We start from the raw sequence: 72,089 nt of genomic DNA, 5'->3' as shown, positions 1-72,089 counted from the left end.
AGACTTTAAACTCTTGGTCCACAAATCATTAAGTCAATGGTCTCTCTAGCTATATGGTTTAGCAATGTATACGAAGAAGATGAAAAGTTAATAATGAGTTTTGTTTTGGTATATATTTTACGTTATCCTTTTCCTATTTTTTGTTTTGTTTGGGTTTCTATATTTGGATTGTTTTGATTTGTTTTATTTGTTTGGCAAAGGTTATAATGTAGAGCCAAGGTAATGAGAGAAAAAGGAAAAATATATAAGAAGAAGATGAATAGTTATTTGGGCCTTGGGTTGTCCAAATAGTGAAAATTACATTTTATATGGGTTTTTTAATAAAGTTTTAAAAAATATGATTTTTTTTTTACAAGTATTATTTTATGGCTTTTTAAAACTTGTTTTCTCTTTTATGGGATTTTTTTCCCATATTTTTGTAAAAAAATCATTATTATGCCATATTTTTGTAAAAAATCATTATTATGCCATATTTTTTTTCTCATAATCTGATTTTTTTTTAATTAAATTTGTCCATACAAACTAAGAAAAGTTTAATTACTATATTTTTGCATATTAATAGCTAAAAAGCCATATTTATGAAAAAATCCCTTCTAAATATGTAGTTTTTATAATTATGTACACTTTCTTTAATTAACTAATTGATAATATCTCTTCTATAAAATAAGTGTATAGATAACAGAAATTCTTAGTTTTAACAGTTTTTTATTTTTTTAATGTTAACTTTAACATAATATTCTTATATTTAACAAAATATTTTTATATTTAATGATAGTTTGTAAACACTTAAATTTAAATAAAATAAAATAAATAATTAAAATACGATATTTTTGAGATGTTTTACAATGATAATTATTTAACAATAATAAATAATTAAACAAATTAAAATAGGAAAATTTTCAGATATTTTACAATGATAATTATTTTAAAATAATAAATAATTAAACAAATTAAAATATGATATTTTTAAGATATTTTACTATAATAATTATTTAAAAATAATAAAATCATATGTTTTATAACTTAAATAAAATTTAATTAAACTTAAACTCACTTATTAGAATAATATCACATTAAATATAGAATATAATCTACTGTGAATTAGCAACAAATTATTTTAAAAAAAAACTAGCAGTAAACTTAAATTTAAAATTTATATATAATATTTAATATTACAATATACATATAATATATAATCTCTTGTTTTCACTCTTAAATTTAAAATCTAGAACAAACATAAACTTAAACAAAAATAAATAAATTATTTAATTAAAATATGATATTTATTTCAAAATTTATATGACATTAATATAAATTTAATAAAAATAATTAATAAACTCTATAAATAAAACTAAGTAAACGTGCATATTGCATGTTGCTTGTATCTAGTATATTAAAATCGGTGTGCATACAATATATGGGTGTGCCCAACAAAATAGCTAATAACTAATATCCATGTGATTAGTACTATATTTTGCTTTCTATTTTTTCAATTGTTGATTTGGCCTTTTTTTGTAGTTGTTTATGTTTAACAATAGCTCATATAATAGAATCAATATTGAAGGTAGGAAACACCCTTGACATGACATATACTATTGGTGTTATTTAATATGGAATCGTACATGTTTTAATTTATAAAATTAATGGGACCCGCAAAAGATTATAAATAGCACCAATCAATATCAAAGTAATACCACCATGTGTGCAATGCTCCATATATTGTTTATTGATTGAATATCAACATCTTTTACTAATATTTTATTAAAAAAATCTTTTAATAATAGACTATTATTTATTGTTTGAGTTCGATCTGGGTTTTGTTTGATGACTGAGAAACACATGAAAAAAATATGACAAGAATTAGATATTTCTTTTTACAATGCATGGTGTCTATTGCAGGGTTGGTTCCATTCATAGTGATGTGATAAAGGTTTATGTTTTAGTATAATGAAACCCATCTTTAATATAAATGTCATTGGTTAAAAAAAAAAACTATAGTTACTATCTAGAGCATAAAAGTTGGAGAATTGTTAAAGGTATCATTAGTGGTGCCTAACACCACAAGAAAGTGACGTATTGCTATTAGTGTAATTCAATATTGAGTCCTACATATTTGAATTTAATTAGTATTATGAGGTATCGCTAACCAATTATGATGTATCACCTCATGTGGTGTTTAATATCTTAAAGTATCAAATAACAACACTCTAAAAATTGAATAGTAGTAAAATAGAAAGATAAGTCAGCATTGTTGTGTTACTCATTTTCGTTTAGTGCTCATTTTCATTTGCTATTAGTTATATGTGTTGTCGTTTATTACAAGTGATGAGAAGTCTTGTTGTGGCGGCTCTTTTTAGGTAAAGATGATTATTATTTTTTTTGAATTATTTTTTATTTTTGAAAGGGGAATTAGTGACTTCTCTTTCTTTTGAGTAAATTAAATAGCTGGCCGGGCCCCTCGAATCTTTTTCTTGTTATAATTTACTTCTTATTATTATGAGATTGTTGCCTTAATTAATTTACTTATGTACACACAAAAAGCTTAACAACTCGTAAAGAAAATTGTCCTACATGGGACAAATAATGTTATTTAGAAAGTATCTCAACACTTAATATATATATATATATATTTATATGAAGCTAGCATAACATTATATAACTAATAATTGATCCATGTTAGAAAATTAATTAGGAAGATCCAATTAATTCTAAGAAATTTGTTTCGTATAAATCATTAACCAATAATCACTAAATAATTTGTGACCTAATATGATAATTAAATGAAAAATCAACAAATTTCTTTCATCTTTTATAGGTATATTATTGAAGATCTCTCATTTCATTTTTCTTCAAATAAATTTTACACATAACACGTTTTATACATTGTTTTTTCTTGTACGTATTATCTATTATATATATATATATATATGTGTGTGTGTAAACTTACTTTAGGACAAACAAAGTGGTCCTATAATTATAAGATAAGGTTTTGTCAGTTTATGTTAAGTGTTAGCTGGATTTTTTTTAATAAAACGTGTTAGAAATTGTGGTTTAGAAAGTAAAATGAAATGTACGATAGGAAGCATCGGTCCATTTTAAAATTAATTGGTGTGATAAGTAAAGTAATTTATGTTTTTATGTATGGTTGAATATACCTACACAATTTCCATGTATATTTTCCCTAACAAAACCTTATGTTATATATATATATATATATATATATTTATGCAATCTCATATTTTATCGTTTTAAATTATATATATGTTTAAATAGTAAAGATCGAATATGTCTAGATGGTTACGAAATAGTATATATATGACACGATTATATTTTTATCTTTATATATAAAAAAAATGTTTATTTAATAGTTTTTTATATTAATAAAATTTTTTGTTAATAACTTTAATATAATATTCTAAATATTTAATGAAATATACCTTCAAACCAATTAAAAATAAGTTTTTATTAGTTATATTAATATAAATTAAAATATTATAAAATAGTATTATTATAATAATATTTAATACAAAATTAGATATTTAATAATTATGTTAATATAAAATTAAATGTTATAGAGAATGCAGTTATTATAATAATATATAATATTTAATTAGATATTTAATAATTATATTAATATAAATTTAAAATTTATAAAATATTATTATTATTATTATTATAATATATAATATTAATTTTTATAAGATTTTAATAGAATAAATATTTAGTAATTATATTAATATAAATTTAAATATTATAAAATATTGTTGTTATAATAATATATTTAATAGAAAGCTAGATATTTAATAATTATATTAATATAAATTCAAATGTTATAAAATATCATTACTAAAATAATAAGTAATACATAATCTTAATTTTATTAAATTTTTTATAGTTTATACTTAAAAAGAAAACATGTTATTTTTTTGAGTACTCAATCTAACACTTATATATATATATATATATATATATACTAGGTAGAAGTTACGTGAAATGCACGTTTGTTTAGTACTAAAGTTATAAACAATGTTTATGATTTTAATAAAAGCTGGTTTATTATTTTTCAAAGAATATATATATTAGAATGAATTATATTTTTATAGTATATAATCTCTACATATATGATATCTAAACACAACGTTAATATAAATATATATTTATATGGTTACATAACATATATATAAAATAAATAAAATATTTAAAAAGAAATTATTAATAAAAATAAAATAAGAATAGAAAAAATCAAAGTCATAGTGTAGACAGCAGGATACATGTATAATCTATTTTTAGTTTATAATGTATCTCACAATGTACTTTGGTGAATTTGATGAAGAAAAAGAGATTCTATCTCTTAATAAAAATAAACTATCACACAAATTTATAAGATAAAAAAATGATATGTATGCCTTTATTATTTTTAAATAAATCTGATTTAATTATTTAAATTATCATAAAATATTTTTAAAATATCTTGTTTTAATTAATTAATTAATTTTTGTTTAAGTTTACGTTTGTTCTTTGTTGACTGTGTTTTTAGCCAACGACGTGAGAACGTCAAATACGACAAGCCTTCAAGAGAATGTAAACGACAACAGACAGTTTAATCAATGAAAGTAAATAACATGAGATTTTATAGTGGTTCAGCCCCGATAGTCGGTAATAGCCTAATCCACTTAGAGATTTTATTACTGTATTCACACTCAAGATCAGATGAACCAGTGTCAACTGAGTTTCTTCAGTGTAAATATTCCAGAATACAAAAAAGGGGTTCTCTCAAGAAAAACACACTTTCTCTCTCTAGAACACAGATTAATTCTCAATTTGCCAAAAGTCCCTTTACGATCCCACCAACCCTCTATTTATAGGCCTGGGATACTCAACTGATATCCCATTTAGATAGGGATATTTTATTATTCATCTTATATTTAAATTACAAAAAATATATAAAATACAACAGATTCCTCAATTTGAGTGAGGAACGAGAGATTCCCGGGTGCCCAGACCGATTCTTGCTAAAGTCGTTCCGGGGATTTTGACGTAGTCTCACATGCATGTTGATTACTCCTTCAAGCTTTCCTTGGCTCAAGGTGATGCATGCTTGGCTCTCCTCGGACCAAAGTGGTCCGAGCCGACCCCCTTGGCCTCTCACCTCGGGTAGGTCCGAGCCTACCTCCTCCAATCAAGGTCCGATCGGACCTTGTGGCCTTCTCCTCGGACCAAGGTGGTCCGAGGCATCCTCCTCTTGCCTTCTCCTCGGACCAAGGTGGTCCGAGCCATCCTCATTGGCATCTAACCTCGGACAAGTTCGAGGCACTTCACTTGGCATCTCACCTCGGTCAAGTCCAAGGCAAGCCCTAGGCTCCTCCAACCATGTCCGATCGGATATTGCGTAGGCTCTCTTTGACCAAAATCTAAGTCTCAATTCTTGGCTTGTATGGGACTTCTCTTCCTTAGCCTCTTACCTCGGATAGGTCCGAGGCAATCACCTAGGAAACCTACCTCAGACACGTCCGAGCCAAAACTTGGGAGACTTACCTTGGACATGTTCGAGCCAACACTTGGGAGGCTTACCTTGGACACGTTCGAGCCAACACTTGGGAGGCTCTCCTCGGATGGGTCCGAGCCAAGTACTCAGGGGCTCCTCAAGCTAAAGGTCCGATCGGACATGCTTCTTTTTGCCCCTCGAGCCAAAGTCCAAACCCCTCTTTTAAGCTCCTTGGACTTGGGTTTGAAACAAATACTTGGGCTCTTCGAACTGGGGTCTTAGCCAAGCGCGCCTTGGCCCAAATATTCTCCTCGGGTGTATTTGACTTGACTATAGCATCTCTCAAGCAGTCCAAATTCTTAACTGATGCATTGGGCTACTGCTAAGCCAGATCACCCAACTAATTCATGCCACGTGTCAATTTTATTGCCACATCATCCTTTTCAAATTTTTTGGATAACATTTGCCCCCCAAGTTTATTATTTGATACATTCACATAATAAACTTTTTCTCCAGCTGACGTCATTATAAAAAATAATAACTGTTCATCTCCATGCAGCAGACCCACGATCACTGCAAAAAACTACCCATGATCGTGGAGAGAAAAATAGTCCCAGAATGCCAAAGGTCCAAAAATAAAAAATAAACCCACTTTTTCCCCTTTAAATAACCCAACTTTACACACTTTTCTTCACACAAGCAAAAATCACATTTTTCAAAAACCTCTCATCTTCTTCCTTCTCTTTCTTCTCTTTGGCCGAAACCCCCAAGACCTCTTCCTCTTGCCGAGTCCTCAAGAACCCCAAAGGAAGCTCTTCATCTTCAAGCAAGCCAAAGATTCTCCATCCTTGAGTAAGTCTTCTTTTCCATGCCCTTTCATTGTTGTAATTTTAAAAAAAAAAAAATTCTAGGAAAACCATGCCATGGCCGAAACTTCTCATAACTTTGCTTGTTCTTGAAGTTCTTAGGAATGCTTGTACAATGTGTTAGCTTGTGATTTTGATGATGTTTGTGGTATGGGTAACCCGAAATTACCTTTAATTTCAGAGGAATTTCAAGACAAATGGGCTAATTTGACATGAATATGAGTATGGGTTTTGGGGTTTTTGATAGTATAATGGGTTTTCAAGAACATGAAAAAAAAACTCTTCATTTCCATGCTTTGATCTTGTTTTTGTATGTGTGAATGATGAAATGTGTTTAAAATAGGGATTCTAGGGCTTTGCTTACACGGTTTGGGTTTGAGGTAGGAAAAGTGTATAGTTAAGGGTTTTACTCATTTGGTTTGCAAAGAAAATTCTGGGCATGTATGTGGTCCGATCGGACCACATTTTGAACCCTCTTGGATGCCCATGTCCGATCGGACATAACGGGCTGCTGCTGGCTAAGACCCTTGGAGGCGTAAGATGCGCTAAGCCTTCGAACACCACTCGTTCGGATCTTGAGGCGCGCATCTCCTTAGACGAGCCAAGTAAGTACATCCGATCGGCCATTGAGAAATCTGGGCAAGTATGTGGTCCGATCGGACCACACTTGCCATTCTTTGACTGCCCATGTCCGATCGGACACGTTGGGCTCGGACTCTTGAACGCCATCGCTCGAACCGTGCGGCACGCCTCTCCTCATGCGTGCTACGTTCGATCGGGTCTCTTGGAGGGACTTGGCGCTGGGCTTGCACGGAGGCAGCTTCCTTGGTTTCCCACAGCTGCTGAACGCCTCTTTGGTCATGCGTATTTAGTGTGTCTAGGCATCCGATTGGATGCATTAGGCAAGGCCACCTCCTAGAGTCAATAACGTGGTCCGATCGGACCACACCCAATCTCCTAGGCTTCGGCCTTCTTTCCTTTCTTTCAAGTGCATACCCAATCCTTTGGCATGCACACTCACACGCATAGGGAATTTAGCCTCATAGGAAAACCCCAAAAATTTCCGTTTATATAAACTTTAGTAACTTCCAACACCTCAAGTACTTTTTAGGCACTCTTGGGCACTAAGATTATTTTTTCCCTTGTGTGCTATCTTTTTATAACTTAGACAAACTTTTCTAAGTATAAAAATAAATTTTATTCTTGGTGAATTTTTTCTGTATGGTTACTCACCTCCCCATGTTTTATTCCTTTTTGTAGATGAATCGCTCTGACTATAGGGGAGGTGACAATCATACGAACTCCGATACATCCGTCCCGCAATCAATCGAGACTCCTCTAAATAGCAATTCCTCACCAGACTCGTCCACCAATTGTACTCCAGAGGACCACCTCCGCCGCTTCAAGCAAATCCTCCCTCGCTCAGCCTTGTATCTCCTCCATGAGGAACAGTTCCTTCAACAAGTTTCTCAATCGACGATGAGGGTGAAACAATCCAACAGACTTCCTCAGGAACATGATCCACAGGTTGCCCGCAGGGCGGTGCAGAAGGTGGTAAAGCGCAGTCACGCTCGCACTGCCACAACTTCAGAAAAACCTTCTCAGAAATTTGCTAACGCGATCCAAGACTTGGCTGTTCAGAAGCCACGTAAGGAGGGAGAAGAAGAACCTTCCTGGTTCATTGCCGAAGCTTCAAAACTTAATCCCGCGCTGTTCCAAAAACACATTGAAGCTTTAGGCTTGAGCTAGGAAAACGTGATATGTCCGAGCTCTCATCAAAGAGCCAATAGGCCTGGTGGAACATACTGCGCCTGGTCCAGGCATCATGTGCACGCCGGAGCGACACTTCCGCTACACCCATATTTCCGGTCTGTAGCGGATTACTTCAATGTTTCCCCATTTCAGATAGAACCGAATGGGATCCAGGCACTCTCTGCGTTGTACGTCCTCTACTTCCTGCATGGTTGGGACGAGCCCACCCCTCATGAGGTGCACTACTTGTTTGACCTTAGGACCAATCCTTCCCACAACAACACGGGCTTCTTCCACTTCTACCATAGGCATAGGGGGATTACGTATCTCAATGGTATCCCTCACAAATCGAACCCCGGGAAGTATCACAAAGAATACTTCCTTACATCGGACATTGAGGCCAACAACTTGGCCTTTACACGTGCGGGTCCATTCGAGCGACCATTGCCTACTAAAGGGATGTTTAAGTGGGCCGAGAAGTTGGCTAGCATGAGTCTTAGGGAGAAGGATGTAAAAAAATTGGTCACTTTGGACCTCCTTCAGATGGTGGGTCTCGTGCCGTGTGACCAAGATCTGGCGGTGGAAAGTACCACCGGGGAGAACAACACGACTGATCAGTCCAACGTGGGCACGGAGCTAGTGACTGATCAGCTTTCTCCTAGACCTTCTCCGCTCTCTCGTTGACCTGGTGACCTGGTCATTAGGGAGTCTGAACCTCAGCGCAGATCTGCCATTCCCGCTCAGCCCGGGAAAGGAAAGGCTATTCAGGTTGAGGAGGAACTCAGCTCATCCTCGGAAGACGAGGATGAGTTCCTCGATCAGATCCTCAACGCAGGTAACATATGTCTAGTGAATATAGGAATATTTTTGATAATTTGGTGATTCGAGAGTAACAAAATTGTAGTATATACTTATGCATATTCTATTATGTTTATATCTCTAACAAATTTGTGTTTTCCTCTTTTGCAGATCTAGACATGTTCAGACAGTGCGTTGCTTCTGCGCCAAAGAGGAAATTTGGCGATGGAAGTGGCTCCATGCCACCGAGGAAGATTCAGAAGGTAGTACCGCCCAATCAAGGGAGACAACCTGAGGGACCGGCTACACTCCCGCCACTGACTCCCTCTTCGCTTCCTTCCTCTGCGAGCTTAACTCCTACCCGCCTGGGTAGCTCGAGTGAGGTCCTTCGCGCTGCCAGTGACTTAGGAAAAGGACTGCTTGAGGAGATCGACCATGATGCTTCAATGCTCCAAAGCTTCGAATCCTACCCTCGGCTTAGCGTTGAAGTCGTCCTAAGAAGAGGGCTTGCTCAACTGATGAAGGTAGGTATTTTGTCCTAAGACAATTTGTTATTAATATTTTTGCTTGTAATAACCTTTCCTCTTTCATGCAGTCACTTGTCACCATCAGTCATGCTCAGCTTCGAGCGGTGGATTACAAGGAGTTGATCAAGGTGCTAAACGATCAACTGGTGGAGGCCCGGGCTACGGTAGAGACTTTAATGGCTTCAGAAAAAGACTCCAAATCTAAGTTGGAGCAGGCAGAGAAAACCGTAGCCGAACGGGATGAGTCTCTCAGGAAACTTTCTGATGAGAATCACCAGCAGGTTCAAAACAAAAATTCCTTGACAGCCCAACTGGAGAAGCTGGCTCGGGATAATGAGAGACTGATCAGCGAAAATGAAGAGTTGAAGCTAGAAAAGGAGCTTGATTTAATTCGCTTTGAGGAGGCCAGCTTCGACTGTTTTTATCAGGTCTGGAAGCTGAACAAACCTCTCAATCTTGATTTTTTCACCAAGGAGGTTCAGGCAGAGGAGCTTGCCAGATGCGAAGCCAGGGCTGCTGAAGAAGCTGCCAATCCTCCTGCACCTGCTCCCGCCTCCTCTGCTTTATCATTCCGAGCAAGAGGAGCAGCTGAAGCCGAGGAGGGGGTTGATCAACCCACCAGAGAGGCACGCCAATGACCCCTTATCATAGTCTATCATAGTTTGTTTTACTTTGTGTATTCTTGCTCGGATTAGTGAGCTATTTTGACACTTAGCACTTTACTTTTTTCTTTGTTGACAACTCTAAACTTTTAAATCTTTATTGTGAATAGTAAAGTTCCTAGATGCCTTAAATTTCACATGAGTATTTATTTTTCTAACTTAGAAATTTTTACCATTCCATAAGTCCATACTAAATACTTCCTCATGCTCTCATTGCTCTAACTTTTTATGAGCATAAATTTTATCATTACACGAATATCTGTTTCTAACTTAAAATTTTAAAAATTCTAAGTTACTCAAGCTTTGTTAAACAAGTTAGCTTAATGGCATTTTTAGACTTCCAATCTTACAAGTCAGCCCAAAAACAGATATACTTGCTCGTGCTCTTATTGCCTGTGTTGAAGTAAACCCAGTATACCCTATGTTCCCCCCAAGTGATTGAGGGTTGATAAATCCTTGATCACTTGCTACTTGATCGAATTTGTCCGAGTAGTTACTGCTCGTGAAACACATAAAATATACGAAGATATTTCAGTAGTTGACCACTATAAAAACATTATTTAAACGTTGGTCCTTCTTATCATGATACCGACCAGTTGAACACTGTCCGATATATATTTACACTTAGTTTTTAGAAGACCTGTTTTGTTTAAATCATTATGACAGTTGAACACTGTCAAGCAAGAATAATCAACACATATGCAAAATTTGTAGCAAGATTCGACCACGCTGCGCGTGGTCTCTTTTATTACTCGTAATAATAAGTGACAAAACGTGTCTAACAACGAGTTCTTAAACAAAATAACATTGTTCAAAATAATGTGACTGGGTAGCAAATAACCAGTTTACAAACAAAAAACTTAAATAACAAGTTAAGCACTTGATACAAAGCTACTACTCTGCAAGCAGTATTTATTGATAATATTTTCTCAAGTGCTCGCCATTCCAGTAGTTCCTGATCAGCTCTCCATTCAACCGAGCAAGTTTGTAGGTGCCGGGCGGTAAGACTTGCTCAATTTGATACGGTCCTTCCCAGTTTGGTCCTAGCACACCAGCTGCTGGGTCTCTAACAAACACCTTTCTTAGGACCAAATCTCCGACCTGGAACTTTCGATCTCGCACTCTGGAATTGAAGTAGCGTGCCACTTTTTGCTGATGAGCAGCAACTCTTAGGCTTGCCTCCTCTCTTCTCTCCTCGAGGAAGTCCAAGGATTCTGCTAACAACTGATGGTTCTCCTCTTGGTTGTACATGGTCCTTCTATGAGATGGTGGGTCTATCTCCACAGGTAACATGGCCTCATACCCATATGCTAAAGAGAATGAGGTATGACCAGTTGCTGTTCGAGCAGTAGTCCTATATGACCAAAGGACCTCTGGTAACTCTTCTGCCCAAGCACCCTTAGCTTGCTCCAGGCGCTTTTTTAGAGTGTCCTTCAATGTTTTGCTTACCGCTTCAACCTGCCCATTGGCTTGAGGATGGGCTACCGAGGATAAACTTTTGGTGATGCCATGCCGAGTGCAAGAATCGGTAAATATGTCGCTGTCAAATTGGGTGCCATTGTCAGACACTATTTTCTTAGGCAGACCATAGCGACATATTATGTTCTTAACCACAAAGTCCAATACCTTCTTCGATGTGATTGTGGCCAATGGCTCGGCTTCAGTCCACTTAGTAAAATAATCTACCGCGACCACTGCAAACTGCACTCCTCCTTTTCCTTTGGGAAACTTCCCGATCAGATCAATACCCCACACCGCAAAAGGCCATGGACTTTGCATTTGCTTCAAAAGATTTGGGGGCGCTCTGGGTACTTTAGAAAATCTTTGGCATTTGTCACACCTCCTTACGTATTCCATAGAGTCCTCGTTCATGGTAGGCCAGAAAAATCCTTGCCTCAAGATCTTTTTAGATAGACTCTGCCCCCCAGCATGATCTCCACAAAACCCCTCATGCACCTCAGCTAGTATGCTCTTTGATTGGTCGGGTGTTATGCACCTGAGTAGAGGTAGGGAATACCCTCTCCTATACAACACTCCATCTACCATGGTGTATCTAGCAGCTTGCCTCATAACCTTCCTTGCTTCATTACGATTATCTGGGAGGGTCCCTTGCTCAAGGTAAGCAATGATGGGAGTCATCCAGGTATCGGCTATCATGATTGGCATGGCTTCTTGTTTATCAATGCTCGGCTCCGCTAAGTATTCTACCGGTACTATATTCAGAGTTTCGGCGTCTTTTGCACTAGCAAGCTTTGCTAGAGCATCGACATTGGAATTCTGCTCTTGTGGTACTAGCTTAATGGTATACTCCTCAAACTGGGCTAAAAAATCTTTGATTTTGTTTAAGTATGCCACCATGCGTAGGCCCCTTGCCTGGTATTCCCCCAATATTTTATAGACCACCAATTGGGAATCACTGTTTATTTCCACCGATCGGGCACGTACATCTTTAACCAGTCGCAAGCCTGCTAAAAGGGCTTCATACTCCACCTCATTGTTAGAAGCATTAAATCTGAATCTTAGTGCACAATGAATTTGGTGCTTCTCTGGTGTGACTAATATTATCCCAGCTCCTGAATGGTGCTCATTTGACGACCCATCAACAAAAAGTTGCCAAGTAGGAATTTCTTCTTTCTGCCTAGTAACACCTTCTTGCTCGTCGGAGACCTCAGCGATTCCGGTACATTCAGCGATGAAATCTGCTAAAGCTTGACCTTTAATAGCAGTCCTTGGTTGGTACTTGATTTCAAATTGGCCTAGCTCAACCGCCCATTTAAGTAGCCGACCAGACGACTCCGGCTTCTGTAAAACTTGGCGAAGAGGCTGGTCAGTAAGGACCTTGATGGGGTGTGCCTGGAAGTATGGCCGCAACTTTCGTGACGCAAGTACCAAGCAGTAAGCCAACTTCTCGATCATGGGGTACCGGGACTCCGCTCCTATCAATCGCTTGCTAACATAATATACTGGGTGCTGCACCTTATCCTCCTCTCGTACTAAGGCAGCACTAACAGCGTGCTCCGTGACTGCTAGATACATAAATAAGTCTTCTCCATCAACTGGCTTGGAAAGAACAGGAGGTTGGGCCAAATGCTCCTTTATCGCCTGGAAAGCTTGTTCACACTCTACGGTCCACTCAAACTTCTTGCCTCCTTTAAGCAGGTTAAAAAACAAAACGCACTTGTCCGTTGATTTCGTATGAGAGCCTTGATCTTCTCTGGGTTTGCCTCTATTCCTCGGGAGTTGACAATAAACCCAAGGAATTTTCCAGAGCCCACTCCAAATGAACACTTGAGGGGGTTTAACTTCATGTTATACTTCCTCAATATTGCAAAGCACTCCTCTAAGTCTCCCACGTGCCCCTCAGCTTCCTTTGACTTCACCAGCATATCGTCTACGTATACTTCCATACTCTTGCCGATTAAGTCACGAAACATACCATTCACCAAGCGCTAGTAGGTAGCTCCTGCATTCTTTAATCCGAAGGGCATGACCTTATAGCAGTATAGCCCTATATCTGTTCGGAAGCTGGTATGCTCTTCATCAGGAGGATGCATGCTGATCTGGTTGTACCCCGAATACGCATCCATAAAGGACAAGGTCTCGTGACCAGAGGTTGCATCTACTAACTGGTCTATTCTCGGAAAAGAAAAGCAATCCTTTGGACATGCTTTATTCAGATCAGTAAAATCTACACAGGTCCTCCACTTTCCATTGGGTTTGGGCACCAACACTGGGTTTGAAACCCAAGCTGTGTAGTATGCCTCTCTAATAAACCCATTTTCCTTCAATCGCTCTACCTCTTCTTTAAGAGCCTTTGCTCTATCCTTGTCTAGCAATCTCCTCTTCTGCTGTACCGCTGGATATCTTTCATCCACGTTGAGCACGTGGCTGATCACAGCTGGTGAGATACCCACCATATCCTTGTGAGACCAGGCGAAGACATCTTGATTCCTTCGCAAGAATTCTATCAGCTGTACTCTCACCTCAGCTTTCAACTTCTTCCCAATCTTGACCCCTCTCTTCGAGTCGTTCTCATCTATAGGGACCTCCTCCAACTCCTCGGACGGTCCCACATCACTCTCATAATCCCCAAAGGGAGGATCAAAATCTCTTCCCTCGCTTTGGGCAACGCCCTATTTGGTGACTTCATCACCTGATGGGGTCTTCTGCTCTTTTAAACTAGGAGTGCTCTCCTGGCTACACTCCTCTAACATCTCTTCATCATTCACTACTACAAGACTCTGGTCCACATCCATCTCATTCACCTCCTCTTTCTCAACTCACACAATCATGTTGTTCTCCTTGGCACCTTTCTTCGCCTTAGCTATCGAGGCATTATATCACTCTCTAGCTGTTAGGACTAGTTTTGGTATATTTTTATGGCGTGTTTTAAGATGCAATTTTAATCTTTTATTTGGTTTTGTGCGATATTATGCCGGTGTTTATTGTGTTTTCAGGATTAAGTGTGGTTATGGAAGAAATAGCTTGAAATTGGAGGAAAAGTGCTTAATTTTTGAAGAAATGGTGTTAAACGGGCTAAGGAATGGAAACTAGGCGAAACCGAGGGTTAAATTGATGATTTGGTGAAAAGTTGGAATTAGAGCCGCGGCTCTATGGTGTAAAGTCGTGGCCCTATGAGTTACAGAGAAGGAAAAACAAATCTGTCAGCATTAGAGCTGAGGCTCTATCAGATAGAGCTGAGGCTCTATTAAAATCTGAATTAGAGCTGCGGCTCTATCAAGTAGAGCTGCGGCGCTACATGAAGTCAGAGAGGAAATCCGGGTTGCGAAATGCACTAGAGCTGCGACTCTATTAAGTGGAGCCGCAGCGCCAGTCCGTACGGAAGCCGAAGTTAGGGCATTTTTCAAGGGCAATTTTGTCCTTTCGCACGTAATTAATTAGGGATTATAAAAGCTTTCTTAATGACGTTTTTAGAGGAGATTAACCTAAGGAGACGGCTGAAGACACATTGTAGAGGATTGCAAGCGGAATTGAAGAACTCATCACAGTTTTTCTTCTTTTCTACTTTGATTTTCTGTATTTTGGATGTCTTTTATTTCTTCTGTGGTTATTATGGATTTGATCATGAACTAAACTAATTTTCTAGGGTGTTAATGGATTCTCCTGAACCTTTATTTTAAATTAATGCAAGTTTTATGATTTCAATTTTATCTTGTGATTTATTCAATTCGAACATAATGCTTGTGAATGATTGATCACCATTAACATGAAATATATGGTTTTGGTTCGAAATCTGAAAAGTGAGAATTGAATATGCTGTAATTGAATAAACATAGATTTCATATTAGGACGAGAGTACCTGTGTGGTCTGTGTAGTTTTAGGGTTGTTAATCTTAATGCCTATCTTATGTTTATTTATCACAGAGATGTAGAAAATTTGCATAAGATTGAGACTTATATATCCTAGTACGAATATAAGTTATTATTGTTGACCTGCTATCACAAGAGAAGAATTGAATAGTAAGATTTGTGTTAAGGAAAATTAAAGAGGATGGTTGATGAAATTAATTGCCCTAGTTTTTAATCCATTGAATTTTCGTAACGTTATTTATTTTCAGTTATTGAAGTTAATTTTAGATTTTTGCTTTACAATTTTAGTAAATTCTTGTGACTCAATTATTGTTAGCCAAATAGAAATAGGAATTAAGTTTGGGTACTTAGTATACAGTCCTCGTGGGAACGATCTCACTTACTCTTTATTACTTGTTACGATTACGTGCACTTGCGTATCGATTTTACACAACACTAGCTTCCCTTTGATCTCCTTGGACACAGCCTATGCCAGCGCTGGTCGGGAACTTCATAGATAGGTGCCAAATTGAGACTACCGCATGCAATTCGGTGAGTAGTGGTCGACCAATAACCACATTGTAAGCGGACGGGCAATCAACAATCAAAAACTCAGTCATCACGGTTTCATGCTTGGGGGCTTCCCCCGTCGTGACTGGTAACTTGATTGTCCCAGCTGGTGACAGTCCTTCTCCAGTAAACCCATAAATGACGTGAGAGCAAGGCTTCAAGTCATTGATGGATAACTTCATCTTTTCAAAAGAGGACTTATAAATAATGTTTACGGAGCTTCCCGTATCAACCAGATATCTTTTCACCTTCATATTAGCTATTTGGACTGTCACAACAAGAGGGTCATTGTGAGGATACCTCACGTGTTTAACATCTTCTTCAGTGAAAGTGAGGGACTCACTTTCATACCTTGGGTTCTTGGATGGTCGCTCCTCCACCGTCACAACCTCGGAGGTGGATGCCGTACCCAACTCATGACGAAGGGTGCGAGCATACCTCTCTCTCGCCTTGTTGTTATCCCCAGCAAGATGTGGTCCTCCACATATAGTATCTAATGTGAAATCCACAGGTTCAGGTTGCAAAGGTGGGGACCGTTGCCGCTTGAAAACAGAATTATTGTTGCTCCCCTCTCCCTGGGTCTTCTCTGCTTTGTACTTTTTTAATTTCCCCGACCGGAGGAGAAACTCTATCTCATCCTTAAGGTGATTACACTCATTTGTGTCGTGACCATAGTCTCCATGGACACGACAGAACTTGTTCTTATCCCTCTTACTAATCTCCTTCTTGATTGGTGGGGGTCTCCGGTAAGGGACCTCCTGATGACTGGCTAGATAGATCTCCGCTCGGGTCGCCGAAAGAGTGGTGTAGTTGGTGAATCGAGGTTCATACTTCGTTGGCTTGTCATTTGATCCCGACTTAGCCTTTTTCTCATTGCGGCGGTCAAACCCATTATTCCCACGTTTCTTACTACCGCCTTGATCATTTCCGCTATCCTTCGGAGTATCATCTGATCCACTTGGATTGTTCAACCCATTTTCTCCTTTTTCAATGGCATCATCCAACTTCATGTACTTATCTGCCCGGTCTAAAAACTGCTGTAAAGTTGAAATTGGATGGCGGTGGATGCTGTCCCATAAGGGACTTCGATAAATAATACCGGAGGAGATTGCCACCATTCTCCCTTCTTCTGCAACCGCGGTAGCTTGATTGGCTTCTCTCATAAACCTTTGAATGTAGTTCTTGAGAGACTCATCTTTACCCTGCCTAATATCCACCAAGTGGTTGGCATAAACAGGAGGGGTTCGGGCAGTACTGAACTGCCTACAGAACTCCTTCCTGAAGCTCTCCTAAGAGGTGATGGAGTCTGGTTTGAACTTCCAGTACCACTCTTGGGCTGTGTCTGACAAAGTGGTGGGGAAGACTCTGCAGCGGTAGTCATCACTCACCCCAAGCAGCTCCATCTGATCTTCGAACTTTCCAACGTGTCTTACCGGGTCTGCCTTTTCTGTATAAATTGGCAATACCGATGCTTTTTATTTCCTTGGTGGTTGGGTTGCTCTTATTCTAGCACAGAAAGGGCTACCACTTCTGTGGTCTACCAGATCAATAACTGGTTGTTTTGACAAACTCTGGACTGTCGCCGTCAAAGCATCAAGCTGGGCTTGGATGCCTGGGGCCATTGCTGGGGATACACTCTCGGGACCGCCTAGTCGGGCACTCCTATCCGGCACACCATCATCGAGTATTTATACTCGACTGGTAGGACGGATTGGCTCCTGCCCTTCGACCGGGACGGTCTTCCTTCTATCATCAATGACATCCCTCAGGTCCTTCTGAGCAGTGTTCTTTCCCAACTGGTCAAACACCGTACTCTGAGTCTTCTCGGAAGGTCTGCTAGGTGGAGCGTGCTACTTTCCATTACGTTGGTTGGGATGCCATGGTGGCTTTCCTGTTTGAGCTGGTTGACCTTCTCCTCCTCGTCGGTTATTATTCTTCTCCTTCGACTGGTTGATGTGGTGACTGTCAGCTTCATCATGCCCATGTCCATCTTTGAATTGGGAAGTCTCTTTGCCACGAGGAGCTTTATTGTGCTCCTGCTCAGAAGGTGTTTTCTTGCTGCCTGAACTATGACTCCCTGACCTGGAAGTCTCTGATCTGTGGCTCCTTGAGGGGGTCTTAGAGTTTCCCCTTTGGGTTGAGGCAGTGCGCGATCGGAATCCCTCCTCCTCATGACCAGGTGGGTTACCACCACCCCTGCCTGGTCTATCAGTTTTCTTATGACCAGCTTCTGTGGTCCTTGCCTCCGGGGTGGGTGTCACCCCAGGTGCAGCTTGAGCATTGGCTCTGGTCAGTTGCGTAGCTGCCTCCAGAGCAAGTGCAGCTTCGCGATGTCGTCTGTTGGCCTCCTCCTACTGTCGACGGATCTCCTCGCTCCTAGCGTCCATCTCCCGTCTCTGCTTGGCCATTTCCTCAGCAAAGGCCTCCTGCCTAGCATTGAACTGAGCTAGCTCCTCCTGGAATGCGCTCATGGTCTCCTGGAGCTCTTCAACTTCTGGAGCTACATCCTCGAGCACGACCCTAGGCTCATTCTCACGATCTTGAACGCTGGGACCCTCTGATCTAGCATGCTCCTTAGAGGTGCTTGCCCTCTTGGAGGCCGCGGTGGTGTTCTTAGGCGCCATATTACTTCAGGGACTGTCTGTTTTTCTCTTCAGGCTCTCAATGAAAGCACCAAAATGTTGACAGTGTTTTTAGCCAACGACGTGAGAACGTCAAATACGACAAGCCTTCAAGAGAATGTAAACGACAACAGACAGTTTAATCAATGAAAGTAAATAACACGAGATTTTATAGTGGTTCAGCCCCGATAGTCGGTAATAGCCTAATCCACTTAGAGATTTTATTACTGTATTCACACTCAAGATCAGATGAACCAGTGTCAACTGAGTTTCTTCAGTGTAAATATTCCAGAATACAAAAAAGGGGTTCTCTCAAGAAAAACACACTTTCTCTCTCTAGAACACAGATTAATTCTCAATTTGCCAAAAGTCCCTTTACGATCCCACCAACCCTCTATTTATAGGCCTGGGATACTCAACTGATATCCCATTTAGATAGGGATATTTTATTATTCATCTTATATTTAAATTACAAAAAATATATAAAATACAACAGATTCCTCAATTTGAGTGAGGAACGAGAGATTCCCGGGTGCCCAGACCGATTCTTGCTAAAGTCGTTCCGGGGATTTTGACGTAGTCTCACATGCATGTTGATTACTCCTTCAAGCTTTCCTTGGCTCAAGGTGATGCATGATTGGCTCTCCTTGGACCAAAGTGGTCCGAGCCGACCCCCTTGGCCTCTCACCTCGGGTAGGTCCGAGCCTACCTCCTCCAATCAAGGTCCGATCGGACCTTGTGGCCTTCTCCTCGGACCAAGGTGGTCCGAGGCATCCTCCTCTTGCCTTCTCCTCGGACCAAGGTGGTCCGAGCCATCCTCATTGGCATCTAACCTCGGACAAGTTCGAGGCACTTCACTTGGCATCTCACCTCGGACAAGTCCAAGGCAAGCCCTAGGCTCCTCCAACCATGTCCGATCGGATATTGCGCAGGCTCTCTTTGACCAAAATCTAAGTCTCAATTCTTGGCTTGTATGGGACTTCTCTTCCTTAGCCTCTTACCTCGGATAGGTCCGAGGCAATCACCTAGGAAACCTACCTCAGACACGTTCGAGCCAAAACTTGGGAGACTTACCTTGGACATGTTCGAGCCAACACTTGGGAGGCTTACCTTGGACACGTTCGAGCCAACACTTGGGAGGCTCTCCTCGGATGGGTCCGAGCCAAGTACTCAGGGGCTCCTCAAGCTAAAGGTCCGATCGGACATGCTTCTTTTTGCCCCTCGAGCCAAAGTCCAAACCCCTCTTTTAAGCTCCTTGGACTTGGGTTTGAAACAAATACTTGGGCTCTTCGAACTGGGGTCTTAGCCAAGCGCGCCTTGGCCCAAATATTCTCCTCGGGTGTATTTGACTTGACTATAGCATCTCTCAAGCAGTCCAAATTCTTAACTGATGCATTGGGCTACTGCTAAGCCAGATCACCCAACTAATTCATGCCACGTGTCAATTTTATTGCCACATCATCCTTTTCAAATTTTTGGGATAACATTCTTATTTTTGAATTTGGCAGTGACAACAAAAGTTTATATATTATATGTTTAATATAATATTAAGTTTAATTAAATTTTATTTAAGTTATTAAATATATGATTTTATTATTTTTAAATAATTATCATTGTAAAATATTTTATTTTAATTTGGTTAATTATTTATTTATTTAAGTTTAAGTCATGTTTACAATCTACCGTTAATTATAAGAATATTCTGTTAAATATAAGAATATTCTCTTAAAGTTAATGGAAAAAAAATAAAAAACCGTTAAAACCAATAATTTCCTTTATCTACACACTTTTTATATAGAAGAGATATATACTAGATACAAGCAACATGCAATATGCAAGTTTGCTTAGTCTTATTTATATAAGTTATTCATTATTTTTATTAAATTTATATTAAAGTCATACAAATTTCAAATAAATATCATATTTTAATTAAATAATTTATTTACTTTTGTTTAAGTTTATGTTTGTTCTAGTTTTTGAATTTGAAAGTGACAACAAGAGATTATATATTATATGTTTAATGTAATATTAAATATTATAAGTAGATTTTAAATTTAAGTTTCTTGCTAGTTAAAAAAAAAACAATTTGTTGCTAATTGATAGTAGATTATATTATATGTTTAATATGATATTATTCTAATAAGTGAGTGTGATTTTAATTAAATCTTATTTAAGTTATAAAACCTATGATTTTATTATTTTTAAATAATTATCATTATAAAATATCTCAAAAATATCATATTTTATTTTATTTAAGTTTAAGTGTTTACATACTACCGTTAAATATAAGAATATTCTGTTAAAGTTAGCATTAATAAAAATAAAAAACTGTTTAAACCATGATTTCTGTTATCTACAAACTTATTATATAGAAGATATATATTGGTGGACTCTTAATGGTTACTACACATAGATGGTTACTTTAATATTAACCATTAGATTAAGAACAATTGTTCATATTTATAGATGTTAATTAATATTTATAAAAATAAATTTTAATTTTTTTCAAATTTTTGGAAGGGTTACCTAATGAAAAACGTGTATTATTATTATGAAAATATAATATTGTAAACTTTTCATTTTTCAAATACATGTTAATTTCTAAATATTGCTAGCGTCTCTCATTGCTTGGAAACAACATTAATTATGGCAAAAAAAAAAACTAAATTCAAAATTAGTGTAGAAAAATAAATATTTACATGTTGGTGACTTTCTATACCAAATCACTATGTTGTCACATTATCATAATTATTAGTACCTATCTATGGGTAGTAACCATTGAGAAGTCTTCCATATATAGAGCCCGTTTGGTAAAATTTTTGTTTTTGAATTTTTTAAACACAAAAATAGAAATATAATTTTATTTTTGTTTCTTTATTTTTAAAAAATAAAAATATGTTTGGTAACTATTTTTGTTTTTTGTTTTTAAAAAAAAATAATAAACGCGTTTGATAACTTTTATTTTTATTTTTTGTTTAACAATATAAGGTGTTGGTTTGAAGAAGAGAAGAAAAAAAGAAAGGAAAAATTGAAAACTGTTTAAAAAAATTTTGAAAGTGAAAAAATTCTATTTTCAAAATTTAATAAATTTTAATTAAAATTTAAAAAAATAATAAATAAAAATAGAGTTACCAGAGGAAATATGCAGAAAAGTGACAATTCAATATTTACTCCTTTTGGTTGTGTATACAAAAACCCACGAATACAGAGGTATAGGGATACCTTTTATACAAAAGTTGAAAGTAAAGGAAATTAATCCTATTGGCTAGGTTGTAACAGAATAATATTCCCACAATTGGGACCACTAACAGGTGTCAAAAATAGTACAAAGAATACAGCAAAATGCAACGGAAACATTTGTTATTGGAAATCAAATTGCAGAATATTCTTTATCCTTCAATTCTGATTCTTCTAGGCCTTTCATTTCAACATGCCCCCTCAAGCTGTGCTGTGGAGAAGGTGAGACAGTCAGCTTGTTTTTCAAGTAATGAAAGGTAGTGATTGGTAATGACTTGGTCAAGATGTCTGCTGTTTGCTCTTCGGTGGGTACATATCTCACTTCTATATCCTTGTTCTTAACTTTGTCCCTGATGAAGTGCACATCTATCTCTATGTGCTTTGTTCTTGAGTGAAATACAGGGTTGGATGCAAGTTGTCTAGCTCCAGAATTGTCACACCATATAACAGTAGGTTTGGTGTGTTTTATACCGATTTCAGTAAACAACGACTGCAGCCAAGTTATTTCAGTACATGTTTGAGCCAAGGCTCTGTATTCGGCTTCCGTGCTTGAGCGAGCAATTGATTTTTGTTTTCTCGAACTCCAACTGATTAAGTTACCACCAAAGTAAACACAGTAACCGGAGGTGGATTTCCTATCGTCAATAGAACTCGCCCAATCGGAGTCACAGTAGCTTTCAATGATGGGATTGGTGGATTTGACAAATTGAATACCTTCGCCTATTGTCCCTACAATGTACCTCAAAATTCGTTTGCATGCTAGCCAATGTTTCTTTGTTGGAGCTTGAAGAAATTGACTTAGCTTGTTAACCGAATAAGCTATGTCAGGCCTGCTTAGTGTGAGGTATTGAAGTGCCCCAATAACACTTCGGTATTGTGTAACATCTTCAAACGGTTCACTGTCATTCAGGTGTAGTTTATTGCTTTGAATCATGGGAGTTGGATATGGCTTGGCCCCTAGCATGTGAGTCTTTTTGAGAAGATCAAGAGAATATTTGGTTTGAGACAAGTGTAACCCATCATGCCCCCTAGTTGTCTCAAAACCAAGGAAGTAGGTGACAGAACCGAGAGATTTGAGAGCGAATTGCTTGCTCAGTTGGGAGATAATATGGTGAACTTGAGAAGAGTTGTTACCGGTAAGTAAAATATCATCAACATAAACAAGCACATAGAGTTGAGCATCACCATGACAGTAATAAAAGAGAGAACTGTCAGAGATAGAGTTTTGAAAACCAAGATGCATGAGGGAAGTGCGAAGAGTATCAAACCATGCTCGGGGTGCTTGTTTTAGGCCATAAATGGCTCGATCAAGCTTGCAAACAGCGTGAGGAAAGTCAGGGTCAGTGTAGCCTTCGGGTTGGGTCATGTACACCTCTTCATCCAATGTACCATTAAGAAAGGCATTGTTAATATCAATTTGTTGGAAATCCCAATCATTGGAGACAGCTAAGGAGAGGATAACTCGAATGGTGGAGGGTTTGACAACGGGACTAAAGGTCTCAAAGAAGTCAATTCCAGGCATTTGTTGAAAGCCTTTGGCAACGAGGCGGGCTTTGAATCTTTGGACAGTACCATCCGAGTTAAATTTGATGCGAAAAATCCATTTATAGTCAACAACATGCATGTGGGGCAAGCGAGGAACAAGGTGCCACGTTTTGTTTTTGAGTAAGGCATAAAACTCTGTGTCCATTGCATGTTTCCATTTGGGATGAGAAAGAGCGGTAGTGACTGAGTCAGGGGTGGTAAGGGACAGGGCAGGCAGCTGAGGTTCTTTTAGAATGGAAGCAAGGTAAGTTTTGGGTTGGAGTATGCCAGCTCTAGAGCGAGTAATCATTGGGTGACGAGGGGCAGGGGCGGGAGGAGAGGGTGGTTGGGGTGATTGAGATGATGAAGGTAAAATAGGTAGATGAATTTCTAGAGGAATGGAAGGATAGGAGCTTATCGTGCTTGGACTGCTATGCTGAACAGGTGTTGTTGTTGAATCCGAAGAAGGAGAAGCTGGTGCAGGGCTTGTTAAGCATTGGGAGGCATCAGTTGTGGTGGTTGGTGCACGGGCATCATGAGTGTCCTGCATAACAAAAGGTAACCAATGGCTGTAATGAAAGTCAGAGGAGATGTGAGTGGACTGAGATGTAGTGGACTGATGGGAGCCAAAACCAGTTGCAAATGGAAACTCAAGTTCATTGAATGACACACTATGGGCTATATAACTTCGACCACTATGATGAAGGCACCGATAGCCTTTGTGGTTGGGACTATAGCCAAGAAAAACACATTTGGTGGAACGAAAAATCAAGTTTGTGATTATTATAGGCACGTAAATGGGGAAAACATGCACAACCAAAGACCTTGAGGAATTTGAGATTTGGTATGACTTTGAATAAGGTTTCAAAAGGAGACTTTTGAGCTAAAGTGGGGGTGGAGAGATGGTTAATTAAAAAGGTGGCAGTGTTAAATGCGTCCCACCAGAATTGAAGAGGAATGGAAGCTTGGGCTAGTAGAGTGAGTCCCATTTCGATTATGTGCCTATGTTTTCGTTCGGATTTTCCATTTTGAGCATGTGTATGAGGACATGGATGACGAAAGTGGATGCCTATAGATGCAAGAAAAGGAGCAAGACTTCTATACTCACCACCCCAATCGGATTGGAGTGTTTTGATTTTAGCATCAAATTTTCTTTCAGCCAATTTTTGAAAAGTTATGAAAATTTGTTTGACATCAGACTTTAGTTTAAGAGGAAAAATCCATGTGAAGTTGCTATAATCATCTATAAAATGCACATAATACCTATAGCCTTCTTTTGATTGGATTGGGGATGGACCCCAGACATCCGAATGGATTAGTTCAAGAGGAGTGTGGCTGGTAGAATTGGATTTGCTGTAGTGCTTATATTTGGATTTCCCTATATGACAGGCATTGCAAAACGTAGGAATAGTTTTGAAAGAAATTTTTTCATTTGACAACATGTGTTTCATTACATTGATGTTTGGGTGTCCAAGTCTCATGTGCCAAACATTGACATCAAAATTAAAAGAAGACTCAGCAAACAGTGACTGAAACAGACTAGACTTAGAGACAGAATTCATCTGGTCTTTGTTTGACATAAGTTGAGGAAGCTTGGCAGATTTGCTGCTCTTGGAGGAAGATAAACAACATAAGACTGATTTGGAGTGAGATGCCTGTGTATCACCCAGTTGCAACTGATACAATCCATTGCTAAGCACTCCCTGCAGAAGCTCCGCCTTCGTGATTAGATCCTTCACAACACAATGGTCAGCATAGAATTCAACAGATACGGCATTATCTTTGGTTAATTGAGAAATGGACAATAAATTTTTGGTAATGGCAGGGACACACAAGATATTATTGAGATTCAGGATTCTTTTTGGATTGTATATGGTACTAGATCCAGCATGTGTAACAGGTAGAGGAAAACCATTACCAATGAGTAAATGGATGATACCTTTCAGATCTGATTTTTGCTGCAGATTGGAAGCCTCGGCTGTGACATGGTTAGTTGCTCCGCTGTCAATGTACCAGGCTTGGTCATTGCTGTTATCAGTGGCTATGAAGTAGGCTTGCTGCTCATGCGAAGAGGTGTTATGGTTGTTGTTTTGCTGCTGGTTTCCTTGAGTTTGAAAGTTGGGATCAAAACGATGGTAACACTTGATGACCGTATGACCTATCCTGTTGCAGAGTTGACAGGTTGGACGATTGTTATTGGTTCGCCCCCTGCCGCGACCACGTCCACGACCAGTAAATGAGCGGCCATAGGAGTGATTTGATGATGAAGATGAGCCTCCAAATGAGATATTCTTGTGCATCTGTGCTGCAAGATTAGCAACAGGATTGAAGTCTCCAGTTGTGATGTTGAGTTGTTCCAATCGAATTTCATGGCTCTGCAGCATGTATTGGACTTCCTGCAGAGTGACAGTGTCACGTCGAGATGTAAGATTGATTACAACAGCTTCATACTCCTGGCCTAGACCACCCAAGATGTATAGGATTAACTCATCATCTGAAAGGAGCTGTCCTGCAGCAGAGAGACCATCAGATATATTTTTCATTTTGAGAATGTAATCATGTATTGTCAAACTTCCCTTTTTGAGATATTGTAGCTGGAAACGCAGTTGGAGAATCCTAGCTTTGGAGCTGGTGGTGTAGAGACGATCGAGAATGACCCAGAGATCATGAGAGGTTTGGTAGCTAACAATGTGACCAAACATTGATTCTGAAATGGAGTTCAATAACCAGCTTAATATCGCCTGGTCTGTGCGACGCCACATGGCATGACCCAGATTGACTTGTCGTGATTCACCAGGAATGGAGCCACCTGTAGTATTATCTACAAACTGTGGAGGACAAAACTTTGTACCTAGAATATAGCCTTCTAAATCGTAGGCTCTTAACGCTGGAAGAACTTGTGACTTCCAAAATGGGTAGTTGGTTCTGTCAAGTTTGATTGTGAGAGGTGCAAGACTTTGAAAAGGTGATGATACAACTGTAGGAACAGAGGAAGGTGCAGGGATGATAGGGTCAGTAGGGACTGTTGTGTTTACTGGTGGGTCATTTGTGGGGTCAGTAGAGGAGGACTTTTCTGCTGAGGTAGGGGTCTCCATTGGCGTGAATCACTGAGCTGAACCTGGTGCTCTGGTACCAAGAGGAAATATGCCGAAAAGTGACAATTCAATATTTACTCATTTTGGTTGTATATACAAAAACCCACGAATACAGAGGTATAGGGATACCTTTTATACAAAAGTTGAAAGTAAAGGAAATTAATCCTATTGGCTAGGTTGTAACAGAATAATATTCCCACAATTGGGACCACTAACAGGTGTCAAAAATAGTACAAAGAATACAGCAAAATACAATAGAAACATTTGTTATTGGAAATCAAATTGCAGAATATTCTTTATCCTTCAATTCTGATTCTTCTAGGCCTTTCATTTCAACATTACCAAACACATTTTATGTTTAATTTTCAAATTTTTAATTAATTAAATAAAAAACTATTTTTTTAAGTGTTACCAAAGAACACCATAATATTCATATTAAATAACAACAAACATTATAAATACATTATATATAAGTGTCGTATACGTAGAAATAATATGATTGTGTGATTGCATTATAAACTAGAATAACATTTTGCTATTAGTTTGTATTCTAAATAATTATTATATTATTTTTTTAATCATAACTATATTTCGGTTAATTTTTTTAATTTGTTTATGTCATTCTTTTATATATAATATTATTTCTTTATTAAAAATTTATATGACAATTATATAAATTTAATAAAAATGTTGCCTGGGCATAATGTGTATATATATAATGATATAGAAATGTGTTCACACTACTACAATATAAAAAAAGTTTTTCTCTGCGGTTTTTTTTCTTAATACATTGGTTTTTGGGAGTACCCAAAACTGCAGTGTTTGAGACTGCAAAGTTTGAAATCATTAACGTGAGCATCAAAAACTTTCTTTTCATCAATAACCACGGAGGAAGATTGTACACAACAAGGAAGACAGGTCACGAACTATGCCTACCACTTAGAGATTTATGTAGATTTACACCATCGACAGCTAGACCTATATGAAGGTGTCTTGGCCAAAACGATACTTTTTTGATGCAAAATCGATGGTGTTTTGATGCTCTTTCGATGCAAAATCGATGGTACATCGATGATGTTTCGATGCAAAATCGATAGTATTTCGATTATGTTGCGATACAATTATGAAAACTTATTTTTGGTTAAAGCGATGCTTTTGCGATGCAATTTCAATGCAATTTCGATTCTCTGTGCTAAAATTTGACGAAAACTTTGGAAATTCATATTTTTTTCACTCGAATGTCTGTTTTAGATGATTTTTTTTTTTAATTTTGGTATTTTTTTAGATCTACAAGATTAGAATGAGAGAGAGAGAGTGAGAAAGTGAGAGAATGAGATATGTTAGAGAGAGAGAGAGAGAGAGAGAGAGAGAGAGAGAGAGTTTGGATTGAGAAAGAAAATGGGTATTTGAATGTTAGGGGTATTTTTGTCTAAAAATTTGAAATTGTCATATATTTGGGATAATAACTTATGTTAGTATATCAAAAAATTTCACTAAGTTATCATGCATATAACATAAAATTTCCCTTTGTAAATATCAAAAAAAAAAAAATTAAGTAGTAATTATTATCACTTTCAAAATTGATCTTCAACAATTTCAACACACCTCAAATTCAAACAATTATTTCCTACAATAAAAGTTTAAACATAGGTAAGTAAATATATGGAAATTGAATTGATCCTGAAATAATATAATTAGCAAAAATAAACTTAAAAAAATTCATTATGTAAATAATATAAAAAATTATGTAAGAAATAATATTATAATATAAAAAATTATGTAAATAACATTATTATAATATAAAAAATTATGTAAAATACAATACATTCTAAAGATTTAACATAATTAATGTTAACTTTATCAAAAACCCAATAAATTAGGTAGATAATATAAAAAAAAAATATTCCAAAACCGAAATATGTATTAAAAAAATCGAGTTTTAGTAATCAATACATGTTTTGAACAATGAAAATGTCTTCTAACCCTATATAAACTTTAAAAAACGTTAGAAAAAAACTTGAAAATCACCTTATAAACATACATTGAAATCCTATTAAACTCACTCACTATTTCTTCATTTGTTTTTTCCTAAAACTTCAAAATAAATCAATATTATGTATATTTACATGATTTAAAGCTTTAATATGCAAGAAAATGAAAGAAAAAAAAACTAACTAAAATGGTGAAAATGGGGCTTACCCATGGCTGGGGACAAAGGTGGAGTCATTCCTTGTTCTTCTCGTGTGTCAAATGTGGGAATGAGGGGAAGTTTTAGGGTCTCAAGTTGGTTTTACATTGTTGGAGGGGCTTTCTCCGCGGTTATGGCAAAAACCACACTTTCTTCGCAGTTTTTGCCATATAACTGCACAGAAAGCCCCTCTACTTTTCTCTACGGTAGAAAGAACCGTAAAGAAAAGTCTCTGCCTTCCCCAGCCTTAAACCTTTACACTGTAATTTTTTTGTTGTTAAAAACTGCAATAAAATAGGGCACGAGTATTAAATGTAATATTTTAGATTCATTCAAACATTTACTCAGCACTTTTTTCTAAATGTAGAGAAATCTCATATTTATAGATAATAGTGTGAATAGCATAACACATTAAATTCAGACAATATATAAACATTCTCAACCACAAAATTTAATTTACCTATGTATATTTACATTATATATACCTATATTCACACACAACACATGAACCTCTCTAACCCTAAAAACATTTCCATTGCAAATATCTTTATCGTACGTGCAATCTCTATCCATACACGCGTTCTTTTTTTATTTGGTAGTGATCAACATTTCCATTGCAAATAATATCTTTATCGATAATGTTCAAGAGTTCCCTAACGTTCTCTAAAAACAAAGTAATTAATTGTAGCTATTTTTATGTGGTCCATGCCATAACTTGACTATTCGCTCCAAATACAGTTCCACGTGAAGAAAATCAGATCATATGTTTGTCAAAAATGGTGTATTATATTAATTAATTTATATTATTAATTACAAAATCTCTATAGAAATTAATTAGTGAGTTAATTAGTACGTGCTGTCTCTTTGCATGCAATAATTGTTTTAACCACTTTGAATGAGGTGCCTAACTATGTTAATAAACATACATAAATTGTGAAATGAAAATTTGACTAATAATTCGACTTGAGAGTTGATGTTATATAAGAAAATACGTTCATTTTTAGGTAAGAATAATTAATAAATCGTATAGACGACGTAATTGACGAGAAAGTCGTCCCTATAAGATTGATTAGTAGCTTCCAAAAAAAAAAGGTAGGTATGACAATTATATCATCCCAACTACAGACTTATCTTCTTCTTTTTTTTTCTTATTAAACTTATTTAAATTTATAATATATCTCGTCCTATATAACAATATATATATATATAAGCTCAAACTCATAACAAGTAGAAGTCCCCAAAAACCAATTTCCTATATCTGTAATAAGCAATGCTGAAGCCTCAAGTAGTTGTTCAAAATTCGCATTGTGAGCAAACCCTAGTTCTTTTGAACAAGCCATTCATCCATGGAAATGGTGGTAGTGTCAACTCTCTACTTTCAGTGTCTTTGACACGTCCCTTAACCCTAGTTGTACCAAATAAGAAAACCAAAAGGCATGGCGTTTCTTCATCTCCTGGAAAGTCCATTAAAGCTAGTCTATTTTCCCCAAAGAAGAAGACTACAACAAAGATTGTAGCTAGTGTGACCGTACAACGTGTGACTCCAAAGCTTTGGAAGTTTGAATTGTCTGAGAGACTCCAAGATAGACTAGACAAGCTTGATGATCTTCTAGGGTTAACCTCTTTCAGTCTTGAGCTTGTTAGTGCTGAAAAAGATCCCGGTAAGTCTATAAATATATATATATATATATATATATTTATATGTATCAGTTTTAGCTTGTTAGCTAATCAATATATATTCTCTTCTTGATACAAAAAAATATGAAAGTTCAACGATTAAGTTTTTCATTAAATGATGATTTTGTTCAATTAGTATTTTATTTGATGGAGAATTAACTGATGACATACAACTTACAAATTTTAGCAAATGAAGATATATAATATGAATTGACCTGTAAATTTATAACTTACACTCATTTTACAATTTTAAATAAGACAAATAATTATATATATTTATATATATATGAATTGACATTTGAAACTAGTGAATTTGATTCCGATAAGGGGCCAATATACACGATCGAAATATCGTGGTTGGGATTAATATAGCAAAAATTTAAGGAAACCAAAATAAATATTCTTTCGAATTAGCTGATGATCGATCTTTTATATCATTTTGGTTGCGTTTGGTAAAAAATTTATTTAAACTCAAAAATAATATATTTTCTGTTTTCTGTTTTTTATTTTTATAAAATAAAAATGCGTTTGGTATTATTTTTGTTTTTATAAAATAATTAATTTGTTTCTGTTTAAAAAATTTCTTGCAATAATTTGAATATCTTAAGAAGAAATTAATTGATGACTAAAAGTCATAAAAGACCAGAAAATGAAATGTCCGTAAGCTAAAGTGAATTAATATTGGGTCTGTTCGGTAATATTTTTAAAAGTTAAAAAAAAAAACTGTTTTGGAAATTTTCAAAATTTTAATTAAAATTTAAAAAAATAGAAAATACAATTAATATTACGGAACATAATTTTGGATTTTGCTTTCATATTTTTAATCAAATAAATAGAAAATTGTTTTATTAATGGTTACCTTTATTTTTATTTATTTCTAATATATAGTACGTTAATTATTGTTATGTTTATATGTCAATGATGTAACATGTATAATTTGAGGTGAGAATACATGACATAAAATTTAAGGACACAGAATTATTATATTTAACTATTAATCCTTTCAAATCTGCATCTCAATAAAATGGAGAAAATCAAGAAGAGAAAATGATTAATTTTTGGCATTTTATAAAATATCTCTGTATACAATGGGTCATAAGGATTATGATTACTATCATTAATTTTATTTTTATTTTTATTTTTATTTTACTATGAAGCAACTGGAAAAGAGCGAACGGTTAAAGGCTTTCCCAAAAGGAAAAACTTAAACATATTTTCTGATGATGATGTAAAATACGAAGCAAAATTTGACATACCAAAGGATTTTGGGGAGGTTGGTGCTATAATCGTTGAGAATGATTTCGAAAGAGAAATATTTATAAAGAATATTTTACTCCAAGACTTGCCCTCTGGACCAACCACCCTTGATTTCCCTTGTAACTCATGGGTTCAGTCCAAGAGTGATGTCCCTGATAATCAGCACAAGAGGATCTTCTTCTCTAATAAGGTACGTACGTATATATATATATCTACTTATTAATTATTAACATTAATTACTCAATTTAATTATATATAATTATAAATTACTATCATATATATATATATATATCACAGTCATATCTACCATCACAAACACCAAGTGGGATAAAAGAGCTGAGAAAAACTGCGTTGGAGAGGTTGAGAGGAGATGGAAGAGGAGAGCGAAAGAAGCACGAGAGAATATATGATTATGATGTGTATAATGATCTTGGAGAACCTGATGATAATGATGACATGAGAAGACCAGTTCTTGGTGGAAAAGAACACCCTTATCCCAGGCGTTGTAGAACTGGCCGACCTCCAACTGAAAATGGTACTTTGTTATATACTATATACCATTTATATTTTGAATATATATGACAGTGTAGTTGATAGTTATATTAATTATTATCTTAATTTTTTTTTTTAAATCGAATAATATAGGGTACCGAAATCAGAATTGAAACAATCTATTTTATACTACCAACCTAAGAATTTCCTAGAGATAAAGGATATAGTATTTTTTGGACAAATTAATATTTTAAGAAATGATGATTTTAAAGTTTTAGGAGGTCTTCGTTATTACTTTCTTAAATTTAAAAAAAATATTAGATTTTTTAAAAATCTTTAAATAATAACAATGAAAAAAGTACGAAGAAAATTTTAAAATGGAGCAGCTAGATACCCAAGTACACTAGCTATATGTGCCTCTAGAGCGAGGTTGAGAAATCGAAGTGTAAACTAATTTTGGGACCTTAATTATGTATTTAAGGGCCTTATGCCTAAGTGTGGACCAATCTCTTTATAGCTAGTCTCATGGAGCGGGACAACATGTGAAATAATGTATATATATTTATTTAAGGAGCGGCTATAATATATTTACTTTTTTTTACGATACTATTGTATATTTTTTCTATTTTCGACACTTAAATAGGATATAATCTAAAAAATATTTATACGACGGTGTACACTGTTGTTGTAACTATCTAGAAAGATCATTCTACAAAATATATACTAACTGCACCGGTGTTGTAAAACGCTATATCTGCTCCCTGTTTATATATTGAAGTTGTAATATATATATAATATGTTTTATAATGAATGAAATAAACAGACCGATTATCGGAGTCGAGGAGTAGTGATTTCTATGTACCAAGGGACGAAGAGTTTGCGGAAGTGAAACAAACAAATTTTAGTCTGAAGACTGTATACTCAGTGATACATGCAGTGATACCCATATTAAGAGAAGTCTTAATCGACGATAACTTCCCATACTTCACAGCCATAGATGTGCTCTATGATGAAGGCATTAAAATTCCTCCTAATTCCAATGGAGACTTGATGCAAACCATCAAAAATGTCAATGCCAGAATATACAAAGCTGTTTCGGATGTTGATGATTTTTTACAGTTTGAGCAGCCACCAACAATGGACAGTAAGCACTGTAACTTATAAATATATCTATATATATATGTATTTATATGACTTTTTTTTTAATGTATGTATTATAATTATAATATGTGTGGTTTTGTTTTTTTTTCTTTTGGTATGTGTATACATGTTTAGAGGACAAATTCTTTTGGTTTAGAGATGAAGAATTTTCTAGACAAACTCTTGCGGGTCTCAACCCTTGCTGCATTGAATTGGTCAAGGTATGTATATATATATATATATATATATGTATATTGTTGTGTTAATTTGAGGGACAAATAATATAGAATAATTTATTGTTGTGCTTTTATTGGGATATATGTTATCCAAAATCTATGCAGAAATGGCCACTCAAAAGTGAACTCGACCCTTCAGTGTATGGCCCACCAGAGTCAAAAATCACCACAGAATTGATTGAGAAGTTGATTAAAGTGTATGGCTATAATGATATTAATGAGGTACACACAATAGCAATTATATATAAAAAAAATTCATGTCCACTTTTGCAATTATACAAATGAAATTTATTAGTGTTATATATATAAATATATATATATATTTATGCAGGCTTTAAAAGAAAAGAAGTTGTTCATGTTGGATTACCATGATGTATTATTACCATATGTTAGCAAAGTAAGGAAACTCAAAAACAAAACTCTATATGGATCAAGAACACTATTTTTCTTGACTCCTTACGGTACATTGTTGCCTCTGGCCATTGAGCTGACTCGGCCACCAATGGATGGTAAGCCACAATGGAAGGAAGTCTACACCCCAATAAGCAATTGGCATTCTACTGATCTTTGGCTTTGGAGGCTTGCAAAAGCTCATGTCCTTGCCCATGATTCTGGTGTTCATCAACTTGTTAGCCATTGGTATAAAAGTGTAACATTTTTATTTGTGTTAAATAGTTTTTTTTTTATTATTATTATTATTAATTTAATGTGAAAACTTGATACATTTGTAGGCTAAGAACACATTGTGCTGTAGAGCCGTATATAATTGCAACAAACAGACAGCTCAGTGCTATGCATCCTATCCATAGATTGTTGAAGCCACATTTCAGATACACAATGGAGATTAACGCTCTTGCTCGAGAAAGTTTGATTAATGCAGGTGGTGTCATTGAAACGGCATTTGCGCCAGGAAAGTATTCTATGGAGTTGAGCTCTGTTATCTATGACAAACAATGGCGATTCGACCTACAAGCATTGCCAGCTGACCTAATCAATAGGTATGTACCTTATTATTTACATCATATTAACAAATAAAGAAACAAATCAATAATATTGGCCTCATTATTTGTAGAGGAATGGCTGTTGAGGACAAGAATAGTGAACATGGTCTAAGGTTAATAATTGAAGATTACCCTTATGCCAACGATGGTCTTCTCATATGGAGCTCTATCAAACAATGGGTCACAGACTACGTGAACCATTACTATGCTAGCTCAAGCGAGGTGGAGCGTGACGAAGAGCTACAAGCGTGGTGGACTGAGATCAGAACCGTAGGTCATGCTGACAAGAAGGACGCACCCGGGTGGCCGGACCTAAAGACGAAGCAAGACCTCATAGACATCGTCACCAACATAGCATGGACAGCCTCTGCTCACCACGCAGCTGTCAACTTCGGACAGTATGCTTACGCCGGTTATTTCCCTAACCGGCCGACCATCACAAGAACTGTTATGCCGTCAGAAGAGAAGGAGTACAACCCGGATGCCTGGAAAGACTTCAAAAATAGTCCTGAAGACGCGCTTTTGAAGTGCTTGCCTACTCAGTTACAGGCAGGTCTGACGGTGGCTGTTCTGGATGTGTTGTCTACTCACTCACCTGATGAAGAGTATATTGGGGAAGAGATGGAGGACTCTTGGGGATCGGATCCTGCTATAGTGGATGCTTTTAAACGTTTCAATAAGAGGATGAAGGAGATTGAAAGCTTCATTAATGAAAAGAATGATAATGAGGATTTGAGGAACAGACATGGAGCTGGGATTTTAGCTTATGAGCTTCTCAAGCCATTTTCAAAGCCTGGTGTCACTAACATGGGCATTCCCTATAGTATATCCATTTAAAAAAATTTAAATATTTCTATAAAGTTTTGTATATAATTATAGTATTATTACTCTCAAATAATAATGTGGGCTCTTTTCACGTGTTATTATAATCCTAATAATAATATTGTTGACGTATCTCTTTAATTAATTTATGAATGGACATATGTATTTTCCTTGACAAACGACTTTCCTTGAATATAAAATATATTATATATGCTAATATTAATAATGTGTACGTAATTTAAATGGCCCAATACTGTTATCTACAGATTGTGTTATTTTTCCCTTATCACTAACTCTATCATTTTCATATATTCTAATATTTAGTGGTCTATACTAGCTCGTACGGACAAACATTATCTCAACCAACAGAGCCGAAGTTCCTTAATTTCCATCCAAACTACAATTGGAGATGTAATAAACTAAATAAGTCATGAAAGAGTGACATCTAGGGATGTAAATGGGGCGGATATGATCCGCTCTAGTAGTGATCCGACCAGACCCGAATATACTCTCGCCCCTTCCCGATCCGACCCAATAGATGGAGCGGATCGGATCTGAAATGACCTAGATGATCCGGGTCGGGTCAGACCCGATCCGACAATAAGTTTTTATATATATATACATCATAGTACTATTAAAAAGTTTTAAGGTATAAATGAATTTTTTTCAAAAAAAAAACAAAGTTTTAAAATTTTAAAATCCATATCACTGTTAGCTGAAAAGGTAAAAAACAGAGTGTACAAAGTATGAAATTCCTTTTCTATACTGTTGTATTGATTTGCTCACTGCTCAAATTTTTACAGAAGAATAATACTATATTTATATACAGAGAGGGGTATACGAGGAGCCATTCTATTGGCTGATTCATAACAGAAAAATATTCCCAATCATTGGGGACCACTGAATTGGTTAAAGGTGAATATTCACCAATATTGCTGCAACGGTAATGAGCTGATCGTGGCTGAGTCAGCAGAGTTAACTCTCCTATGGTTTTGTTGAATTCAATCCTTTCATTTCAACATGCCCCCTCAAGCTGAGCTGTGGTGAGTACTTAACAGTCAGCTTGTCTTTGAGATAATGAAAGATTGAAATTGACAATGACTTAGTCAATATGTCTGCTATTTGTTCTTCTGTAGGGATATATCTAACCTCCACTGATTTGTTCAACACTTTGTCTCGGATAAAATGCACATCTATTTCGATGTGTTTAGTTCTGGAATGAAAGACTGGATTTGAGGCTAATTGGCGTGCTCCAGAATTATCACACCATATGATGGTAGGCATGTCATGTTTTATTCCAATCTCAGTGAACAATGACTGTAACCAGGTGACTTCAGTACATGCTTGGGCTAAGGATCGGTATTCTGTTTCGCTACTTGATCTGGCAACTGATTTTTGTTTTCTTGAACTCCAACTTATTAGATTTCCACCAAAGTAAACACAAATATCAGATGTGGACTTTCGATCATCAAGAGAGCTAGCCCAATCAGAGTCACAAAAGCTTTCAATTGTATGGTTGACAGCCTTAGTGAACTGGATTCCTTCTCCTATTGTCCCTGCGATGTACCTCAGAATTCGTTTGCAAGCCAACCAGTGATTTTGAGTTGGAGCCTGAAGAAATTGGCTTAATTTGTTTACAGAGAATGCAATATCAGGCCTGCTGAGAGTAAGGTATTGCAGTGCACCGATTACACTTCAGTATTGAGTGATGTCTTCAAACGGTGGACTGTCTTTGAGATGAAGTTTATTGCTTTGTATCATTGGTGTAGGACATGGCTTGGCGTCCAGCATGTGAGTTCTTTTTAAGAGATCAAGAGAGTACTTGGTTTGAGACAAGCGAATGCCATCTTGCCCCCTAGTTGTCTCAAAACCAAGAAAGTAATTAACTGTACCGAGCCTCTTGAGAGCAAACTTGGTGTTGAGTTGCGATATAATATGAAGAACACGGCTGGAATTGTTTCCTGTTAAGAGGATATCGTCGACATAAACGAGAACATAGAGTCGAGCATCACCATCAGCAAGATAAAAGAGAGAATTGTCCGAGACAGAGTTGTGGAGGCCAAACTGCAACAGAGCAGTACGAAGTGTATCAAACCAAGCACGGGGTGCCTGCTTAAGCCCATAAATAGCTCTATTAAGCTTGCAAACAGCAGTGGGATATTGCGGGTCAACATAGCCAATAGGTTGAGACATATAAACATCTTCTTCCAATGTCCCGTTGAGAAAAGCATTATCAATATCGATCTGTTGGATATCCCAATGATATGCAGCAGTGATTAGTGGTGAAAAATGCACATTTGTTGATTTTAATTGTCAAAATAAATTAAGTTTTAATTAATATTTTCATAGAATTAATATGATTTATTTTATAAATGAAAATATTTGATTAGAATTTAATTTATTGTTGTTTTGTAGGAATTAAAGTGCATTTTGGCATAGAGAAAAAGAAAGAAGAAATAAATAAATAAAACTGAAGAAATGATGAAAAGTTTGTATTTTTGTAACTTAAGGCCCAAACGAAAGCCCAGGCCCGCTGGCCTTTTTCTCCAACTTCAGCACCATGTGGCGCCTTGTCCTTGCGCCACGTGTCCCAGCATCACTCCTGCCAGCCAGTCCACATGCGCCACGTAGCAATGCCCATCATTTCCCATCTTTAGCAATGCCCATCAATTCAACTTCTTTCCGGAAGACCAGGCCAACGTGACCATCATATATGCATATATGCATTGACCCACATATCAGCCCTGCATTGACCCACATATATGCATATATGCATATTATGTACAACGTGACCATCCATCCCAGCGGCCCAAACAAAGCCCAGCACCATGCATCAATTCTCCAACAGCCTCTCACGCCCAAACCCCAAAATGAAGGCCCAATTCACCCCAGCCAGCTGCCTATGTGTCGCACTCCCATTGGCTGGAAATTGGTCAATGGACCAGCTGCCACCAGCCACTTTCAACCCATATTTTGTGGGTATTGGGCCTTGCAAAATTACCATTTTGAGCTTTAAAGCTCATATTTTTTGGTGTTTTTGAAAAATGGCATTTGACCATACACCAAAATAGCTAGGTTAATATTAATAATAAGATTTGATTTTTCAAAATCATATTTTATTATTAAAATTTCAGATTTATTTTGTAAACCCCAAATTGTTATTTAATTTCTTTTTAGTCCTTCTCTCCATCTATAAATAAGGACACTTTCTTCACATTTGGCATGTAATTTTTAGAGTAGAGAAACTATAGCAAAATTTCCACTCACTTTCTTCTCATATTTTCTTCTTAGAATTTTGTGAGAATCATGAGCATAATGGCCTAATCTTCCTAGGAAGGTTAGGGATGATTCCATATGCAAGTGATATTATTTTGCTACTTTGATTTACTATGTTCTTAATGTAATATATTTGAGTTATTTATGTTCTTTCATCTCTATCTTTATTTTGTTATCTCTATTTACTTATGCTAATAGTATATAGGATTAGTCATGCTCTTTCTATGTGCTTCTAATTAGTAAAAGTAATATTGATACATAATTTTATGTTTAATCTTCTATTGCATTATTGCCCTTGGGTATTTTGTCATTTTTAGATTTTTCATAAGATTAACATTGTGCTTTTAAAGTAAAGAACTTTATAACTCAAATGAACTTTTGTTAGAAAAACTATGGACTTTAATGTTAGATTTTCCAAGTAAATGTTGGGATGTGAACTATTTACTTGTGTATTTTTGTAAATCAAGTAACCAAGTAACTAAACAAGCATATGGATGATTCTTGAAACCTTTCATTTTCTCAAACTCTTGATTACATCTTACATTTATTTCACTTATCTCATTTCATCACTTTATCAAAATATAATACCAAAATCTCAAACATCTTTCCATTTACAATTTTATTTACTTCTTGTTACTAACTTTTTGTGCTATTTTCTACTAACCTTTTGATTTTAGGTTACCTCCTTGTGGATCGACCGCCCGATCTTACTACAACTACCGCTTAGTGTAGTCACATTTTGGGCGTTAAACAAGCAGCAAGAGAAAGGATGACACGAATAGTGGATGGTTTGATAACGGGGCTAAAAGTTTCAAAGAAGTCAACCCCAGGTTGTTGTTGAAATCCTTTAGCTACAAGGCGCGCTTTGAAACGCTGAACAGATCCATCGAAATTGAACTTGATGCGATATACCCATTTGTTGTCCACAATATGCATGTGAGGCTGCCAAGGGACCAAAGTCCAAGTGCGGTTTTTAACAAGAGCATCGCGCTCATAATCCATTGCATTCTTCCAAACAGGAATGGTTAAGGCAAGTTCAGCAGACTCAGGAATGCTGAGTGAAAAGGCAGGGAGTTTCGGGTTTTTCAGCAAGGAAGCTAGAAAGGTTCTGGGTTTAAAAATACCAGCTTTTGAGCGAGTAACCATAGGATGAGAGGGAACAGGGAGTGGCTCAGGGGCAGGGACAGTATTGGGTGAGGGAGAGGGAAGAGGAGGGGAGGAAGTTGAGGGAGATAAGGGCTCAATGGGGAGATGAACGGCAAGAGGAATGGCAAGGTAAGAATCAACAGATGCTTGTCGTGTATGCTGATTACTGGTTGATGCAGAACCCAAGGAAGAATGCTGAGAGGATGCCACGGGGTTTGGAGAGCAAGGAGTTGTATCAACAGCAGCTGCATCATGAGGAGAAATGTTAGGAGTGGACAAGAAGGGAAGCCAATGATGATATGAGATAGATGACGAGGAACTATTGGACTGAGAAGGAGTAGTATCATTGAAACCTGTAGCAAAGGGGAATTCAAGCTCATTGAAGGAGACACTAGAAGCTATGTATAATCGACGACTGGAATGTAAGCATTTATAGCCTTTGTGGTTAGGACTGTAACCAAGAAATACACATTTGGAAGATCGAAAATCAAGTTTGTGATTATTGTAAGCACGCAAGTGAGGGAAGCACGCACATCCGAAAACTTTGAGAAATTTAAGATTAGGAGTGACTCGAAATAATTTTTCAATAGGTGACTTGTGATCTAAAGTTGGTGTAGACAGATGATTGATGAGAAAAGTGGATGTGTTGAAGGCATCCCACCAAAATTTTAAAGGCATGGAGGCTTGCGTGAGTAAGGTTAGCCCCATTTCAATAATGTGTTGATGCTTTCTCTCCGATTTTCCATTTTGTGCATGTGTGTGAAGACAAGGGTGTTGAAAGTGAACACCAATGGAAGTTAAAAAAGGAGCTAAACTCTTGTATTCTCCTCCCCAATCTGATTGGAGAGTTTTGATCTTTGTGTCAAACTTTCTTTCTACAAACTGTTGAAAATTAATGAAGATGAACTTAACATCAGATTTCAATTTAAGAGGGAAAATCCAAGTGAAATTACAAAAATCATCTATGAAATGCACATAATACCTATACCCTTCTTTGGAAAGAATTGGGGATGTCCCCCATACATCAGAATGGACAAGTTCAAGTGGAGAGTTTGTTTTGGTATATGATGTGCTGTAATGTTTATGCTTGAATTTCCCTATGTGACATGCATTGCAGAAAGTGGGAACAGATTTGAACGAAATATTTTCTTTTACTAACATATGTTTCATTACATTGACATTAGGGTGGCCAAGTCGCATGTGCCACACATTGATATTGGAATTAAAAGCAGAGTCAGCAAATAAAGATTGACAAGTTGTAGAAGACACAGACTGACTCGGGTACTTTTGACTGACTGAAGCTTTAGGAAATTTGGCAATATCTCTGCTCTTGGAGGAATTTGAAAAACAAAGGGAACTGGACACAGATGATTTGACATGTGAAGATGACGCTGCAGCAAGATGAAGTTGATACAAGCCATTGCTAAGCACTCCCCGAAGCAGCTCTGCTTTCGTTATTAGGTCCTTCACAACACAGTAATTAGCATAAAATTCAACAAACACTTGATTATCTTTGGTTAGTTGAGAAATAGATAAAAGGTTTTTAGAAATTTCAGGGACACAAAGAATATTATCAAGTAAAAGAGAACCAGAAGAGTTGGAAATCTTACTGAAACCAGATTGAGTTACAGGAAGAGGATAGCCATTACCAACAAGCAAATGTGTAATACCTTTTGGGTCAGTTTTGTGCTGCAGATTCGATGCTTCAGAGGTAATATGGTTTGTAGCTCCACTATCTATATACCAGGAATGATCATTGTGATTCTCAGTGGTGGAAAAATAGGCTTGTTGATTGTTTGAAGGTTGGTTGGGATTGGTGTTTGGAGGGTGCTGTGATTGGCTTGGTCTAGGTGTTTGGAAAGATATTTCAAAACGATGGTAGCATTTTGAGGCTATATGTCCAGGTCTGTTACAGAGTTGGCACACAGGCCGATTGTTGTTCGATCTACCCCTTCCATGGCCACGACCACAAGGAGTGTAGAAGCGGCTAGAGGTTGGATTCTGAGCATTTGAGGGTCCTCCAAGAGTGAGAGTTTTTCTCATCTGAGTTGCAAGATTGGCTGAAAGGATGGTCGAATCTCCCAATGTTGAGTTCAGCTGTTCTAGACGAATTTCTTGGCTTTGCAGCATGTACTGCACTTCTTGCAGTGTGACTTGGTCATGTCTGGAGGTTAAATTGACAACTACAGCTTCATACTCGTGGCCAAGACCTCCTAGGATGTAAAGAATGAGATCATCATCTGATAGAAGTTGGCCTGCAGCAGACAAACCATCAGCAATATTTTTCATTTTTAAAATATAATCATGAATAGAGAGATTTCCCTTTTTGAGAGATTGCAGCTGAAAACGCAGCTGAAGTATTCTAGCCTTAGAGCTGGTTGTGTACAGCCGTTCTAGAGTAATCCACAGATCAAAGGAAGTGAGACAATTTATCACATGGCCAAACATGGTTTCGGAGATTGAATTTAGAAGCCAACTTAAGATCGACTGATATGTGCGATGCCACATTGCGTATCCCAAATTTAACTGTCGAGGTTCTCCTGGAATTGGACCTCCTACTGTGTTATCCACAAACTGAGGTGGACAGACTTTAGTGCCAAGTATATAACCTTCAAGGCCATAGGCACGTAGGGCTGGAAGGACTTGAGATTTCCAGAAAAGATAGTTGGTTCTTTCAAGTTTGATAGTGAGGGGAGCTAGACTTTGAAAAGGAGATGAGGGAACTATTGGTGCGGGAGCTGGTGCGGAAACAGATGGAGGTGCTGTATCAGAAGGATTTGTGGGGTGTTCATTCGGGTTTGTGGAGGTAGATCTGTCGACTGAGGAGGGAGAATCCATTGATGCAGGTCACAAGAAGGTATGGCTCTTATACCAAGCTGAAAAGGTAAAAAACAGAGTGTACAGAGTATGAAATTCCTTTTCTATACTGTTGTATTGATTTGCTCACTGCTCAAATTTTTACAGAAGAATAATACTATATTTATATACAGAGAGGGGTATACGAGGAGCCATTCTATTGGCTGATTCATAACAGAAAAATATTCCCAATCATTGGGGACCACTGAATTGGTTAAAGGTGAATATTCACCAATATTGCTGCAACGGTAATGAGCTGATCGTGGCTGAGTCAGCAGAGTTAATTCTCCTCTGGTTTTGTTGAATTCAATCCTTTCATTTCAACACTGTTGACACAAGTTATTATATCAATGCAATGAATCTTATATATGGAATTGGTGGTGATCTTGACTTTAGTGACGATCCAGAAAAACATCCATATAAATCCAAATTAATCAAATTATATTTGAAGTTATTTTATATATGTCATTTTTCTTAATTTTTCTTTAGTCTTTTTTTCAACTACATTTCATTTTATTGTATGCATCATATATTTGATTGAATCATATCATTATATTATTAATTATATTAAGAATTCACCAACATATATTAATAATAAAGTATATTAACTACATTAAATCAATTATAAAACTTCCATATAGTACCCTAATCTTCAATATCTATTATGTATAGGTCATGCAAAGAAAAGAAACAAAAGTATCAATAATAGAAGTTTAATCACTACTACAAAAAAGGGTTTTTAGGACACTTTTTTAGGACATTCACATATATGCGAGTCCTAAAAACAACTTCTGGACTTTTTAGGACTCGCGTTGCGAGTCCTTAAATAATATCTTTTAGGACTCACGTTGCGAGTCCTAAAATCTCTGTGTGTCCTAAAAAAGTTTGATTTTGGGTTTTAAAAAAACACCTCCTGGACTTTTTAGGACTCGCGTTGCGAGTCCTAAAAAAGTTTGATTTTGGATTTTAAAAAAACACCTCCTGGACTATTTAGGACTCGCATTGCGAGTCCTAAAAGCTTATATGTCTCCTAAAAATTTAAATTTTAAAAAATCACAAATTCCCTCCAATCTCCTGGACTTTTTAGGACTCGCGTTGAGAGTCCTTAAATAATTTCTTTTAGGACTCGCAACGCGAGTCCTAAAAACTAATGCATGTCCTAAAAAAAATTAAATTTAAGTATAATATTAGTGGTAAATTTTAAGGACTCACTTTGGGTGTCCTAAAAACTTTTAAGTAAAAAATGATAAATAAATGAATAAATTAAATTTTTATTTTAATAACTAAATAAAAAAAAAAAACAGATTTCTTTTATTTTTATTTTTTTAAAAAAGAAAAGAAAATTTTATTTTATTTATTTGGGTCTGAATATACATTTAAAAAAAAACTGATCAATCACTAAGTCCCCTAACCCTAAACGTTTCAGCCTCCTCCTCCCAACCTCTTCTCCCCAGCCGACAGCCTCCTCCTCCCAACCCTCTTCTCCATGGCTTGCTCAAGCAGATGAGGCGGTGGGGCTCGCTGGACAGTGGCTCGCGGAGGGGTTCGCTGCAACGCCGTCGACGAGATTGCTTGCGGAGGGGCTCGCTCACAGAGGTGGTGGCGCGGAGGGGCTCGCTCACAGAGGCGGTGGCTCGGAGGGGCTCACTCACAGAGGCGGTGGCTCGGAGGGGCTCGCTCACAGTGGCGGTGGCGCGGAGGGGCTCGCTCCCAGAGGCGGTGGCCGGAGGCGGGTCTTCATTTTCAGGTGGTGGCTGGCTGGTTGTGTTTGTTTGGATTTTAGGTGTTGTATATGGATTTTAGGTGGTGGCTGGCTGATATGTTGATTGTATATAATCATGTAATATTATTGGTTTTTGCATATATGTTATTCGGATGATTGTATAAAATCATGTAATATTATTGGTATAGATTAATGTTTGATTTTGTTTTTGTGTATCTTTAATATATTCATTCAACTAATAATAATAATAATTCTAATATTTTTTGTAATTTATTTATTTTAAATATATAAGTATATATTTATTATTTATTCAGCAATAATGAGATTTAAAAAAAAATTGGGCATTTTACCCAAATTTTGATTTATAAAATAAAATTATATAATTAATTAAAAGGTATTTAAATAAATTTTTTAGGACACACATTATGAGTCCTAAAAAACTTTTTTTTTGTAGTAGTAAAAATTTTTTAGGACTCGCAACACGAGTCCTAAAAACCTTAGTTTTTAAGGCTCTCAAATAGAGGACTCGCGTCCCGCGAGTCCTAAAAACTTTTTTTGGACTCGCAATGCTAGTCCTAAAAAGTCTTTTTTGTAGTAGTGAATAATTTATTTGTTTTATTTTAAAAACTAAAATAATTATCATAGTTGGATCTACGTCATTATCTTCATCATTAATGGTGACTAGTCATCATTAATGGTGACTAGTTTAGTCGCTCCTGTAGAAAAAAATATCAAACATTAACTATCAAAGTATTAAAACAAAAGATAAGTATAAATACATTGTTTGTCTTTCACCAACCAACTTTGAATACAAACCAAACTGTTATATATATATATATATAAACAAAAGATAAGTATAATTACATTGTTTATCTTTTACCAACCAATTTTGAGTACAGACTAATGCCTCCAATATAGTTGGATGAAGTCTCGATCGATGTGAACCCATATGTCTACCACCAGTGCTAAATGCAGACTCTGAAGCAACAGTGCTAATAGGCACAACAAATATGTCTCTGGCAATCTTGTTCAACATGGGATATTTAAATCCTGCTACCTTCCAATAATTGCATATATCAAAGAATTCATCAGTTCTAGGTAACACTTTCTCATCCAAATAGACATCTAACTCTGACTTCACACTCTCTGCACCAGATGCAACTATAACATATGTATCATAGTTAGATAGATTCTCCTATGTTGAAAAAGATGTTGATGCATTATCCAATTGCTGACTTTTTTAGCTCAAATAAGGACATTTAGACTTATACTCATCTAATAGATCATAACAAAGCTTGCAGGCCTTCTCAATTTCAATCTCATATAGATCATTTCTATAAACCTTAGGAAAAAACTACTCGATCAAGATAAATTTGTACCCATAAACAACTGCAACAGTCATAAGTCCATGAATCTCTTCCCAATACTTTTGAAACTTAGACATGAGTTGCATATTCTTAATAAACAACTCATCTGAAGTCATCCATGCTTCAATTTTCATCTTAATTTTACATATCATTGCGAAAAAAAGATTAGCATTAGGATACTTAGTTCCAGAAAATAACTCTCTCACCTCATAAAACACTTACAACTTGTCACATAATTATTGAGCTTTAATCCAATCATTTTCTGATGATACACATTTACACTCTGGATCACGTAGCTTTGATCAATCAAACAAGTTCTTGTACAATAAAGTTATTTTGAGCATCAAGTACGTTGAATTCCACCTTTTCATACAATCAAGTAATTTTTTATAGTAATGTTTTAACACATTACATAATTATTTACTATTTTTTATTTATTATCTTTATTATTGTAATTTTTTTTATAGTTTTTTCCACTATATGTAAAAAAAAAAATCAAATCAGTTTTTTCAACATTTTATTTTTACTGTAACCCTTATAGGAACACCAAAATTTGGAAAGAAAACTAATAAAAATATAAAAAACGTGAATGGGTAACCAGTTACCCTGATGGGAACATCCAAATCTAGAAAAAAAAAAAGTATATGAACAAGATGGGAGAGGAGGGAAAGGGGGTGGATCTGATTTTTTTTTCTATCTTCAGATTTGTGGAAACTGGTTACATTCTCGTTCTTTGTGTGTATATTTCTGAGGATAACTGGTTACATTCACGTTCTTTGTGTGTATATTTATGGGGGTAACTGGTTACCTTCACGTTATGATGTGTGTGTATATTTATCAGTTCTTTATGTTAACGGTTACCTATGTTACTAAAATCAGTTACTTATTCTTCTTTTTTAATGAAGTGTTATTCTTTTTCATTCAAATTTGATGTTTATTTTCATATTTAATATGAGTAACCTGTTACCCCTCTTATGGTAATTGGTTACCCCTCTCATGGCAGAATGTTACTCTTTTCAAGGTAACTAGTTGCTCCTCCTGGTACATGACCTAACTCTAGGAATTTTTTTTTTTTACATAATTGTCAAAAATCAATCAAGTAATTAGTTACCTTACTCATGATTTGAAAAAAGAAACATAAAATCTAAAAAATAGAAAAAAAAATTATATTAAATAAAAAAATAATAAACACAATTTATATCACAAAAAAAAAGAAAAAAAATTTGCAAAACAACCAAAGAAAATTTAGTATAAAATTAGTTATATAAAAATAATAAAAAATAAGCTAAAAAAATAATAATCAAATTACAAACATGTCACTCTAAATTAATAAAACTTGATTAAGAGTAAAATTATGACATAAATCAACTTTTATTAAAAAAATATGAAAAAATAAACCCATTAAAGTGAAAAATCAATAAAATAGCTATAGATTAACTTTTTTTTTTTTTTTAAATCATATTTTTGCACACTCTATTAAAAATCTCATATAAAAGTAATTTCCTCATAATCTTATCTCTTATCATCTTTTAAATATTCATAAACATTAAAAGAGTGGGTTTTTTATTTATATTTTTATTCAATATAGATTTATTTAGTTCGTTAACTTATACATTTTTATTTTAAGGAGATTAATTTTTAGCACAATCAATTAGAGGGTTTTTGCTGGTGATATTTTCAGGACTCTTGTTCTCGAACTTCTTCTTCAAGTGTTTTTTAATTGTTCTATGAGGTTTCCTAATTTTTCAGGAGCAGATTTTTTCCATGTTAGTCGCATATTTTAGAGGCACATGTTTTGAATGGGAAATTTGATTAATCATACTTACATTAGCTTAATAATTAAAATTTGAACCAAAGTTAACCACCATATGATATCAATGCTCATCTTTCATTTAATACCAAAAATACCCCTCTCATAACACCTTTCCTCTCTATTCTCCCTCTTCCTCTCTACCTCTCTTCACCATACCTCTCTTCACCATACATTCTCTCTCACTCTCTCTTCACCATACGTTTTACACACAAGATTTTTATACTAAAATCTTGCAAGAAAGATACACATTCGGACATTGTGGATTGTTTGAGGAGAAACACCAAGCTCTGTGTTATTTTTGCTCATAGTGAAGATATTAAATGGGTAAGTGATTTTCTTTGATTCTTGTTGTTGTTGGTTGCTTTTATGATTCATAATGTTGTTTATATGTTGGATCTATAGTTTGTTGGTATTTTTTGCTGTTTTTTTGGGTGAAAATCGTGTTATGTGAAAATCTGCGTTTTCTTGGGTTCCCTGAGTTTTTTTCTAAATGCCCGATAGTGTCCGATAGAGACCCGATACAGGCACGATAGTTGTTGAGTTTCAAGGTTAGGGATGAAGGTCCGATGGCAACCCGATGGTTGCCCGATAGTTTGGTTACCCGATGGTTATAAGGGTACGATGGCTACCCGATGGTTGCCCCGATTATTATTTTAAATCTACACATCCTTTTAAGTACGATAATGGATCGATAGTAGTCCGATATATGCCCGATAGTTATTATTAAGTTACTGCTGACCTAATAGTACGATGGTACTCGATGTTACCCGATACTTGCCCGATATTAGTGTTTTAAGTGATCAAAAAACATAAATAAAACTTTGCCCGATACCGCCCGATATGGCCCGATACTGGTACGATTCCCAAACATTTGAACTAAATTTCGACATTTTGTTGCCATTTACTGATTTTTTTTCTTTGTACATGATAGGGTCAACTTTGTTCGCGTACTTAATGTATAATGGTGTTTGGGAGCGTGAAGGTAGAGATTGGGTTTTTAATGGAGCCGAAAATTTAACGTTCGAGTTGGAGAAGGACATAACTTACTCACAACTTGTTGAACTTCTGTACTCAGAGCTGGAGGTTGACAAAGTGCAGTATGACCTGAAATTAGAAGTGAATTATAAGTACATGAAAGGGTTAATGTATCGGCCTGAACTTATAAGGAATGACAAGGGTGTAAGCTTATATTTGTCAATGCTTTTGAAGAAGCCAGATGAATTTGTTCCCCTTTTTGTGACTTTGGTGGAGAAGAATATCATTGTTGATCGTAATCCTCCACCAAGTACTGTTAAGGATACTCGTAGTGAGGTTGGGACTTATGTTCCAGAAACAAATCCGGAGGTGCTGGTAGCCACTGCTATACCTGAATCAAACCCTTTCATACCAACAGTTGACCATGTAGCACAGATGCCATTTCATGATGATTTTCCTGATTGTCCTGACCCTGAAAATGATTTTGAGGGCAATGACGACCAAGAAACAGAGGTCCGTTCTCAAGCTTTGAGCCTGAGTCCACTGTCGTACCAAATACCGAGGCAAACAACATGTAGAAGTAGACCCCGTAGAGAAGATCGCCAAACACCTGGTACTAGTAGTAGTCGTCCAGACGGAACAAATGATGCTAGAGAATTTAGTGATCCACTCTCTTCTTCGACATATTATAGTAAATTCAAAGCTCAGATGTTTACAAGAGAAGACATTGAGGATAATAGTCACTATATATCTATGGGTGGCACATCGGGCGGGGAGATTCATTTAGGAAAGTTTTTCAGAGACAAGGAACATTTAAAGAAGGTTGCTGGCTTGTTTGCAATGAAGAAGGGATTCGACTTTATAGTTAAGAAGTCTGGTACTGATGTTTGGTATATTACATGCAAGGATCCTGATTGTGGGTGGAGGTTAAGAGGGAAGAAGAAGCAACTTTCTAACATGTTCGAGGTGACAGCATTTGAAAATGTACACACATGTTCCCTCGATGTTCGAAAAAAAGATAACCGTCAAGCATCACCTTTGGTAGTTGCCGAACTGATCAAGGATAAATTCTCAGTTAACGGTTCAGATTATTTAGCCTCCAAAATAAGAGAAGATATGAAGAATTCTTTCGGGATCGAAATGAGTTATGAGAAGGCTTGGAGATGCAGAGAGAAAGCACTCCACATAGTTAGGGGTACGCCTGAAGCTTCATATTCGAAGTTACCTGGGTACTTGCACATGCTGCGGTTGAACAATCCCGATTCCATTACTGATTTCAAGGTAGACGAGGGTCGCTTCAAGTATTGCTTTTTTTCTCTGGGTGCTTGTAGGCGGGGATTCAAGTTTTGTCGACCTGTTATATGTATTGATGGGTCCTTCTTGAAAACTAGGTATGGTGGCCAAATGTTGTGTGCCGTGGCATTGGATTCAGACAGCCACATATTTCCGATTGCTTTCGCAATGGTTGACAGTGAGAACCACGACTCTTGGACCTATTTCATGAGGAAGTTGAAACAAGCGATTGGTGATGTTGAGAACTTAGCATTCATATCGGATAGGCATCAAAGCATTGTTCATGCTTTGGAACTTGTCTTCCCTGATGCACCCCATGGCGCATGCTACCACCACATTATTATGAACGTGGCTAGCAAGTTCAAGACTGATTGCTTCACGGATCATATTTACAGTTGTGCATACTCGTATAAGAAGACAGATTTTGAAAGAGAATTTGAAAAGATAAAAGCAATGGATGTTCGAGTTGCACTATATCTTGAGGGCATTGGATTTGAAAGATGGGTTCGTGCGTACTTTCCAGGGGACCGTTACAATGTAATGACAAGTAGTTGGGCTGAAAGTTTCAACAGCAAAACTAAGGACGCAAGAGCCTTCCCGATCACTGCTTTTGTTGAATTCATCAGGTTTACTATTCAAACATGGTTTGCTACTCGAAAGGAAAACGCTGAAAAGTGTAGCACGACTCTATCACCAGTTATGGAGGGGGACTTGTCATGTCAATTTGAGAAATCTCGGTTCTTAAGCGTCGACAGAGCTGGACCTTATACATTTAATGTCCACCCCGGAGGAACAGTTCAGAGCGGTGGTATAGTTGATTTGGAGGCACGACAATGCAGTTGCGGCCTATTCCAAATCATGAAGATTCCTTGTCCACATGCATGTGCTGCTGCTCAAGAACGAAATATTAGCATGTACGCATTGTGCTCTCAATATTACACAAGAGAGAGTTGGAAGAGCACATATGAGGGGACAATTATGCCAGTTGGTGATGAGGATGATTGGGAATTGCCTGAAGACATTAAGAACATCCAAGTTGGAGTACCGATTGAGAAGAAACCTGTAGGCCGACCGAAGAAGCAAAAGGTCGGACGAATTAGGAAAAATCGATATCCTTCTAATGGAGACAAGGTTGTCATACAACGATGTTGTAGCAAGTGTGGTGGTAAAGGGCACAACAAAGCGTCTTGCAAGTACCGAGGTTAACTTGTTTTGTTTGTATTCTAGTTGACCTATTATGTTTTATTTCTGCTTGAACTAGTAATATTTGTTATGTGCTGGATTTTGCAGGTTTTTTTCTGTTTTTTTCTCCATTATGAAACTCTTAAATATGTAATAATCCAGTGTTGGTTCGATAGTGCACGATGCCGGTACGACAATGCACGATATTGTTTGTTGTAGGATTATTTAAATGTATCTTACAATATGGTACGACGTTGCTCGATGTAGTACGATAGTTAATGTACGACATTAGGGTCCGATAATGTACGATATTGGTCCGATAATGGTACGATGGTATGGTTTCAGTACTGTTCGTGAAATTTGTGAGGCAAGTGAGGGTACGATAGAGTACGATAGTGATCGACGATAGTACGATGCAAAGATTAAGCACATTAAAATGTAGTAATTACAAAAAGAGCAATCAAAAAAATTATACAATTCAAAAAAATTAAGACCGTTCAACATAAGTTTTGGTAGAATAATTCTACACACCACCTTTGCCTAAAAAGTTTCATATTATTGTCAGTTACATTATCAAATGGTAGTTGTAGAAGCTTATGTTCAATATGCTCAATTACGTAACATCCGCAATCGCCACTGCATTAGAAAATAAACAATAATTTAATAAAGTTTTGTAATTAAGAAATAATAATTAATATGTGATATTTAATAAAGTTCACCTGGATTTTGTTTGCGGTACGAATTCACGTGGAATGAGTTTCCAATCGAAGGGTCTGACCTGACTCTCTGATGCTGTCAACTGAGGCGCGAGTATAACGTCATGGTTCTCAAATAAACCGGACTGTCGCAAGACCGACGAGAAAATGGTACACCAGTCAACCATCAAGCTGATCAAATCGTTTTCGGAAATTGATCCAATACTGGAGTCAAAGATGTTGAGCATCCACCCATTCAGGTCTGCCTCTACAGCTACCCAATGCATTTGGTCTTTCAAGAAGAGGGCAAAATAAATGAACTCCTTGTTCTGCCAACTCGGTAAGAACTGGACTGCATCACCCCTAACCAGGTCCAATATACTGTCATCCCAACTAAATCTAGAGTAGTCAGAACCTGGAAAAGCGTCCCACCGACCCTTCAATGATTCGGGAAAAATTGTAGGCATAACAACACATTTCTGAGGGTACACGTTAGGATAAAATTCTAGACGCCTCCTCATGAGATGGAATGCTGCATCTAAATGCTACATTAAAGGAAAATTAAGTCAGTAACCACAATATCGTACCAAAATAAACAAACAAAAAACTATCAGACATGAATATAGTAACTATCGTACCCCAATCGTACCATTATCGTACCCCAATCGTACATGAATATAGTAACAATAAAACCTTCTATCGTACCAATATCGTGTTAATGTCGTACCATCATCGTACCTTTATGGCAAAAACTAGTATTATACACCATCGTACCCACTAGCGTCCCACTGTCGTACCATCATCGTACATTATCGTACTACCATCGTACCTAAATTGTCCCGCTACAAATTCTAAAATTATGATGGTAATAGTAACTACTTAACAAATTATATCGTACCACTATCGTGCTAATGTCGTACCACCATCGTACCATTGACATATAAACAGTTTATAATTTGACACTTATAATTATCGTATTACATTCGTACCATATCGTACCCATATCGTACCACTATATATAGAAACATTTAAATAAATTTTCAACATTATTTAATTATGAAGTTATAGAAAACTTACAGAGTCAGAAAGCCATGTCCTCGGAGTATGCAGTTTCAGGAACCAAGCAGCATCGTGTGTCCCTGAGAAGCATTCCCTCGGATATTTATTCCCAATGGTGCCAAGCAACCACTTGTGAAAGGTCATAAGTAATTTACCATCAACAACCCTCAATGGATCCACATTCACTGCTGTCTTCGATTTCTTATTCCTTTTCCTCATTGCAGTGTACTCATCGAACCACCTAGGCCTCTTTCTTTCTCTCCTCTTCTCCGGTGCTGGTGGAGCTATGTTTAAGAATTGTACTTCAGAATCTTCAGTATCTCCGATTACAGTAATTTGCATATCCTCTGGTGTGCGAAAAATGTGATCATCTACATCGTCAGGTCTGTAATCGTTAGGGAGAATGTCTTCATCTACAGGAGACTGAGGGCCTTCTTCAGTGGACTGAGGGTGTGGATCTGGAACTGGCCTACTAAGATCTTCCATCATTGTCATAAGCTTCTGCAATTGACCCAAGATCTCAGACTGACCTTTAATAAGGGCACTTTGTTGCCCTTCAACCTTTTCCAACCTGGCCAAAATCATAGAGTAGCCTGGTTGCTCAGCTTGGGAGGAGGTGCTGGCATGAGGTGTTGATGGGGGAACCTCAGGTGCCTCAGGTTGAGCTGGTGGAACCTCCTTAAAAATATTTGCTGCTTCTGCTTGCTCAGCTAACTTTTCAGCAAGCTTTTCAGCCTGGCTCTGTAAGGCTTCTTGTGTAGGCTGTCCATCGGGACCCACCTCTAGTTCCTCTAACCCCATGTCCACATACAATGGGGCTTCATTGTCTGTAAGGGTCCTCACATACTGTTCTTCAGCAGGTCGGGCACACAGGTAGGGGTATACTGTCAACTGCCACAAAAAACAATGCATATTTAGATTGGAAAGTAAAACAATATAAAAAATAAGTAATTGTCATCTGTGAAAAATGGTAAACTATCGTACCCCAATCGTACCCATATCGTACCCATATCATGCAATTATCGTACCCATATCGTACCCATAACATAACAATATCGTACCCGTAAGTGAGAATTGCTTGCTAACTATCGTACCATCATCGTACAACATCGTACCAATATCGTACCACTACTACTACATTAACAAAGAATACATATCGTACCCCCATCGGACCATCATCGTACCAAATCGTACCACTTAGTCAGTTTTCAAACAGTTGACAAAAAACCACAAAATAACCCCATAATCGTACTCAAATCGTACTCTATCGTATTCCTATCGTGCAGTACCCATAAAATTGCATATCTAGAAAAAAATATAGAACATTCAAAAGTAAAGTAAAAGCTCACCTTTTTGGCAAACAACTTAATAAGTTGCTCTTTGTGTATCTCTACTTTCTCCTTGCTCTGCCAGTTGATCATTCTTGGTATGCCTTGGCCCAATCTCACAGCACGATCCTGACCCAACTCAATGATGGACTCAAAAGCCCAATACTGCAATGCTGCAGCATACCCATAAATAGAGTACTTGGCCTCCTTTTGAGTCTTTCCTTTCTCAATCTTCTTCTGTAAATGCTTCTTCATTTCAACAAAGTCTTTTTGACAAGTTTGTAACAACTTCTGGTATGATATCTTCCCCCACGGGTACTGGAAAAAGAAGTCAACGTCGTCTACCATCTTCAGCATGTCAGTCCAAACCATCAACTTCTCCTCACGACCTTTCAAAACACCCTCAACTAATAAGCACAAACCCATCTTGTACACATCATCAACTATTTGACAACTCTCAAAAGTTCTGCGCAGTTGCCCTATGCTCACTGGGGAATGACCATTGAAGTACTCAAGTATCAACCGATCTGAAGTGGTCTTCGCTTTAATCTCAGCTTCAGACGGTCCGGCCTCAAAATTTAAACCAGTAACTAAAGCGAACTCCAATTGGCTAAATCTACATCTTTTTTTCCCAATATAAAACTGGACTTCGTCAGTCTTCTCCCCTCTGAATTTGTGCAACAACAATTGATGGACTAAGGCACCAGAAAAATTTAATGGTTCCGCCATGAAGAACTGTTTGAAAGGGGATTCCTTCACCCTATCCAATAAACCACACTGTATAAATTTTGCTTTAATCTTTGGAAAGTACCAACTGCCGCGCCAAGTGATACGTCCCGTAAAATGTTCCTCTACTGGAACTATCAGTTGTGGAGGTCTTAAGTTCTGCATAAAACAAATAAATACCCAATTAAATAGAATAACAAAAAAAAACATCAAATTTTATATTCTGCAATATACTATCGAGCAACTATCGGAATCTATCGCACCATATCGGACACCAATGGAAAACTGGAACTATAACATTATCGTGCACAATCGTACCTCACATCGTACACCATCGTATTATAACATACACAACAATTTGTTCCCACTATCGGGCACACATCGTACCCAACATCGTACCCTATCGTACCTCCATCTTCAACCTCAAGTTATCAGAAAACACAACCTATCGTACCACCATCGAACCACTATCGTACCCCTATCGTACACTCATCTTCAACCTGAAGTTATGAGAAACACAAATACTATCGTACCCATATCGACCCACTATCGTACCTTATCGTACCTCTAAAAAAACCCAGAAATTTTTTTCAAAATTTTACGGTTTATCAGATGTCACACAGTCAGATTTAACACAGTCAAATTCAACAATACATACTATAACATTTTTTAATGGAGAAGAGATTAAAAAAAACACATACCCTAGACATTTTTGCGCAATGGGGTGTCGGTTTTTCTTCTCCGGTGAGGGGTTGGAGCTTGGTTTTTCTTCGTCTCCGGTGGGGGTTGGGGCTTGGTTTTTCTTCGTCTCCAGTGGGGGTTGGGGCTTGGTTTTTCTACGTCTCCGGTGGGGGTTTTTCCGACCGTCGGGTGAGGGAGAGAGCAGCGTCGGGTGATGGTGGGTGAGGGAGAGAGAAGCGTCGGGTGTGAGTACTTATGTTGCTCGATGGTTTTGTGGGAGTGAAGAGTTGGGATTTGGGAGGGAACGGGAAATGGGCAGGGGAAAAGCCGAAAGGTACGGTTTTTATTAAGTTTTTTTATCACTATCGTGTACCATCGGGTAAAATCGTGTACCATCGTACTATTGGGCAAGCATCGGGCACTTATCGGGTACCATCGTGTACAATCGTACTAATAGGTCTGCATTAACTTAATAACAACTATCCGGCATGCATCGGACTAGTATCGATCCATTATCGTACTTAAAGGGTTTGTAGAATGAAATAAATATCGGGCAACCATCGGGTAGCCATCGAACCTTAATGACCATCGGGTAACCAAAACATATCGGGCAAGCATCGGGTGGCCATCGGACCTCATCACTAACCTTGAAACCCAACAACTATCGTCCCTGCATCGGGCCTATATCGGACACTATCGGGCATTTAGAAAAAAATTCAAGGAACCCAAAAAAACGCAGATTTTCACAGACCACGATTTTCACCCAAAAAACAGCAAAAAATACCAACAAACTACAGATCCAACATCTAAACAGCAATCTAAATCATAAAAACATCCAACAACAACAAGAATCAAAGAAAATTACTTACCCATGTGTATCTTTTTTGCAAGATTTTAGAGAGGAAAGGTATGGGATTTTGTTATGAGAGGGGTATTTTTGGTATTAAATGAAAGATAAGCATTTGTATCATATGATGGTTAACTTTGGTTCAAATTTTAATTATTAAGCTAATGTAAGCATGATTTATCAAATTTCCCTTTTGAATTTGCATGTCACAAAATCTTTCTCGTAGACAATCCAGCCCACTTTTATTTTTTTCAATCTTGATGTGACTTTTTTATTTTTTATTTTAAAAAAATTCACCTACTTTAGATTTATAAGAATAAATTTGATATAAAATATTTCGTGTCGCTCTATATATTATTTTTTGTTAGGTTGTTGAGAAATAAAGAACTGGTGATAAATGTTTCTAACTTTTCAATTAGTATGGTAATGTAATTAATATAAAGAAAGGAAGTTGGCAATTAATTAAAGCTACCCTTAAAATTTATCTAATTCAAATGCAAACGACTGAACATATTCATGCTGATTAATTTGTTCAATATTATATATATCCTAAGTAGAAGCAATATATAATGCACATTTATTTAGTTTTAAAGTTATAAACATTATTTATAATTTTAATGAAAATTGGTTTACTGTTATTTAAATATATATATATATATATAATAGAATAGATTATAGTTCTATAGTATATATAATTATTTATATTAATAATCTTTACATATATCACATTTAAACACAACATATAGATACATATTTATATGACTACATGAAATATATATAAAATATAATAATATTTAAAAAATAATAATAATAGAAATAAAATAATAATAGAAAAATCATATAATAGACAGTAATATACATGCATTAATTATTTTTAGTTTCTAATGTATCTCACAATGACCTTTGATAAATTTGATGAAGAAAAATAGCTTCAATCACTTGATAAAAAATAAATTATCATACAAATTTATAAGATAAAAAAAATTATATGTATGATTTATTATTTTAATATAAATATGATTTAATTTTTTAAATTATCATAAAATATCTTAAAAATATCATATTTTAATTAATTATTTAATTAATTTTTGTTTAAATTTATGTTTGTTCTAATTTTTGAATTTGGTCGTGACAACAAAAGATTATATATATATTATATGTTTAATATAATATTAAGTTTAAATTTAATTAAATATTATTTAAGTTATTAAATATATGATTTTTTTATTTTAAATAATTATCATATTGTAAAATATCTCAAAAATATTTTATTTTAATATTTTTAATTATTTATCTATTTATGTTTAAGTAATGTTTAACTACTATTAAATATAAAAATATTATCTTAAATATAATAATATTCTGTTAAAATTAACATAACAAAATATAAAAAACTGTTAAAAAAAAATTCATTCTCTACACACTTTTTGTATAGATGAGATGTACAAAATTCATCAATTTCTTATGTTTATTTGGAACATACATGGTCAAGAGTAATAATTATAGAATTTATATTAATTAATTTTATCACACATCTCAAATTTTACTTAGATATATCGTCACAATTTGGTTAATTGAATTCATGCATCTTAAGAAAAAAAGTCAGCCGCCTTCAAGTTCACATTTACAAAATATATATATATATAATTATTTAAAGGGTCATATTTAAATACAGTCCAATAATTGAAATCATTGTTCATTGACAACAAAGAAAATTGCTAAAAAATATTATTGGTGTCCAAATATGATATATTGTTATTAGTAGGGTTATGCAAAAAAATTTACAACCCGCCCAACCCGAATAAACCGCCCAAACCAACCCGAAAAAACCGCTAAAAAACGCAACCCGAATAAATCGACCAAAATTTAAACCGCCCAATTGTTACATTGGGCGGGTTGAAAATAATTATCAACCCGCCCAATATAATCCAACCCGCCCAATTAAGAATTTATTATTCTTAATATATTCAAATAAATATATAAATTAATTAAGTTTTATTTTAATTTTTTTACTATAAATTTAAAATATTGTTTTAAGCTTAAAAATATAAACTTCACACTATTAGTACTAGTATTTAAAAGAAAAAAATTACAAAAATGTTAAAAAAAAAAAATTACCACTTTTGTTTGGGTGGGTTGACCCGACCAACCCGCCCAACCCGACCAACCCGCAAAAAAAATATAATTTCGGTTTGGGCGGGTTAACCCGACCAACCCGCGCCAAATTATTGGACGGGTTAAATTTTTTTTTTCTTAATTGGACAAGTTACGGGTCACTTTTGCTAACCCGATTATGACATTAGACGGGTAAAAATACCTTATAACCCGACCAACCCGCCCAATGCTCACCCCTAGTTATTAGTGTAATTTAATGTTGAATTTCACTTATTTGAATTTAATAATTATTACGAGGTACTAGAACAAAAGTGTTACATGAGATTCCAATTTTTTCTTAAAAAATATAACATAAAAAAAAAAAGAGAAAATTAGAAAAAGGTGTAGTCAAAAAATTTGTTTAGATTTGCATTTAACACATGTGGAAACGTAACTCTAGGACAGAAAAGTAGATAGGATATTTCGTAGAGTGTTACTATTTTGTACTTTACGATTTCAATACCATACAAAGTGATTTTTTATAATTAGATAATAATACTCTATAATCTTTATTAAATTCAACTGGACCAACATTAATTTACAATAATAACCTCTTGTGGACATAATTCTCTTTTCTGTATGGATACACACGGATTTTTGTAAACATGCATGTTATGAATAAATATCCAGTTTCTGTAATAAAAAAAAAGAAGTAGAAAAGAATAGCCATCTCTGATCCATACACGCGTTGTTTTTCTATTTGTTCGTGATCCAAATAAACTTTGCTGAGGTCCATTTTGTGCCTTCCATTCCAAATTAATATCTTTATCGTACATAATAATGATATTATTTGAGCAACCCCTAAGAAAAAAACAAATAAAAAAACTAGCTAAAAAATAAATAAAAAACAAAGTATTGAGCAACCATAAATTTTCTTTGTTATATCTCTGGAGGTGGTCCCTGAATCTACTCAACAATTAGCTGTTATAGTATTCCACACAAAAGAAAAGCCAGAACGTTGGTTTTTTTTTTTTAAAAAAATGTCTTTTAGTCAATAAATATATATATATATATATACACAAATACTTTTCTTTCATGTTTTGTAATGGTTTTTAACCAGTACTTTAATGACCCAGATTGAGGCATCAAAATTTGTCTCATAATCTTGATTCAGAAAAGAAGAAAGAAAAAAGACCCTGTTATAATTTATGAAATGATAATCTCCTGAAGAAAATACGCAACCTAACATGTTCATACCCTAAAAGATAATTGTTCTGATTCTAATCAAGTGCTAATTAATTACTAATTCAACTAGTGCGCTGTTAATATTATAAGAGAGAGATATAAGTTCTTAGAGGATAAAGTTGAATATTTAAGAGATAATAAATAGAATCACTTATGATGGGACCACAGAAGAAATAGATAGAAATTTAATATTATATAGCTTGTCTGCATTAGAGTGTGTGGTGATTAACAATGTTCAATAACGAAATGGGAATTTTTTTTTTATTGTTTTTACTAAAAAAAAAGGGAATCACGTGGTGCAGATCCCACAAAACAGGAAAGTTTGTACGTATATATAAGATTAGCATAGCTTTCAAAAAAGGTAAGTGAAGCAATTCTACAATCTCATGGATTACAGATTTTTGTTTTCTTCCATATGTGAACACACGACTCAAAAATGTACACATCGATCTCATCCTATAAATAGGCACAGAATAATTACCTCAAACTCAAACCAACAAGCTAATTAAGTCCCTTTAAAGGAAAAAATGCTGAAGCCTCAAGTGGTTCAAAATTGGCATTGTGAGCCGACCCTGCTATTTTCTTTTAATAAGCCCTTCTTCCATGGAAATAATGGTGGTGTTATCAACTCTCCAATATTTCCAGTGCCTTTGACACGTCGCTCAACACTAGCAGCACCTAAGAAAAACACAAGGCATAATGGTGTGGCGTATTCAACTCGTGGCACCATAAAATCTGCTCTATTTTCTCGAAATAAGAATACAACCAAGGTTGTAGCTAGTGTGACCGTGCAACGAGTGACTCCAAAGATTTGGAAGCTTGAATTGTCGGAGAGAGCCCAAGATAGACTAGATAAGCTTGATGATTTTTTAGGGCTAGCTTCGTTGAGTGTTGAGCTTGTTAGTTCTGGAAAAGACCCCGGTAAGCATATTTTATAATTATTAAGTAGTGATTGTAACCATTTATAAGTATTTTTGGTACTTGGATATGTTGCAACTCTTCTATTTCGTTTACATGATTTCACTACTACAAAAACATCATTTTATAACACTTTTTTATGGCACTCACATAGATGCGAGTCCTAAAAAAAACTCCTGGACATTTTAGGACTAAAAACTCATGTGTGTCCTAAAAGTTTGATTTGTTTTTTTTATAATATTCACCTCTTGGACTTTTTAGGACTTGCGTACGTACTGATGCGTGTCCTAAAAGTTTTATTTTGTTTTTTTAATAAACACCTCTTAAACCTTTTAGGACTCGTGGAGCGAGCCTTAAAAACTGATGCATGTCCTAAAAATTTTATTTTATTTTTTAATAAACACCTCATAGACTTTTAAGGACTTGTTTGCGAGTCCTTAAATAATTTTTTGTAATAATAGAATTTTGATAAGTACTTACATATCATCAAATATAGTTTGGTGTGGTAGTTTGCTACCCATTTAACTTATTGTAGGTCCAAGGTTCTAATCTCATCCTTACAATTTTGATTTCTTTTAAAAATATATATATATTTATTGTGTTACCAAGTTTTGAACCCTCACCCTATAAGTTAAGGGTTTAGGTGGGGATTTTCTATAAATTTTCAAAAAATTCGAATAATTTAGGATCAATGTCGAAATCAAGATTCAAAAAGCTTGTTGCATGCATGATTGTTTCGATATTTATATGCTCGTAAAAATCATCCGAAATTTCTTGAAAATTTGTGTGAGATCACCTATAACTATATTATACATTGTTATGTAAAAAAATAGTGCTTGCAACTTATCCTAATATCAAAAATACTAAAAGTACCTATAAGTAGTGATTAAAAATATTCACTACAAAAGTAGTACCCTATAAATATGTAATTTTTTTTCAGAAAAATAATCCCTTATGGAAAGAATATATAGTATATTAAATATTAACTATCATAAAGGTGTGTTTATAATGTAGTATTTAGTATATTAAATTTATTTATTATTTGACTTTAAATATTTTATTTTTAATTGTGTTTATATTATGAATATGAATTCGAATATATATAAAAAAATATTGATAATTTTAGAAAATATAAAATGTTTTTTCCTGTATTTTTATTTGTCAAAAATTTAAAAAAAATGATTTTTTTAGTTTAAAAAATTTGAGTTTTGTTCAAAAGGGAAAGATTAGAAATATATATTATTAAGGGAGAAAATAATGAATAATTAATAATTGAAATTAATTATGCTAATAGAATTTTTTATTTTAAATCTTAATAAGAAAATAAATTCTTGGGTAAAAATAATAATGTCATTGTATACAGTATTTTTTTATTCGAATAAAGATATTTTCTTATTAGGAATATTATGAAAGTTATTTTCTTATCTATCTGATATGATATGATATAAATGCTGATATATTTAGATATTTGTATTTAATTGTGAAGCAACGGGAAAAGCCCGAACAGTGAAAGGTTTTCCAAAAAGGGATGGCTTGAACGTATTTTCGAATGAGGTAAAATACGAAGCAAAATTTGATGTACCAAAGGATTTTGGAGAGGTGGGTGCTATAATCGTTGAGAATGATTACGAAAGAGAGATATTTATACAAGATATATTGCTCCAAGACTTGCCCTCTGGCCCAAGATTCCTCAGTTTCTCTTGCAACTCCTGGGTTCAGTCTAAGCGTGATGTTCCTGCTAGTCAGCACAAGAGGATCTTCTTTTCTGAAAAGGTACATAACCTACCATAATATTTTAATTATTACACTAATTACCATTTATGTAAATGTGAGTACATGCATGCCTAATAATATCCGTCGATATTGGGTCCTACATATTTTAAAATAAAACATATACGTAGGAGACAAAACTAAATCGCACGAATAGTGATATGGTACGTCCTACAATATTAGGCATGTCTTATAAGAGTGTTGTCGAACATTCCATGAGGTAACACGCTATGATTGGTTAGCGTACTCCGTAATTCTTATTAAATTAAAATGGGTAGGACATGATATTGGATTGTACTATAATAACAAATGTATGTCATCTCCTTGTGGTGTTAGGTGGTACCCCTTAACAACACTCATATTTAAATAGTTAGGAAAATTGTGTGGTGTCCATGCGGCTATATATAAAGAGTGTTGTTATTAAACAACTTAAAGTGTCGAACAATACATAAGGTGACACCCTATGATTAGTTAGTGATATTTTATAATACTTATTAAATTAAAATGTGTAAGATAAGGTATTTGATTGTACCAATAACTATGTCATCTTCTTCTTATAGTGTTAGGTGGTGCCCCTTAACAATAGTCAGATTTAAATAGTTAGGAAAATTGTGTGGTGTCCATGGGTCTTTTTTTTATCCAATATTCCTATCTTCCTACAAATAAATATGCTCTTTAGTGACAACATATATTTTGTGTGACTAAAAAGTCATACTTAATCACAAATTGTTATTAATATAATTTTAGTCACAATCTATTGTATAAAATTTGTTGTTACTAAAAATATATTTAATGACAAAAAATTGTGATTTTTATGAATAATACTTTTAGCCACAGTAGTGATGACTAGGCAAGAAGTTGCAATTTTTTTACTTATAGTAACAATTTTTACTGTGACTAAAACTAAAACTAGGATTTTTTTTGTAGTGTCTCACGCTCCTCTTTCCTTTTCTCTCTCTCTTCTTCTTCAAACTGCACTCGGCCATTGCCAATTTCTCAACACCTCATTTCCCATGCATATGATTTGCTAAACTCATCTGGGTTTGGTTTGTTCTAGCTAAATATTCTCTTAATGAAGTGTCTCCTAAACTCAACTGGACCAAGATTTTGAGGACATGCATCATCCACTTTTCAAGAGCTGTCTTCAGCAAGGAAAAAACTAGCTGTGTTGATATGTGTTCTTACAATAAATTTAATAACTCGTATTTAATTAAAATAAGAAAGAAAAAGTTAGCATGCACTCATTCTTACAATAATGCCCTATTAATATATAGTCAATAATAATAATAATGTTTCATAATTAACAGTCTTATCTCCCATCACAAACCCCAAGTGGGATAAAAGAACTGAGAAAAGTGGAGCTGGAAAATTTGAGAGGAGATGGAAAAGGAGAGCGCAAGCCATACGAGAGAATATATGATTATGATGTGTATAATGATCTTGGAGAGCCTGATAATAAAAAAACTGACTTGGTAAGACCAGTTCTTGGTGGAAAAGAGTACCCTTATCCCAGACGATGCAGGACTGGACGACCTCATACCAAAACTGGTACTTTATTATATACAATACCATTCATATATATTCATTATCTCACTGAAATGAAAAGCCTAATTCTAATATTAAACAGACAAATTAACGGAGTCAAGGAGTAGTGACTTCTATGTGCCGCGGGACGAAGAGTTTGCAGAAGTGAAGAGTAATAATTTTAGTCTGAAGACTGTATACTCACTGGTAAATGGGGTGATACCTATGTTAAGAGAAGCCTTGATTGACGATGACTTTCCATACTTCACGGCCATAGATGTTCTCTACGATGAAGGCATTAAAATTCCTCCTGCTACAAAAGGGGACATAAAAGAAGTCATCAAAAATGTCAATGCCAGAATCTATAAAGCTGTTTCGGATCTTGATGATTTTTTGCAATTTGAGCTGCCACCAACAATGGACAGTAAGCACTTATCACTTATGAATATATTAATTAAGTTATTCATGTATACATATGTATGTGTGTATTCTGACTTGTTTTGTTTTTTTTCTTCTTTTGGTTGTGTTTAGAGGATAAATTTTTTTGGTTTAGAGATGAAGAATTTGGAAGACAAACTCTTGCAGGTCTCAACCCTTGCTGCATTGAATTGGTCAAGGTATGCATATAATATTCAATATGTACTAAATTTTTTGGATTTGATTAAATAAAATACATAATCTGTTTGAGTATATATCATTTGGATAACTGTGATGTATATATATGAACTTTATGTGCAGGAATGGCCACTGGAGAGTAAACTTGACCCTGCTATCTATGGCCCAAAAGAATCAAAAATCACCACAAAACTTGTTGAGCAGCTGATTACTGCATATGGCTATAATAATATTAATGAGGTACACGTACAAATATATATATATATTTAGATTTTTTTTTCTTTTTAAGGGAAAATATATTTGAAATTTATTAATGTATATGCAGGCTTTAAAAGATAAGAAGTTGTTCATGTTGGATTATCATGATGTATTGTTACCGTATGTTAGCAAAGTAAGACAACTCAAAGGTAGAACTCTATATGGATCACGAACACTATTTTTCTTGACTCCTTCTGGTACATTGTTGCCTCTGGCCATCGAGCTGACTCGACCACCTATGGATGGAAAGCCACAATGGAAGGAAGTCTACACCCCAATAAGTAATTGGCATTCTACTGATCTTTGGCTTTGGAGACTTGCAAAAGCTCATGTTCTTGCCCATGATTCTGGTGTTCACCAACTTATTAGTCATTGGTATGCGCATGTGTATAAATTTTTTTAACAATTTATTTCTGTTAAATAGTTTTTTTTTTATTTATTTTAATGGGAAAACTTGGTGCAGGCTAAGAACACATTGTGCTGTAGAGCCATATATAATTGCATCAAATAGACAGCTCAGTGCGATACACCCTATCTATAGATTGTTAAAGCCTCATTTCAGATACACAATGGAGATTAATGCTCTTGCTCGACAAAAGTTGATTAATGCAGATGGTGTCATTGAATCTGCATTTGTGCCAGGAAAATATTCTATTGAGTTGAGCTCTGTTATCTACGGCAAACAATGGCAATTTGACTTGCAAGCATTGCCGGCTGACCTAATTAATAGGTATGTTCTTAAAGCCATACATACATTCGAAACTATTTATCATTCTTAGTCACGCTATATTGAAATTATGCATACAGAGGGATGGCTGTGGAGGACAAGAATGGCGAACATGGTCTAAAGCTAACAATTGAAGACTATCCTTACGCCAACGATGGACTTCTCGTGTGGAACTCCATCAAGGAATGGGTTACTGACTATGTCAACCATTACTATCCCAGCTCAAGCGAGGTGGAGAGTGACGAAGAGCTACAAGCATGGTGGACAGAGATCAGAACCGTAGGCCATGCTGATAAGAAGGATTCACCCGGGTGGCCGGACCTGAAGACACAGCAAGACCTCATAGACATCGTCACGAACATGGCATGGACGGCGTCTGGTCACCATGCAGCTGTCAACTTCGGACAATATGCTTACGCTGGTTATTTCCCAAATCGGCCAACCATCACAAGAACTGTTATGCCATCGGAGGAGAAGGAGTACAACCCGACTGCCTGGAAAAACTTCAAAAATAGTCCTGAAGACGCGCTTTTGAAGTGCTTACCTACGCAGTTTCAGGCAGGTCAAACAGTTGCTGTGTTGGATGTGTTGTCTACTCACTCGCCAGATGAAGAGTATCTTGGGGATAAGATGGAACCCTCTTGGGGCTCAGATCCTGTTATAGTGGATGCTTTTCAGCGGTTCAATAAGAGGATGAAGGAGATTGAACACACCATTAATGATAGGAATGATGATGAGAATTTGAAGAACAGACATGGAGCTGGAATTTTGGCTTATGAGCTTCTCAAGCCATTTTCAAAGGAAGGTGTCACGAACATGGGCATTCCCTATAGCATATCCATTTAAATTTTTTAAAGTATTTGTATCAAGTTTTCTGTGTATTATTCTCAATAATGAATACCTTTCATGTCCACACATCGATCTCTAATTTAATTCCAAATAATGTTGTGTATACATGTGTTATAATACTCGTGATGCATTTACTAAGTAAATTTTGCCTTAGAATATAGCTTATATCTTTAATTAATGCATGCGATTACCTATTAGAAACTAGTGAGAAAGATTTTTTTTTAAGTGTTTTTCCACTCTAGCTTACTTTTGATAATTTTTTTGCAAAATAGTCTCAGTCTTAAAATTTGACTAGATGTCTAAATTTTTCGATGATCTATCTAAAATTTTTCACCGGCTATCTGAATTTTTTGATCAGCTGTCTAAAATGTTCGACTATCTGTCTAAATTGTCAGAAGTCATTTTGCAAAAAATTATCAAAGCTAGGCTAGAGTGCAAAATAACTTTAAAAAATAGACCATTTTTCCAAGGCACCCTTAATTGAAGGATAAAGATAGTTGTTATCCATGTTTTCTCCCTGGACACGTGGCATGACATAATTGGGTCGGGCTCTCGCAAAGAGATCGAAGGCCCATCCTAAGCCCAATGAATGGGGAAGAAGAAAGTCTCAATGGCCCAGTCGTCAATAAGCCCATCAGTGTTCGACCGGCACAATCATAACGAGGGAACCGAGACCAACGTGCAGGCCCAACTCATCTTCCTGGTCCCAACCTACCCGTATCCTCCGGGATGCGAATAGAGGTGGCAAACTCACTAGTCTGGGAATACAATCTTGTCAAGAATGAACACGAGCCCTGGTGAACGAACCAGGATTCCGGTAAATGAACTGGGACGTTAGTAAAGGAACCTGGATAAGACGTCCGAATGGGGCAAGATTGATCTTCCCTGATGCTGACACATTCCCAAGAAACACGGAAGTTGGTCTCATCAACTAACTTGCATAAGAGGTTACATACGGAATGTACACTGCTACAGGGAAATAGTATTGTCACTACTCTGACAGATCTTGTCCCAATGATCCCCTTAGAATCCCACGCAGACCAGTATGAGGTTATGTACAATTGACAGTTGTATGGCTTGGCCACGCCCAAGCCAGCCCAATGGGCCATGATTAATATGTATTATTCATCAACATCATTTGTATTAAGCCTCCATTAGCGAGGAAACCATGATTCTATCCCTATTGGGCCTGGATTAGTCCGGCCCAAACCCATTGTACCTAACTGCCTATAAATAGGACCAGTTATGCACTGTAGCGGGGATCCCGAGATTTTTCTCTTGTAAGCAATTACTCTGCTGAAAGTTGCAGAAAACTCCATTATAAAAAGCTCTCTAAGCGCTAATACAACAGACTCGTTGATTAAGGCTCATTAACACCCCAACCACGTAAAAAACCTTGCTTGCATATCTTAAATCATTTCTTTTTAGTTCTCTTATCTTTCATAATTCTAGTTTCCGAAAAACTCGGTAAACAATAGTAAATATATATATATATTTACATACCAAAATAATAATGTAATTCAAATTGTCCACAACTTTTATATCTACAGGTTTTGTTATTCCCTTTATTATCGCTAACTCTATCATTTGTAACATTTTGATATCTAGTAATCCATCCACGTACGGACAATCATCATCTCAACCTATTACAATGATACAAGAATGTGACTTTACTAGTAAAGATCGACTAGGACAATTATACTTTGGTGTGCCAAAAATTGAGCTTGGACATGGGCTGCAAGGGGAGAAACTTTGGGCTGGCTTGTTCCTGCATTGTGGAGATTCAATTAAAAATGTGAAATATATTAGCAAAATAATATAAGGGGGATTTTTCATAAATATGGCTTTTATGTCATTACTATGCAAAAATATATATGGGTATTATACTTTTTCTAATTTGTATAGGAAAATTTATTAAAGAAAAAAAATAAATAATGAGAAATACAAATCCTAACTAACTAAATATGAAAAACTTGATTAAAAGTAAAACTATGACATAAACTAACTTTATACAAAAATATGGGAAGCTAAACTCATAAAAGTAAAAATTCTTGAAAAAATGTTATAGAATAACTTTTTTTTTTTTAATTGCAAACTTTATTAAAAACCCCATATAAAATACTAATTTTTGTTAAAAAATTACATTTTTACGGTCAAAATTTTTTTTTTTCAATTTTACAGTTTTAAGAAAAATTTTATAATTTTACGGTTTTTTAGTTTTTTGTGTCGTTTTCAAGTTTTTTTTGGGTTGATGTTTAATTTTTAGGTTTTTTGTTGTTGATGTTTTGTTGGTCCAGTCAATTGTTTTTCAAATTTCTTTTAAGTTGTTTTTCCTAAAAACTCTATTTTCATAATTATAAAACTTTAAAATCGTATTTTTAAAAATTTAAGTGCATACTTTTTTTTTATAAAAAAATAGGAATGGTAAAAAAATAAATAATAAAACAAATACAAATGTATATTTAAGAAAAAATCTCTATAAACTAAGAGCCCGTAATACTTTAACTCAACCACTAACCTAGAAACCTAGAAGCCCAATCCAACAATTAGCTACAACAAGCTTAGTTTTGCTACAAGAGCCTGTTGGAGTACTAGGCCCATAACAAGGTATGCATATAAGGCCTACTAGGCTTGCCGACTCTAATTCATGGGATAACTTGAAAAATACCCAGTTTTAGGATTAGTTAACTAAAAATAGCTACTATTAATATTTAGTTGAATATTACCTACTTTTTTAAGCACATTTCTCATATTACCCATAAAACACTATTAGAAGTCCAATGTAAAAATCTCAATCTTTGCCTCTGTCGTGTCATTTACTTCCTTTTTTAAATAATATTCTACTGTCAGTTCCACTAGACCACTGTATAATGGGTAGAGTCATTAATAGTTTGAGTATTAATCAAAGAGTTTTAAAAGGTGGGTAAAAATTAAAGAGGTTAACTTAAATTGGGTACTAAGTGTAATTTTCACTAATCTAATTCATGGTATCATTAGCAAGTTGAAGGGCAACACAATTTGCATAAATCACATTATTTTTTGGGTTTTTGCCAAAATCACAAATATATATACGTAAAACATGAGCTAGAAAAGTAAAAAAAATCATGATAAACAATAAAATATAATACAATGCATTCTCATAGAGACAATAAATCAAACAATGAATGGGCATACCATGTAAGTTTATAGTACATATGGTAACCAAAATTCTTAAAAGACCAAACTGTAGACTTTAATTTGATTCCCAAAATGAAATAATGCATCAAATATTGCATCAAAAAATGAAATGATCGCGAGCTGAACATAAAGTTATTATCCAACCATAGTCCACCATTTGGCAAGAAAGACAACTGAAACAAAAATTAGCCCCGTGGGACGGACTTAACAGAAGTTCCACTTTACAATATACTGTAAATAGTTTGAGGGTAATTTTTAATGATCCAAAAAAATTAGGGGGCACAATAATATATAGGTCATATTTCGGGGGACAAAAATCCTAAATAACATTATTATTAGAGAAAATAGCATTGTGACCCATGTGTTTTTCCTTATTACATGATCGGTCCATGTGTTTTGTTAAATGACGATTCGGATCATTTGTTTTATAAAATGGATCACAAATACTCTTAGCACGATTTTGGTCAAAATATTTTCAACTAAAAAATTAATTCTTAAGTTGTTGGTGATGCGATAGAAATAAAAAAGCGTAAAAGGTGGCCAAGAAGCAGAAAAATAAATATTGTATTTGTAAATATTTTGATCAAAATCGGATTTACGGTACTATTTTGATCAATTTTGTAAAATACAATGTATAATATGTCATTTAACAAAACACACGAGTCAATTGTGTATTTGGGAACAACACATGAGGACCACACTCATATTTTCCAATTTTTAAAAAATATAAAAACTATTTCAATGTAAACGTAATAACCGCGACAAGTGTTAATTTTACCCAAGGTTTTGCTACTTCGGGTCTTTTAAATGAAATGAATCAATCCGAAACATTAGTACCCGCTCTTCAATCTCATTGGTTAATGATGAACCTAAGTATGATGGTATTGAGCTATGCAGTTCTTTTATGCGGATCATTATTATCACTAGCTCTTCGAGTCATTACATTTCGAAAATTCATAAGAATTCTTAGTCAAAGTAATAATTTAGTAAATGAATTATTATTATTATTATTATTATTATTATCACAAATACTAATTCAATGAATCTGGTACCTTTGAAGATCTATAAATTTTTTTATGTAGCACATGTTCTTCGTTTCCACATTTTTTAATTTGTATGTATATTATCTGTAAAAACACGTAAAACTAGTAGAGGACATACAAAGAGGCCCTTCTTGACAAAAATAACAAAAACCAAGAAGATTTTTTCAGTGTATTAAGTCTCTTCCTTACTTGGATTAAAATATATATTTATATACATAATGATCAACGGTTGAAAATTCATACTAATTTTATACAAATCATCAAGAGTCTATATATCTAATATCTACGCGTGGTCATAAAATAGTATAAACAATTATTATACTTATAGAATATGTCTTCAATAGCATAAAGAGTCTTGGTGGTAGGATACAAAATTTGACCAAAAAATCTTGACTAATATTTACATTATACATTTATATATGTACACATGCAACACATGAATTTTTATCAAATTAAAAAAATTAAAAAACGAATATTTTTCGATTCGGTCGTGATCTATATTTCTAGTGAAAATATATCTATGTGTCATGGACTCAATTTTTCACTCTTATCTTCTACGTGTTCCCATGTCATTAAACCACAATTAAAATGTCATTAATTTTAATTAATTGGGACATAGAGACATATAAGAAATGATCGAGAGAGAATATCGATCCCTTTATTATACAAAAACAAATGAGGATAACATTCCAAGAGTTCCTAATTACCCTAAACACAAAGTAATTAAAGAAATCTTTAGGTAATGTGTGATTTTATTTGACAATAGAAGTGTTTATGGGTCGGTTTGATCGGGTTATAACATATTTTAATCAACTCATAACCCATCTAATTAAAAAAAAATTAACTCGTCCAATGATTTAGGTAATTTAGTTAGGTTGACCCGCTCAAACCACTCTTAATTTTTTTTTAAATGTTCAAATAATTATATTCAACAAACTGAAAATATAGTATACATCTTTTAAATTTAAACAGATTATAAATTGAAACTTAAAAAATTATTCAAAATTTATTGTTAAAAACTTTAAAACAATATTTAATATTAGCTATAATATATGTAATATGTGTATAGATGAAAAAAATATTAATCAGTTTATTCGTATAATTTCTAAACTACCTGATATAATAATTGGATACTTAAATTTTTTTTTTAAGTAATTCAAGTTGCATCTTTTTATCGATTTTTTCAATTTACTTTCAGAAAAATTTGTACATCCTACTTGACAATTAGCTCAAAATACTATTCCAGGCGAAGCAAATTCAGATGCATCATTGGCCAAAAAGAGTATATTTTATTCAATATATATGTACATTCTTAATTAGATTTGGAATTGTCATTTTTGGCCAGAGATAAGTAAGGCAGTTTTTCTAAACCTTTATATAGGGTATGTTTTTGACCATGGTTGAAAAATAGGGATTTTAAATTAACTCATTTATGAGATCTATACCTAGAACTGAAACTTGTTTTCCCCATGTTTATATAATCATCCTATTTTGACCAAAGGCAAAACCCACTTCGTTAAATAAGTACTCTAATCACCAAAAAAAAAAGTATTTTTCTTAAAATATATATTTTAAATATATTATTTATTTTTGTTAGCTTGATTTCTAAGTAAAATTACTTGTTCTTTTTGTGGGATTAGAT

General features: G+C 35.3%; 1 protein-coding gene across 3 annotated transcripts; it reads left to right on the top strand.

The window, feature by feature from the left end:
• The first annotated feature begins 29,812 nt into the window (after window positions 1-29,812).
• LOC133790355 (linoleate 13S-lipoxygenase 2-1, chloroplastic-like) lies at window positions 29,813-66,330 on the top strand. 3 transcript variants are annotated; one of them, XM_062227963.1, is made up of 9 exons: window positions 29,813-30,296; window positions 61,971-62,257; window positions 63,562-63,802; window positions 63,882-64,202; window positions 64,310-64,395; window positions 64,517-64,633; window positions 64,719-65,026; window positions 65,115-65,381; window positions 65,459-66,330. In XM_062227963.1, exons 1-9 carry the CDS (start codon window positions 29,906-29,908, stop codon window positions 66,222-66,224), a joined length of 2,784 nt encoding a protein of 927 aa, XP_062083947.1. In that variant the 5' UTR covers window positions 29,813-29,905; the 3' UTR covers window positions 66,225-66,330. The 3 variants fall into 3 exon arrangements, with proteins under 3 accessions (XP_062083947.1, XP_062083946.1, XP_062083945.1); XM_062227962.1 differs by lacking the exons at window positions 61,971-62,257; window positions 63,562-63,802; window positions 63,882-64,202; ... (3 more) ...; window positions 65,115-65,381; window positions 65,459-66,330 and adding exons at window positions 31,470-31,759; window positions 31,867-32,104; window positions 32,885-33,205; ... (3 more) ...; window positions 34,169-34,435; window positions 34,510-35,405 and having other exon boundaries at window positions 29,852-30,296; XM_062227961.1 differs by lacking the exon at window positions 29,813-30,296 and adding an exon at window positions 60,071-60,487.
• The last annotated feature ends 5,759 nt before the right edge of the window (window positions 66,331-72,089 follow it).

Source organism: Humulus lupulus, chromosome 7, assembly GCF_963169125.1.
Source record: "Humulus lupulus chromosome 7, drHumLupu1.1, whole genome shotgun sequence".
NCBI lineage: Eukaryota > Viridiplantae > Streptophyta > Magnoliopsida > Rosales > Cannabaceae > Humulus > Humulus lupulus.
This window is presented reverse-complemented; position numbering and strand designations above follow the sequence as displayed.

What these genes read in the sequence shown, in the direction of transcription:
- LOC133790355 (XM_062227961.1), top strand. Translation starts at nt 60,094, where the DNA reads ATGCTGAAGCCTCAAGTGGTTCAAAATTGGCATTGTGAGCCGACCCTG. An exon ending in GCTGCCACCAACAATGGACA is followed by an intron (nt 64,203 to 64,309) that starts GTAAGCACTTAT and finishes GGTTGTGTTTAG; the next exon opens with AGGATAAATTTTTTTGGTTT. An exon ending in GCTATAATAATATTAATGAG is followed by an intron (nt 64,634 to 64,718) that starts GTACACGTACAA and finishes ATGTATATGCAG; the next exon opens with GCTTTAAAAGATAAGAAGTT.